At 36.5% G+C, this 65,680-nt stretch overlaps 2 protein-coding genes and 1 pseudogene across 2 annotated transcripts; all 3 read left to right on the plus strand.

Annotated features, from left to right (window-relative positions):
* Positions 1-29,068: 29,068 nt before the first annotated feature.
* LOC143390443 (olfactory receptor 4C46-like) lies at positions 29,069-29,983 on the plus strand. The gene has a single exon (XM_077108604.1). It carries the CDS (start codon positions 29,069-29,071, stop codon positions 29,981-29,983), a length of 915 nt encoding a protein of 304 aa, XP_076964719.1.
* Positions 29,984-48,466: 18,483 nt separating this feature from the next.
* Positions 48,467-49,397, plus strand: LOC143391719 (olfactory receptor 4C46-like; annotated as a pseudogene).
* Positions 49,398-58,347: 8,950 nt separating this feature from the next.
* LOC143391720 (olfactory receptor 4C46-like) lies at positions 58,348-59,277 on the plus strand. The gene has a single exon (XM_076844472.2). It carries the CDS (start codon positions 58,348-58,350, stop codon positions 59,275-59,277), a length of 930 nt encoding a protein of 309 aa, XP_076700587.1.
* Positions 59,278-65,680: the final 6,403 nt, after the last annotated feature.

The raw sequence follows: 65,680 nt of genomic DNA on the forward strand, positions 1-65,680 counted from the left end.
TTCTTACAATTATACTATAAATCATTATTATGTGTTTACTGCTGGAATAGTGACAGAACTTTTGTAGGAAATTCATTGTCCTAAAACAATCTTTAAATCTTGGGAGGATTCCCACTGGGATTGTACTCATCTTATATTATGATATATATGTGTGTGTGTGTGTGTGTGTGTGTGTGTAAATTTGCTTTTTCCTGCTAATTTTATATCTTTGAATATTTGAATTTTTGGAGAACATTAACTTTTTTAATCATAATAATTACAGTTATTTTTCCTAATAAAAGGCTATTATGATTATAGCATGAATGGCCCAAAATAAGTTAAAATATTAATATAGACTAGAGCTAAAGAGTGCAAGAGGTGAGGAAAACTGGAAAATATTAACAGATTAAATAAAAACACAATAACCCAATAGAATATTACTGTATTCCAACAGAAATAGTTACACTGCACATCCTGTGTTAGGGAATTTTCATTACAACCAGAAGAGAGGAACCCAAGCACGGAAGGAGATATTGGGTTCACAGGCATATTTCTGCACTGGAGATGGACGTTACTCTCTGTCACTATCCACTAACCTCACATTTCACAATTACATGGTTACTAATATTGTTTCAGCTTTCTATTTGTTTTCTCATTTGTATTTTTGTCCACACAAGAAATTTAACACATTCATTTTTGTTTATTTGAGACTTGCATTTTCATTTATAAATTATTAAATTATATTAAGAGTATTAATGTAGTTAGTTTTACTGTACTGGGAACTTAAAAATGTTTTGACATAAGGAAGTTATCATTTGTTTCTCTGTGTGTGAATGGAAAGCTGTGGATTCCACTATGTGGAAAGCTGTGAATTCAAGCGTGACCTATAGTGACATGTGTACATCATTTTTTTTTCTCAGATTCTGTGAATTTCAAGGTAAAATCCATTTCAAGATGTTCATCGTTAAGCACAGAATTTACACTTTAATTCTGCTGTTGTAAGATTTGCACAGTAGTAGATTCCAGTTGACAGAGTTTTAGCTTATGTCTTATTTCAAGACAAAGAAAATATAAAAAGGAATGTGTAGTAGGTGCAATATAGATGCCTCTCCAGATACACTCCAGTGTGACTAACACAGGAGTGTATCTGGAGAGGCATCTATACTGCACCTACTACACATTCATGCAATACAGAGCTCCATATCTACTGTTATCACTGTTCCTACAGACAAAGATTTAACTCTAAGTCAATTCCAGATTTTAAATAAAAGTGCAAAGAAGACTGAATATAAAATATTACCAGATTCTTTGTTTGGAGTCTGTTTTACGATGGAAAAAGATTAGGAATCTGAGCAATGAAATAGGGACACTTGCGTGGAGAAAAATGAGAACCATGCTCTCATAAATTAACTTGCATCCTTAAAGTTATCACAAGTAGCTTCCTCTCCCTTGACAGAGAGCAGTCTTCCCTTGCCCAACCACCATGATAGTACCTAACTGGAAAACCTTTTCATGGAATTATAGTTATTTATTTTCCTTGGGAGCATTCTCAAATACCCCTTATTGATTCTAAAAAGACAAAATTCCAGGAAGGTCCAAGCAGAAGAGCACAATCTTGTTCTAGGAAAATGATATAAATGAGAAATTTGCAAGATTTTGCTAATATATGTAAATTTGAACCATGGTAACAACTTCACTAAGTGAATAGATATTGAAGGTAAATGCAACTTGTGATTATATATGGCCCCTTTAACTAATTGAGGCTAAACTCCTATTATAAAGGTAGGTAATTAAAAACCTTAATTTGACTTTTGCCATGAAAATTCAAGTATTCTCAACTAAGGGAAGATTTAGAAGACTCTCCACATTCAGTAACAGTAGCCCTCAACAAAATGAAGTTCAGGTGCAAGAAGTTCTTTACTATAGTATTCTGAAAGTATTAGAAGTCTCAAAGTGATGAGGTTAGAATCTATGACCAGAGAATGCCCTATTGTTTGTGTTTTTGATGAGAGCAATAATGCAACAATAATGCAACAAAAATTTACTGGTGAAGAGAGTATAAACATTTCTGAGACCTTTTGTAATACATATAGATAAAAGTGCTTCCATAAAACTGTGCTTCTAGGTAGTTGCAGTGATGGGATTCTAGACTAGAAGGAAGCAACAGGTAATATCTGTTGGAGGTAAACTTTATACAGTTATCATGACATCAAGACAAAAGTACAATCAATCATGTGCTTTTGGGCTCTGTCAGTATGAGAAATAGCTCCTGAGGTTTCTAAGGTCAACTTGGGAAAACATATGAATGGACATGCAACTAGTATTTTGAAGACATTGTTTAATGATAATGATAGATGGTAAAAACAGAAATATCAATAACTGCAACACAAAATTGTGGTTTCTGAACCAGTTTTGGAGTTAAATGGATTTTAAAACCTAAGATCCAATGATTGAATGTTGGATCCTCTTGAGATAGTACCACTACACTGAGCATAGAAATATCCTTTTCATATTTCCCACAAAGGACCTCTTCTGCCAGTGCAATTAATATAATAGGGAAAGGGGATAACAAGACTTATCAGGGATTATTATGTGGGTTCAGACTAATAGTGATACAAAAAGACTTAAAATGCTATTAGATTCTCCATGTTACAATAGAAGAATGTGGAAGCCAAGTGATAAAGATGTATGCTAAGCATATTACCTTCTGACTCAACTACGTTTAACTTAATATACTTTTCTGATCTCTAAATAAACCTATAAATTTGTACATGTTTATGAATTTCTATGCTGTGGAATAATATCCCTATGTTAGGAAGGAACAAGTGGAAGTTCCTGAAGTATTTCATAAATCAGAAGCAATGTGTCACACAGACAGATATTACAGAGAGTATTGCCAGTACCAAAGATGTAAATAAGGTAGAGGAAATGGTCTCTGTCATACATCTCTTTTACTAATCTGTCTGGTTCCTGCAAAATTCAAATACATTACAGAGGAAGAAGAGGGAGCTCCAGCCATAACTTCTTAACCTGGGTCTTTTACCTTTGCTATGAACACCTAGATTTTGCTGCTAGGTGAATGCATAGTTCTTCATCTTCTTAAATAAGAAGAATAAACTCAGTTGACTTTACACAGCAAGTAGCAACAATACTGATTGACTTGGGATGCCAGGAGGCTTTATAAATTTAACTACCTGTTATGAAAAGGATGTTACAAAATCAACAAGTCATAAATTTTGGAGGATGACTGTCATAACTGGACCTCAGGTAGTCAAAAAACAGGGTATTTAATGAACAAATGGATGGTTCTGACACTTATGTCATTTATCTCTGTAAAATCAATGTTAAATTCCTGAATAATTAACTTATTTTCCCTTTATATTGAGAAATAAGTGCCTTGGATAATGGGTAACTGTTGACTCATGGACAGTAGAAAATGTGTGGTTTTGCTGAACAAGTGTCTGAAAGATATAAAGATCCAAAAAGGTGGTCTGGAAAAGAGTTATAGCAGACCTATTGAAGCAGGCACCAACTAGAAAGCAATACAAGAAAGTAGGATTTCAATATCCAGGTGATCAGGATAAATTTTGCTTTGATATGATCCAGACTAAGGATATCAGATGATAGCATAGGAGAACATGAATAAGCTATGTGTAGCCTCATCATTGCAGACTCCATATCAGAAACACTGATCTGCCTTCTGCCACTACTGATTGTCTAACCTCTCAGTAATGCATTCCATATCTGAGCACTCCAGATGAAATCAATCCCTAGATATTAGTCTTTCACTTGGCAATAGTTTGATTATATCAGACCCTTTGTACACAAGGTGGAAACAGTTCTTTCCTGAATCTGATTGATAAATATCTTAGATATAGGTTTTCCTTCTTGACTTTACAGTGCCTTAATCTATACCAACATTTATTGGCTTTTAAACTAGCTTATACATTGATAAAATATCCCATAAGCATTGACAAGGACATGTTATTTATTTGTGTGCAAAGAAGATGTAAAAATATTCTAATGATATCACAATTCAGTTATCTCACCAGGTAACATTAGCCACTAGAATCATCCTGACAGAACAGAGGGAAACTTCTTAAGAGCTCATCCTGAGATCCAAGGGTGTTAATGCTCCCAGAAATCCACTTCCATGGTCTTCATTTTCACCAATATAATCTTGGGTTCTGGAAATAACATTCCTGCCCAGGACACAGTGGAAACCACTGTAGTTGTGTTCTCATCCAAGCAAAGCAGCAGTAATAGAAGTTGTGCTATTCTGGCTGAGGTACTTGATTCTGATCATTGTGAACAGACAGAGTTGCTACCTTAAATTAGAATCAGAATCACTACATTCAAAACACAAGAGAATTCAGTGGATTGTTTTAGTGCCTGTACACACAATGGTAAATGTAAGTTTAGGTGAACAATTGCAGCAATAAGACAATTAAGGGGCTTAACTCTTATAGATAAACTTTAGAGTGATCCCTCAAGGTTAACAAGTCAAATAACTAAAGTTCTGGCCAAGGGTGAAAGAGGGATCTATAAAGGATTGTGCAAAAGGGAGATGTTCCATACCAGTTATGGTTTGCAGAATTGCTGCAAAAATAGGAAATGCATCTCACTTCATTTAGTATGTACAAAGTTTAATTTTTAAATAAGTATACGGTAGACTATTGGGCACTTTCCTCTCTGCTCCAAGAATTTTGGCAGCCAGAACACTCCATGACCTTATAGATTTTCCAGGAGCATGCCGATGTCCTAAGGAGCAGGTTTGAAGGACATATTTATCAGTACAAAATATATGCTGAATCTACTGCCTTTTAACCCACGTATTTAGCCCCCAAAATGTATAAAACCTGTACACACATTTGAAAATTCTGAATATATTTTTACAATTTTATTATCTATAAATAACAATTGAGAGCTTCTACTTTCAGGTGGGATGGCAGTACTAGTGGATGAAAAGTATGGATAACAGAAACTTGTCTTTAAAGGAATGCAAAGAGGGATTGACAGGCTCTACCTTTGTGTTTCTCAAGCACTGTATTTTTCATAACATTTCATTTCTGATTTAGAACCTGAAAAATTATGACCTTATAGTTCTAAGAAATATGTCACTATGTATCATGGGCCAAAAATGTCATCTGTGAGAAAAAAAAATGGAATTTATTATATAGACATGGAAAATAAAATAATATCTTTAGGAATCAGGGAAATGTAAGTCTAAACTACATTGAGATTTCATGTTTCTCCAATCAGACTGGCAATCATCAAGAATACAAATAAAAAAAAAGTTGTGAGAATGTGGGGGAGAACTGAAGATTAGTACAACCTTTGTGGGTAGGACTGAAGATTAGTACAACCACTGTGGAAAGCAATAAAGAGATAGCTCCAAGGATAGAACCACCATATGATTCAGCTCTCCCACTCTTTAGTATTTCTCCAAAAGAACTAAAATCAGCATGCTATAGTGATACAGCCACACCAATGTTTACAGAAGCACAACAAAATGTGATATATTTACACAATGGAGATTTACTCAGCCATAAAAAAAGAATGAAATTATGGTGTTTTCTAGTAATACAATGGAACTGAAAAATATCATACTAAGTGCAAAAAGTCAGAAAGTCTAGGGTCAAATGTTTTCCTCTCAAACAAGGAAGCTAGACCAAAATAAGGTTATAAATGGGGGCAGGGCATAAAAACAGAAGGGAGATAAGTGCACCAGAGGAAGGGGAAGAGAGATGGGACAGGAAAAGAGAGGAATGTTGGAATCAAATTCCAAATCAGGCTACTTACACAGTCAAATTTATACACACACACACTCACACACACACACACACACACACACACACAAAACCCACTAAATTAAAAATCAATGAATAGACCAGTAGAGTAGAGGAAGGTGGATAGGGGAATGAATTATTGGGGACTGAAGTGGAGCAAATTAAATTCCATGCTTGTATAATTATACCAAAATGAATCTCAATATAACTGTAATGCATGAATAACAACATAAACATAATAATTTATATTCTTTGTTGCTTTGCCATCATCAAATAATTAAAATTATAAAAATTTCTTACTAAATTATTTTGTAGTTGCTAATGAAGTGTTGTTACTATTGAATTTATAATATGAATGAACAATATAATTTGAAGGAAAATCTATAACATATATCTTCAATTTCATACAATATTAAATGAGAGTCTTAATTGTTCCCGACTGTACAATACAATTAGAAATATAAACATGATTTAAAAATATTCAGCATATTATTTTATTATTGCTTTTCAAATTGCAAATCCACAAATATGTATTACTGCATGAACTCTCTCTCGTCCATGAGGAGGTCCACAGAACAGGGTAGAGAAGACTGTGGCTACAGAGTCACTAATCAAGACCAAGCAGGAAGCAGGTCTGATTTTATTGTGCAGTTACCATGTATATATACTCAGACAGTAGCTAAGCAATTATAGGCAGCCACCAATACAATTTCTTGCCAACTGTCTTTGCAGTGACCAATCAAGGAGCCGGCCATGGAGCAAGTGCAGGGACTACAACATGTGGCCTCACACGCAGAGCTGTGCTTATGGGGTAAGCAGTTTGCCACTCACATGTCTAACAATTGAGGAGTTTCCTGCCACTCAGACACCCATAATATAATGTAATTGCTTAGAAAAGCATGTATACAAGTTCACATTACTCCCATAATGTATGCCATGAATGCAGTATTCCATGCACTTGTCCCCACAAATAATGACCTTGCTATAGATAAAGTGTGCTGGTACTTTCCAAGTTCATTGTAGTCTAAGTGAAGCATCTAATCTGGAATCAGGTTTAAATCTACCAGCCACCTAGCCTTATAACATTATATCCTTGGGTATCTTTCAAAATACTAATGGCTTTTTAAAAATTTATTTAATGTTTTAATTGGTGCTTTTACTTTTGTTGATACAAATAGAGTTGAAACACACTGTGGTATATTCATATGCATATATAGCATGATTTGGTCAGTTTCATTGTGTATCTATTTGCCTGCACCTTCTCTGCTTGCATAACGTGGCTTTTGTGATTGGTGCAAGTACATTGATATGCTGTATCACTAAAGGATGCTTATTTTGCTTCTTTTGATAAATACCAAGGAGTGGGGTTGCTGGGTCATGTGATGGTTCCACAACTAGTCTTTTGAGGAATCTCCATTGTGCTTTTCAGAGTGGTTGTACTAATTTTCATTCCCAAAAAGAATGAGTGTGGTGTCTGGGGTTGTAGCTCAGAGGGAGAGCACTTGTCTTGCTCAAGTGAGTCACTGTGTTTGATCCTTAGCACCACATATAAATAAATAAATACAGAAATATTGAAAAGTTTTCCATATATTTGTTCACCATTTATATTAGTCCTTTTAAATTAATAATAAAGTAGCCAACAATTAGCTAATTTTTGTATTTTATTATATATACATATCTGTGACTGCTTTATACAAGAATCCTTTGTGGTAGGTACTATAGTCACTGTATGACAAATGAGGAAACTAAGAACCAGAGAGATGTGAAACTTAACTAAGATTATGCAAAAATGAAGTGATAGGCCATTTATTGGAAACCACATAATCTAACTCAAGCACACTCACTCACTAAAAACTTGCCTTCTTGCAAAAACAATAATCCCTTTTACTTTACAAAGGAACATAAATCTTATTTTCTGAAAAAAATATTATATTTGAAACAAAGGAACTCAAAATGATGCTGAAAATCAGAATGTTTTTGTTTTGTTTTGTTTTGCTTTTAAGAGGCTATGGTGAAGCAGGGTGAACACTGGTTTTCTGACTCTCTCTGTCGAGATTCTGTCCAGTGTAGATTTTATTTACAAACTTGTTTCAGCAGAGATGAAAAAATTCCAGTAACAAGAGACTTTAAGTAAGGTGGCATTTTTATGTAGTGCACATACATCAGAGGCCCCAGTTTCCTTACTCTACATTTTGATCAATACTCTTCTTGGATCAGCTAGCTCAATGATGCAGTGCAAATGTCCTTTCTGAAGCTTATGAATGATACAAAGAAACATTTCATTGTCTTTCATGGATCTTTGGACAAATTAGCATTCAGCTGACCTAGGGGTGCTTGGCTGGGTTTATATATAGATCTCATAGTAAGGCTGGTGTATTCAAGGTAGCTTTTCCACTTTTGCATAAATAAAGTATTATCTTTTTCTGTGTGTCAGATCACCTTCACAATTGATCACCATACAAGAAGTAGAAGCATCAGAACAAGGAGCCAACAAGGCATTCCCTCTTATAAACTGCAAAGACTTTAATTCTGGAGACCCTGACATGTCATAAATATTTTCATTTCTCGTATTATTTTTTAATGAGAACACCATTGGCCTGTGGAGAAAGATGAAAGCTACGTTTATATGTTACAATTGTTATAAATTCATTTACACAAGTTTACACTACTCCATTGGATAGTTCTACAACCTCCAGTTAGAAGATAAAGGAAGAAATGTTTTCAGTTTGTTACACTAATAACTAAATTAATTGTTCCACCCACAAAATGAAAAGGATTTGATTTTTTATTTGTTTGTTTGTTTTTAATATTGAGAGAGACAACCAAAATTATAATTTACTATCTTGTCACAGGAAGGATGGAACACTACAGGAATTGCAATCAGTCTTCTAACTGTATATCTTTGAAATATAATGCCTTTGTGGGTTAGGCTTTCATTAGAATTGGAGAGCCTCAGTTCTCATGAATCTTGGCCATGTCCTTCATAATAATCAACAAGAGTCACCATGAGCTCTTCCAATTGGTACCGGTTCAGGAACTTTTGTAATCAAAAGTTTTGTAAGTTTATGAAGCCACTGATACAAACCTGAATAGTCTCATATGTTCCACTTCCTGGCAGAGACTCCTGGATCTAACAACTGCTGCCTTGGTAGGGACAATAAAAATTTAATATCATGAATACCCCCAAACTCAAGAATATAATACCAAGGCATGTGGGAAAAAAATAATGTGAATAAAATGAATCAAACTGATGACACATGTTTATTACACATTCTTCAAATGTCATCAGTTGTAGCCCCTGTGTGATGAACAGCAGAACTGTTGGAGTATATTTCCAAATGGACTCTTTGGTTTCTATTGGCTCACAGAGCTCTTTTGCTTTAAAAACTATTCCATTTGAAAGGTTGTGCAAACATTAAACCATCACACATTTGCTTTTTGATGTTTTTCCTTTGCTTGTTTTTTTTTTTAGTCAATTTCTCTGCTAAAACCAGATGATAAGAATATGAACAAGATCTCTTTTACATTTTTTGTTTTGTTATTGACCAAAACCAAAAACTTAAGATAGGGTCTACTGGGGCAAGAAAAATAGACAAAAACTATGGGAAATAAAAATAAAAGGAATAAGGCAAGAGTTAACCTTAATGATTTAAACTTAAAAGCTAAAGAAATTATAGCACATACTACAGTTCATCCCAGGTGTGTATCATAAATGCATCTCATCTCAGCTTTTACTCTGGAAACTAGCATATATCCCTTTAAGAAGAAAAGAAGTGAACCCCCAAAGTACCATCAAATCTCACATTTCTTTTCTAAGAGAATTTATTAAAGAGTAGACTAATTCAACTTCAATCCACAAAAATGCATATTTTAATACCTTTTAAATGAAATATATACTATTGAATGTATATATCAAGAGTCATTACTTCAAAGAACAATGTGCAATCCTAGAATTACTTACGCTTGATGAATTGCTTTGTAATTAAGGTTAACAGTTCTAAATGTAAGAGTCAACTGAACTTAAAATGAAGCAAAGCCACTTTTAGTTTTAAAAATAATTGAAAACAATTCAGTTCATTACATCTCTTTTTAGACATGTGATTTGGTTTTAATTATGGTGAAAGGTTTTGGGGAAAACTTTTCCTAAGGTCATTACCATATTGCATCATTCCTTCTAGAATAACTTTATAAGTAGAGGAAAAACATTTTTTATCAAAGATATTGCCGATCAGATGATTTCATTAGGTTAAAAAACCTTTAAGAAGGAACACTGACTTTCTTACAGGCTTTGAGTTTAGGTGATCAGATGTTCTCTGGAACTGATTATTCACAAAGCAATTCCTCTGGTGTCACCCTTATTTCAATTCTAATCTGCCCTCAAGTTATATCAGGAAGACATAGAAGAGTAAAGACAAATACAAGCTCTGGAAAATACGGTGAGATTCTTTTCTTCTATAACTAACATACTATTTGGTAACATGGGGAGGGGAATTTGGTACATTGGCTATATTTTAACATCTCTAATATAGTTGCAAGAAACAATTCTAAGGAGTTATAGAGAAATTAAATTTAGATAATAAATAATAAGGTACATATGTGCACAAACAAGAGCTAGAGTAGCATGGATGTGAATAAAAAATTTCAATCATTTCAAAGAACAGTGAGACTATCATATTAGAAATGATCAGAAAGGGGAGAATGGATTACATTGAGATAGGTCTTAATTTCAGAAGATAGAACAATTTTTCTAGGACTTTGTAGAATGAACAGAAGGGAACAGATCCCAGGATAAGGTGTGAATGCTCATTTTCTTCTACAACAGAAGCAAGCAACATTATTCACAGCTGTTGAAAACTGCTATCATTTGAGTTATTGTAAAATTAATTGCTCTCTGTGGAGAGTACTACTCTTTTCTAAGTTCAGCAAGAAAAACAACAGGGAAAGGACCTGTGAAGCACAGGATGTGGCTGATTCTAAATCTGGTTTGCAATATTGTTATTACCATAAGTGTTACTATTTGGTAATGCACAAAAATAAGCAGACTTGTGATCTAGGATCTCTACTACACAGATCTGATGAAACCTGTAGTTGTCAAAAAGCTGACAATGCCTGACACATTATTCCTGCAAAAGGCTACCTGAGAGCACAGAGTTACTAGCAGCAGGAAGCAACAAGCTAGATAGATGTTAAGGAGATCAGATTGGAGGGGTACGATCTATAACTAGAAGAAACATTCATATCTGTGCCTTGAGTTAATAAAGAACCTTGAAAACTCCCAAATGAAAACGCCTCTGTATGCCTTTTCCACTAAAACATAAAAGTAACCTCACTAGTGTGTCTGAAATTCCAACATGGAAAGTTTATACACTTACATTAAACCTCATGCATTTCCTAAACCCATAATATTAATCACTAAAGGAAAACCTCTTCCTGGAATGTTCTATCCACCCCAAATGTGAGAACCAAAATATTCTAGCATGAGATTTGAAAACTTGGAAGGACACATGAGGAATATTGTCACAAAAGAGCCACTCCTGCATTTTTGTTTTTTCCATATTTTTCAGTTTCAGGGAATTTGTTTTCAGTTACTGCACAAAAGCTTAGTAATAAATAAAGCCATAGTAAATCCTGGTAAGCCTTCAGACACTCCACATTGCAAGAGCCTGAGCCCAAACAGAGTCCATAAATTCACACACAGATATCTGAAATGGAGCCTGCAAAAGTCACCCAATCTGGACACTTGGTTGTATGTAGTGACCAGATGTGGCTGTATTCAGAAGAAATCATGTGGGCATGTTTGTATTTCTATCACCAAAGCACTGGAAACCTTGCCTCCAGACAAAAGGTTACTTTAAATCTCATTGTGTGTCTTTTACAGAAAGAACACTAACTAAATGTTTACCCAAAATGATATGTTAACCTTAGGAAAAGGTTAGGCATGTGAGAACCTTGGTTAGATGTGTTACTTCAGGAATTTGCTTGGTCTCTCTGTTCTCTGCAGAAAGTGAACTCTTTATGCATACCAAAGTGATCAATTCACCAGTTAGCATCCTTTTACATCAAAGTTATAGAGCAACTCTACAACTAGAATATAAGTACATTGCAAAAAAAGACATTTCTGCAGCATATAGCTCAAATCCCTTTCACCACTGAGTTTTTGATGTCTGAGAGGTGCTGTTTATGCAATTTGAGTTTCTTTTTCCTATCTCTGTAACCTGAGGAGAAAACTGTAGTTCTGTTCCCCATGTTAAGAAGTGATTCTCACCAATTTTTTCATGTTCTCTGGGGAAGAAGTGTGTGTGAATGTGTATGCTTCAAGTATTCCTGTCTAATGTGAGTTTTCTAGAAAATTAAAAACCCATAGAATGTACCTTCATTTTAAGTTCACCAAATACTTCTTAAAATGTTTGTCAACAGTATAGTAAAAAATCCTGTAATTAAGAACCACTCACACCAGCCTGTGCAGGACCCAGGCTTACAGGAGGCACAGTTGACCCCTCCCCCAAGGGGCAGACACCTGTCAGAGCCTGGCCTCTGGCACAGGACCACCCCTTCTGACTTAGCAGACTCTCAAGGGAAGTCAAGCCCAGTGGCCCAGATCCAATCACTCTTTACTTGCTCAGGACCCAGATCCAGGATGCAGTAGCATTCACTGAGGGACACCAGCAGGGTCTGGAAGCCCAAAATCAGGTGAGGTACAGACGATCTGCATGGGTACTACAAGAATATAGGGAGCAGACTGTAATATCTCAGATCTACACTGCAAGAAAGGAAGACACATAGACAACATGAAACTGCAAGGGAGGAAAGAGCCCCAAGCAAACCAGGACACTATAATAACAGAACCCATGGACCTCGAAGTTCATGAAATGTCAGAAGGAGTTCAGAAGGTTCATAATTAAAATGATATGTGAATAAAATAATGACCTTAATGAGCAAATATAGGCAAAAATTGATCACTCCAACAATGAGATAAGAGAGCAAATACAGATAGCAAAAGATTATTTCAAGACAGAGATGGAGACTCTGAAAAAAATGCCAGAAATCCTTGAATTGATAGATAAAATAAATTAAATTAAAAACTCAATAAAAAGAATGTCAGATGATGAAGAAAAAGTATACAGTCTGGAAAAATAAAATTGATCAAATTGTGAAGATAGTTAGAAACCATAAAGAGAACATCCAAGAATTATGGGACAGCATCAAAAGACCAAGTCTGAGAGTTGTTGGAATAGATGAAGGCACAGAGTTCCAAATCATAGGAATGTATAATCTCTTCAATGAGATAATATCAGAAAATTTCCGAAGCATGAAGAATGAATTGAAAACCAAACACAACAGGCTTACAGGACACCAAATGTAAAAAATTACAACATATCTACAACAAGGCACATTATAATGAAAATGGCTAGCATATAGAATAAGGATAGAATCTTAAAAGCTGCAAGAGAGAGGAATCAGATCAAGTATAAGGGAAGACAAATTCGTGTCTCAACAGATTTTTTTAACCCAGAATCACATAGCCAGGAGATCATGGAACAACATATACCAAGCTCTGAAAGAAAATGGATGCCAACCAAGAATCTTATATCCAGCAAAACTAAGCTTTAGATTTGATGATGAAATAAAAATGTTCCATGATAAACAAAAGTTAAGGGCTGGGGATGTGGCTCAGGCGGTGGCCCGCTCACCTGGCATGCGCGGGGTGCTGGGTTTGATCCTCAGCACCACATAAAAATAAGGTGAAGATATTGTGTCCACCGAAGGCTGGAGGATAAATATTAAGAATTATCTCTCTCAAAAAAAATGTTAAAAGAACTTACAATTAGAAAGCTGCACTACAGAACATCCTAAGCAAAATATGAGAATATGAAAAACAATGATGAGAATTAGCAGAGGGAGGTATTAAAATAAAAGAAAATCTAATCAGAGGAGAAACCAAGTCATGTTAAATTCCAAAAATAAGCAAAATTGCTGGGAATACAAATCATGTCTCAATAATAACCCTGAATGTTAGTGTCCTAAACTCACCAATCAAAAGAAATAGACTAGCAGATTGGATTAAAAAAAAAAAAGAACTCACAATATGCTGTCTCCAAGAGACTCATAGGAAAAGTCATCCACAGACAGAAGGTAAAGTGTTTGGGAAAATCATACCACTCACATGGACTGGAAGCAAGCAAGCAGTGGTTTCCATCCTCATATCAAATAAAGTAGACTTCAAACTAAAGTCATTCAAAAAGGATAAAGAGGGACACTACATGCTGCTCAAGGGAACCAAACACCAACAAGACTTAACAATTATAAATATATATGCCCCAAACAATGGTGCAGCCACGTTCATCAAACAAATTCTTCTCAATTTCAAGAGTCAAATAGACCACAAAACAATAATTTTGGGTGACTTTAACACACCTCTTTTATCACTAGATTGATCTTCCAAACAAAAGCTGAACAAAGAAACTACAGAATTCAATAAAACAATCAATAACTTAGACTTAACTGACATATAGAAAATATTCCATCCTTCAACAAGAGAATACACTTTCTTCTCATGGATCCTTCTCTAAAATGTACCATATACTATGCCACAAAACAACTCTCAGCAAATATAAAAAAGTAGAGATACTACCCTGCATTCTAACAGATCATAATAGAATTAAATTATAAATCAATGATAAAGTGAGAAATAAAACCCACTCCAACACCTGGAGACTAAATAATATGCCACTGAATGAACAATGGGTTACATAAAACATCAAGGAGATTTAAAAAAAAATTAGAGGTGAATGAGAACACAGATACAACATATCAAAATTTCTGGGACACTATGAAAGCAGCTCTAAGAGGAAAGTTCATTGCATGGAGTACATTCCTTAAAAGAAGAAAAAGTCAACAAATAAATGACCTTACACTACATGTCAAAGCCCTAGGATAAAAAAAAAATCAACACCAAAAGCAGCAAAAGATAGGAAATAATTAAAATCAGAGCTGAAATCAATGAAATTGAAACAAAAGAAACAATTGAAAAAAATTGACTGAACAAAAAATTTAAAAAAATTAATAAACCTTTAGCCATGCTAACGAAGAGAAGGAGAGAGAAAACTCAAATCACTAATATACATGATGAAAAAGGAAATATTACAATAGACACTACAGAAGACACTGTAGAAGGTAATTAGAAATTATGTTGAAAACTTATACTCCAATAAAATAGAAGATATCAAAGACATCGACAAATTTCTAGAGTCATATACTTTGCCCAAATTTAATCAGAATGATACACACAATTTAAACTGATTAATTTCAAGTGATGACATAGCAGACACCATCAAAAGTCTACCAACCAAGAAAATCCCAGGACAGGATGGATACACAGCTGAGTTCTACACGACCTTTAAATAAGATCTAATACCAATACTCTTCAATTTACTTCAAAAAATAGAAAAAGAGGCAGCACTTCCAACTCATTCTATGAGGCCAATATCACCCTGATTCCCAAACCAGGCAAAGACATATAGAAAAAAAGAAAACTTCAGACCTGTGTGTCTAATGAACATAGATGCAAAAATTCTCAATAAAATTCTGGCAAATACAATACAAAAACATATCAAAAAGATCGTGCACTACAATCAAGAGGAATTCATCCCAGGGAAGCATGGTTGGTTCAACATATGGAAATCAATAAATGTAATTCATCACATCAATAGACTTAAAGATAAGAATCATTTGATCATCTGAATAGACACAGAAAAAGCATTTGACAAAATACAGCACCCCTTTATGTTCAAAACACTAGAAAAACTAGAAATAACAGGAACACATCTCAAAATCATAAAGCCTATCTATGCTAAGCCCCAGACCAACATCATTTTAAATGGAGAAAAATTGAAGGCACTCCTTATAAAACTGGGAAAAGACAGGGATGCCCTCTTTCACCACTTCTATTTAACATAGTTGGTGAAACACTGGCCAGAACAATTAGACGAAATAAATTAAAGGGATACAAATAGGAAAAGAAGAACTCAAATTGGCATTATTTGCTGATGATATGATTCTATACCTAGAGGACACTAAAAGTTCCACGAGAAAACTTTTAGAGCTAGTAAATGAATTCAGTAAAGTAGCAGGATATAAAATCAACACCCAGAAATCAAAGACATTTATGTATGTCAGTGACAAATCCTCAAAGGGAAACAAGGAAAACTACCCCATTTAAAATAGCCTCAAAAAACATAAAATTATTGGGAATGTTAAGTTCTCTTGCATGACAAAGGACACTTTCTATGCTTGCTTCTCTTGTAAATGCTGCAGTAGAGGTTACAGTACAAAACTGTGTCGTTGTGTAGTTCGGTGTTTTGATGTGGTGAACATCAGTCTGCAGCCCTACATTGGAAGTTTTTCCTAAGTATGGCTGTATTTGGTCACAATAATACCCTATGAAGCCAAGAGAATGAACATAATTGATTTGGCCTTTTATTAAATATATCACAATCTACTAAATTCGTTACCATTTGCTAATCAGCTCTTAAAAGAAGTAAGAGTTATTCTTTTCACTCTCTGTCCCAGAATAACCAGCAGATTCTATAAATCTTATAGATAGTGAGATGTCTAGAAGTCATGCACATAGGCTGTTTTTATGAGCTCAGAAAACTCCTAGATGTAGAGGCACATACCCTCTCTCCATTTTCTCATCTCATCTTCATATTTAGAAATGCCATAAATCTTCCTCTCCCTGTTTGGTCTTGGACAACACTCTTGCTGTAGGCACATATCTACCTCTCCTCCTTCCCTTACATTACTACTGTTTCTCAAGTTTGGGGATTTTATGGCCAGTGGTGATTAATAGCCTTTTCCTAATTTGAGATAACTATTAAGTATATCATCTGAATGTTGAAGTTTTCTGACCCCAATTTTGGAAAACAGCAAATGGAAAATGATAGTACCATGAAGCTAAAGAAAGAATAAAATGATCTAACTACTAGACAAAAATAATTGTCTGAAAACCACTAATATTGACAAATACCTTTGTATTTATGGGTAAGATATTTTTTCCTCAACTGCCTGATGCACAATTATATAATTTGATCAATGATATATATTCCATTCTATGGAAGAAGAACATAGAAGTCAAAACAGTTCTTGAATCTCTACAGCATCAATTATATTATAAGATTTAGCAGTAAAAGAAATTTATTAAAAACCATCTCTGCTGTCCCAGAAATATGGGCTAAAGTAAAGGGAAAATCAAGACAGGGGAAGTGTCCTAGGAAAAGCAGTCTCTAATATCTCTCCCAGATGGTGGCAGAGGGGGTCACTCAGGCCCAGATAGCTCCAGATACTCTTGTGAATGGAATTCATATGCAGAAGCCCAAGGAAGTTTGTTCTCCTCCCTCCTGCATTTTTAAACCCATGTCTGTTTAAATTCATGTCTGGCTGATTCCCATGTAATAATGTCAGGATCAGTGGAGCTCAGGATCTTCTGGCTGTCCAGTGGCTTTGTCTCTAGCTCAGCTGTCCACTTTCATAGGAGTTACTTTGTTTCTAAATCCAGGCTATCAGGATCAGCACACTGCAACACAGCATGCAGCAATGTATTCTTAGAATACAGGTGGCAATCCTCCTAACCATCCCCTCCCAGTCCTTGCTGTTGTCATGGGTATAGGCTGCAGTTTTACCATGGGGCTTCCCAGTGAAGAGGGGGCTTTATTCTTCTGATGTGTCATGAGAGGACTTTTTTTCTGCTTCCCATCCTCTGATGGTCATCCAGGGGCTGGATGGAGGAGTATGCAGGGTCATGTTGGGGGTATTTGGGGAGTGAAGTTGCTCACCTGCCTGCAGGATGCAGACAGGAATGAAATGCAGACTTGCTCTTCTGTTGCCCTGCTGCCCTGACTACTGGTTCTTCTCAGCCAGCTGAGCAAGAAGGGCAAGGTGCGAAGGGCAAGTTCAATGGCACTCCTCTTTTGAGAGACACAGAAGGTGATAGAATCTGCAGTGTGCAAGCCAGGCCACACTTCTGCATGTGTATGCTTAATTGCAAACATGCTTATTGCTCCCTGGATTGCCTGGTGCTGAAGCATCAGATATGCAGCCATTGCATGGTCAGATTTTGTGTTTACCAAAGATTCCCAGATGTGATGTGGGATATAAATCATGTCAAGCATAATTGTCATTATTGTGGGGTTGAGTGGTTGGTGAGTAGCTCACTAGAATGAGTTGGTGAATATTTCTCATCCTGGCTCAAACATGGGTGCCTCAAAATTTGGTCTAATGTGAGCTTATGTATGTGGTTGATGGTCAGTAATTGACTATTGACACTAAGTACTTTAGCAGAAACGTGAAGGGGAATGTCATACCATGCATTCAGGACCTTCTCCTTCAGTTGCACAAAGGTGGTCACATTGAATTGGAGGTTCCTCAGTGAACATGAAGAATTGAACTACACCCAGGCTCCAGGCACCCACCACAGGCTTGTTATCTTCTTGCTGGTAGAGTTCTGGGGCACAGTACAGAAGAGCGCTACAGAATGTGTCCAACTCCTGCCCAGCTGTGACCTGCAACTCAGGTAAAGTCAAAGAAGTTGATGTTTCCCCAAGTGTCTACCAGGATGTTCGCTGGCTTCGGATTTCTGTGTGTGGTGCTCTTCCTGTGGAGTAGCACACAGAGCATGTGATCTGCCTGAACCTTCCCTGGGCCTCCTCCTTTTGCTTTCCTCATGCCTCCAGGATGTGCTGCAGTGACTGTCCCCACATGGATGCTCCAGCACAACCTAGATGTTTTCAATGTGTCAATACCTTGAAACAACTTGATCGTGTTTAGTTGGTCCATGGTCTTCTGCTCTACCTTTACCAGGACTTCCACGGCAACCTCTGTCTCAATGAGGAGATGATGAACCACTTTCACCTGAGCAATGCTGCCCTGCAAGGTGTCCCTCAGGCCACTAAAATGGTTCACGAGAATATCCTTAAAGAAGGAGCTGACTGAGAGGACCTGCCCCTCTTACCCTTTAGTTTACCCTTTACTAAACTCACTATTCTCACTACACTTTGTAAGAAACAACAAAACAATTTTAGATGAAAAGGAAGGAAAGAAAAAAGAAACAAAGCAAAATAAATATCGTCCCCCTCACAGAAAAAAAAAAAAGAAAGAAAGAAAAGAAATCCCAAATTCCTAAATCCAAAACCACCAAATGAGGCTATGGTCTCCCCGACAAAAAAGAAAAAAAAAAGAACAGTCACAGCCAAGGCCTGGAATGACCCATAACCCACAGAGGCTGTCTCTCTTTCTGGCCTCCTTGACCTTTTCCACTTTCATAATAAGAGTAAGAAAGGCTTGAGAAGCTTTTTGCTTTAGTGGCTTATGGAGACTGATATTTACTTGTGTAGAAATTTAAATTTGTAGGATGCTTCAATGGCCTTTCTTTATTTTGAGTTCAAGTGTCTATAAATAACTTTTGGCTTGTAAAGACTTTATCACACCTACACTCAAGGTATTCATTCCATATTCTTTCAGATTGGAATGACTGGTGTCAAAAGGGTGGTAGCAACTCACATCATGATAGGCGCTTCATTCTCTAAGACACTGTAGGGATGTTATTACTGAGAGGAAGGATGCTTTCAGTATGATTTCCCTATAAGTTTATCATCAGATACCCTGGGATCCAGAAGGCAGTGGGTTGATGTATTCAAAGTGATGAAGGGCAAAACACGATGCTCCAGGGGACTCCTTTGGAACTTAAGGACTTACCTGGGCACCTGGGTACAGAGGGAAGGTTGGTGGCATGCTGATGTTTATGACTGGTGTCTGGCTTGTGGACTCTGAGGCAGAACTAGGCTGCAACTTCTGTGCTGCTCCCTGAGCTCCTCCATCTATTAATGCAAACGTTGCTGATGTAGCCAATGAGCTCAGGTCAGGCTGGGGCAGGTTAGTGGAGGCCTGGTGGTCCTGGGATCCCCATGGAAATGTTTGTGAGTACATCAGGTATGGGGTTTCTAGGAAAACACTTCCAAGTCCTGCAGCTGCCAAGGTGGGATGTGGTAAAATGGATTTGTGGTCTCAGGTGCAAGAACCTGCAAGGTACATGTTCCCTGGCTCCTCTGGTTACTGCTGCCCTGTATCCCACCATTGCCCTTGTGAGTCACATAGCCATTGTGGCTCTGTCACTTTCTTGTTTCACACAGGCCTTGTGAGTTGGATCATCCTCATGCTTCATGTCTTTCATGAAGCCTAGAGCTCCTTTGCCAAAGGGGTCGCCCTCTGCTTCTGTGGTTGTACCTTGCTAGATTCAGCAGTTATTCTCATAAACCCCCAGGCCTAGAGTTGGGCTCACAGTGCTGGCTCCGGTGTGCCATGACTACACTGCTGCAGAAGCTCTATGTGCCCTCAGAGCCAAAGCATTTGTAAAACACAAACTTTAGTTGGCATTTCTTGAAAACATGTGTTTCTTCTTATGATAACAGTTAAGTTTAAACTGCTGCTGAGATTCAGCTCCATCTTGCAATATTATATAAATCTATTCTGTGATTTGTAATAAACTAATCCAATAAACGGTAGATATTTTGCATTACAAGCAGAAATTACATTTGGAACTGGAGATTGAGAGACAGAAGACATGGTCTGTATGCTTCAGAAAATCAGATCTATTCAATCAAACTGGCCAGTCAGAGAACAATTACAGGACAGTATAATAAGTGATATTCCAAGTGTGCCAAAGGTTCTCAGGAGGAGTATGGGAGGGCCCTGTGAGAGATGGAATAGTAAACACAAAGTGATAATTTTAAGTCCTAAGCCCCAATACCTGTGAATGCCACCTTATTTTGAAGTAGGGTCATTGCAGATGTTAAAATTTTTGAGGCAATATCATTCTGGATTTAGGCCAGTCCTAAATCAAATCACAGGTGTCATTGTAAGAAAAATGTAGTGGAGATTCTTGTGGGAAGTCCTTATAACACCTAGGGAAGTCTATCTGGAGATGGAGGCAGAGACTGGAGATATGAAGACCCAAGCCAAGAAGTGCCAGGCATTTTGCAGCCACCAGTGACAGGAGGGAGTAGTGGCCAGATTCTCCCTCTGAGCCTCCAACAGGAATCAATCCAGCCAACACCTGGACTTAAGACTCTCAGATAATTAATCTTTGTGTTATTTTAATTTGCCAAACCTGTGGGAATCTGTTATGGCTATCCTAAGCAACAAAAAATGTCTCACCTAGTCTGGAGGCTGAGACGGGAGATGGCCATCAGGATAAACATGCTGACCAGCTCAGCAGCATTTAAGCAAACAAGGCCAAGTAGGAGTTCACCCAAATTACGCATGGGAAAAAGAATTCCATGAAATGAAAACAGTTCTTATTTTCACATTGTTTTCTGTAAAAATACTAAGTCCTAATTCTACTAGAGAAAGGCAAAAGACATGACACTCCCCCAGTTTTGTCTACTCTAGGCAAATGTCTCTACTATGTAATCAACCTGGTTTGTTGGAAGGGGCCTTGATATCTCACACCTGTTTCTATCATACTGACCAAGCTAAGCATCATTTTCTCATCTGAATCATTGTAATAATTTTCTAATTGGTCTATCTAATTCCATCATGGTCTGTGCCACCCCTAATGCATCTCGACATAGCAGCCAGAGAGATTCTGCTAAAACCTAAGTGACACTGGGTCATTCTCCAGCACAGAACCTCCCAATGGCTACTCATAGCATTCAGAGCAAAAACTTGAAGTTATTAAATGTTTGAAAGACACAGGTAGAACTGATGATCTATGACTTTTTTTGATGTCATCTCCTGTGACTTAGCCCTTGACCCACTTGGTCTTCTTGCAATTCTGCACATGCTGGCTATGAGCCTATGTTAAGGACATTGCAATAAGCACCTTTCCCTTTCTCTGAAACACTCACTACCCAAGTATCTGTCTGGCCTGCTGCTGGCCTGCCTTCATGTTTCCTCTCTAAGATCAATTTATCAGGCAAAGTCATAACCCCTCCTCCAATACTTCTTTTCTACTCAACAGTACTTAGATTTCCCTCATAATACTTATTATCATCTGAATTTTGTATTTTTATTTGTATCTTGTATATTTTCCCTCAAAAAAAGAGATATGTTTCATAGAATTAGGGACATGATCTCCTCTGATCAACATTATGTGATAAGTGCTTAGGGCAGTGCTTGATAACATGGTATGATTTCAATGGACAGTTTTTGAGTGAATGGATGAATGTGATATCAAAAATCTTTTTTTTTTTAAATGAGAGCTTCACAAAAAGAAATGAAAATATTTCATGAAAATTTCTGGATTCATTATTTAAAAACTCAATAAATTTAACATGTAATACTATAGAAAAAATTTACAAGTTCCACTAACAGATTAAAAAAATCTCACATTCTTTTTAACACATGTGCACATGCACACAAAAACACACACACATGTAATATGAAAAAACAAACAAACAAACAAAAAACGGGATAGAATTTAATCAATGTGGTTTTGATATTAAGTTTTCATTTTGTATCTTGTTCAGTGATGCTCCTGTTGCATAGGACTGTTTCAATTTGAAAGTATTTTTCTGAACTTCACTTTCTTTTCCTAATTCGTACTTCTTAATTTTACACAAGGAAATAATATAGCTCACAAGGCTCAAGTGATACCTAATGATTTCCAGGGGAGATTTTGCTTCTTCTGTGTGTACTCTGCAAATACTGACCAGGGCTGAGATGCTATAGGTCTTTTGGTCTCTCCCACCTGGGAATTTCTGTGCCTCTCCTTTCTTTGCTGGAATCATACTACACTGATCAGATTCTATGTTCTTTGTCCACTGTGAATAAGAGGGAGAGAACTTTGAAATTGTTTTAATCTTTTCATTGACATATAATGATAATATTTGTGGATACTTTGATTTAAGCATACATTGTGTAATCATCAAACAATGGCAGTTAGCATGTCCATTACCTTAATCTTTTACCATATTTTTATGGTGAGTAAATTTGAAATTCTCTTTTAGCTATTTTTAGATACAAAATGAACTCTTGTCAACTCCATCCACCCGCCCTACTGTGCAATGAAACACCATAATACATTCCACCTGTCTCACTGTACCATTGTCCTTGCTGACCAGTCCCCTACCCTTCCTCCCACCTGCTCTCTCCAGCCTCCAGTAATCATTATTATGTTCCTAAGTTCTATGAGATCAGCTTTGTCTAGCCTTCACATAGGAGTGAAATAGTGTGGCATCTGTCTTTATATGCCTGACCTATTTCATTTAGCATAATGACTCCCATGTCTCTCCATGCTGTTGCAAATAACAGGCTTTCATTTTTTTCTTATGGCATAGTAGTAGTCCATGATGTACCTGTACCATATTCTCATCCTTCATTCCTCAGTTCATGGACACCAAAGTTGTTGATTCCATATCTTGGTTATTGTGAATAGTTCAGCAGTAAACATGGGAGGGCAGCTATCTCTTTGACACACAGATTGCATTTCCTCTGGATATATTCCCAGTGGTGGAATTGCTGCATCACACAGAAGCTCTTTTTTTTTTTTTTTTTTTTTTTTTTGTGTGTGTGTGTGTGTGTGTGTGTGTGTTGTTGGGGATTAAACCCAGGGCCTTGTGCTTGGAGGGCAAGAACTCTACCAACTGAGCTATATCCTCAGCCCAGTAGTCCTATTTTTTATTTTTTGAGGTGCCTTCATAATGTTTTCCATAATGGCTGTATTAATTTATGTTCTCATAAGCAATATATCAAAGTTGAGGAAGGCATTTTTAAAGTTTTTTCCATAAGCAGAATTACTTCCAGGTGAAAGTCTGACTTATGAACAGCTCCTTGTGAGAAAAAAAAAAGATGGACAAAATGAAAATTTCTTTATATTACCCTTAGGAAATAGTCAGCCAAGGCATATTGCTTAATCCCCCATGGCCAGTATCCTGTGGGCTACACAGGTAGATAATAAAAATGCAAACTTAGGCTTTTTGGGGAACACAGCTGGTGAGATAATTCTTTGTAGAACTAGCTGTTGAGGAAGAGTGGAGGAGGGCAAATGTGGGGAGAGGGTGATGTGTACCTGCCTTTATATTTACCTTAACACTTAACCTCCACTCCAACCTGAAGAAGAGCAGGGCAACTAAGATGCCATGAGGCAAGTGTCTTGCTGAAGGTCACTCAGCTAGTGGTTAAATCCAGGCATATTTGATTTCATGGACTGTGCTCTTTTATCTCCACCCTGCTGCCTAGATGTCAGAAATAGATTTTGGGGCTTTGGCTGCAGCTCAGTGGTAGAGTGCCTGCCTCGCACGTGTGAGAGACTAGGTTTGATCCTCAGCATCACATAAAAATAAAAAAGTGAAGATATTGGGTCCATTGACAACTTTGAGGGATTTGAGCCTAAACCTTTAAAAAGTAACTTTAATACAAGAATGAAGGCAGCCTGTGTTGTAGATGAGACACAGCTCACCATGGAGGAAGACAGGTAATCCGGCAGTGGTGAGGACTTGGAGCCTCGAGGGGGTGCAGCAGGAGAGCAGCATCAATCAGACACGCTCACTTAGGAGGACCCTGGGTGTTGACATTGAAGGCAGCCAAGGAAATGTCAGATTTGTGTTTTTGAATTCTACAAGAAGCAGAGGTCTTTGTAATTCTTTCTTTTCAGTCTGGTAATTGCTATGTCTAATGCTGAACTCCATGTTTGAGAACCTCAGGCATGAAAGGAACAATAGTAAACTTTCCACACAATATAAAGACAGTCTGAAACCCTGTGAATTAGGGTTTTATTTGGTTACCCTCATTAGCTGGTTTCCCAGATAGATTTCCCCATGTATGCATCAGTGTACAATAGTAATGCTGGTGTCAATAGTAATTAACAACTTTTGAGCACCTGAAACTAAACAGTTGACCTGTAGTGACATAATACCTCAAAGCAACCACAGAAAGAAGAGGCTGTTTTATTTCCCACATCATCATGAAGAATATAGGCTTACAGAGGTTTATAGATCAGGCCCACCTCACACAGATAGAAAACAGCAGACCCCAGATTGGTACCTAGGATGCCTTGGTCTGGGAGCCTGGTTATCTGAAAGCCTAGGTGTTGGTGTGTGCTAGGTACTTGAGAGGGCAAAGTGGGGTAGGGCAGAGTTCTCAAGAGGGTATGACGGTAAGGTGATTTCTTCCTTTCTTTCTCTCCCTTTGTCTTTCCCTTTTCACTTTTTTTTTCTGATTTTTTTCTCCCTGTTTTCTTATGTCCTTAAAATCTCAAATGGGTTTTCTTCCACTGAGAGAAATTAGGATGTCTTCCCAGGCGCTGATGCCACTTGCTAAATCCTGGGCACAATCAGAATCCCAGAGTCTGGAATGCTCAGTCTCCCCTTCGTAAATTACTTTCTCTTACAAAAATCATCCCACTTCTGTCTTCTCAATTTCCCCTTCTAAAACTGAAGCTACCATTAGAAATTACTTTTGAAGATCATTGCAAAGCACTTTTTAAACATAAGTACAAAATCTGTGGAGTTTTCAGAGATTTCAAGATGGAATTCGGAGATGGAAGAACTCTCTGTGATAGTCAACTTTTCATTGCTTTTACTGAAATACTTGAGATGAACAACTTGAGAAGAAGAAAGCTGTATTTTGACTCATGGTTTCAGAGGTTTGATTCCGTGTTGAGTTGATCCCATTGCCTTGGGCCTGAGGTGAGTTAGATATCATGGTGGAAGGACATGGTGGAGGAAATCTGTCAGCTCCTGGCAACTGGAAAGCCAAGGGAGGAAGAGAGAGAGAGAGAAGGGCCCTGAAGAAGAAGAACCCTTCCAGTGAACATCCTCAATGACTTACTTCCTCCTAGGTCCCATTTCACTGTAGTCCACTCAACCATGATATTTTGGTCAATTTTTTGGGTCCAAACTATAACACCTTCTCACAAAACTCTGGTTCACCCAGATTATTAAGCTACTATTAATGCAGCTTGGTTCATATTGCATTCCAAGAATTAAAATCGATTTCCATGCAGTTATATAAAATTTCAGAATGCTTTTACTGGAGTTTGTTAGAACTTATTTCTATAAGGCTCTAGACTGTAACCTCCAGAGGTAATATAAGGGTTGGCTCCAAGCGTCAGTGCTTGTGTAAATGCTGAATGCCAAATGTTTCATTGGCATTGGGATTTTTATTCCAAAGAGATTTGTGTTGCTTTAGTTTTATGTCATAGAATTTGTGTTGCTTTAGTTTTATGTCATAGAAGGTTTTAAATCACTTTATTGGATCTTGCCTTTTGAAATATCAACATCTTCTTATTCTATTACTCCTTTTATGTTTTTGCTTTAATCTCTCATAATTTTGTTATTGATTCCATTGCTCATGAAACCCTCTCAAACACTGCATTGATGTATGCACTAGTTGGTGCAAAGCAAGCTGCAAAGGATTTAAATGTTTGGATAGGAAATGCTGCATTGTATTAATCAACCCAGAGAAAAAGAAACAGATTCAAGAAGATCTAATCTTTACGGAGCCCATTCTCTGTGTGGGCATGATGCTCAGTGTTTTACATGCCTTATTTCATTTAACTACAGTTTTGCAAGAAAGATAGGTCCTCAATGCAGTAAATACAATTCCCCATTCAAGAGGGAAAGAGTCTCTTTCCAGGATGCCTGCTGCTAACACAAAACCTTCCCATCAAAGGAAATAATTAATCCCGGGAGAGAGAGAAAGCACAGCTACCAGCAAGGTCCAGGTGTCTTTGTGGAAACCTCTTTAAATACCCAGATAGTGTAGGAGGAAATACTTTCTGTTGTAGTCAGTTCAAGAGCAAGATTCTTCATGACTAGAAAGAACTGCTTGAATGTTTCCCTTCAAACTGTGTACCTCCTGCACTGAAGCCCATATCATATTTCCATAGTGAATCAAGTAGATCCATTCTGAATTCTAACCCTGGGTTTTCTGTGAGGCATTCAAGGTTTTGTGTAGGAAGGAAAGATTTGGACTTCTAAGGACACTTCCTTAGAAGTGTATCTGTTGATTTGATATAGAATTATCTGCATAGTCTCTTTCAATTGTGTCGTATATTTTAATATTGAAAGGTTCTTATTCTAAGTGGAAGTCACTTTGAAGATGGGATTGCTTCTGAATATCTATAAGCATCATTAAAACTCTCTAAGATTATAAGGTAAGTTCTTCAACAGAACTGATCTTATTAACTATTGTTACTTTTCATGTACTATAATTATTATTTTTCAGAATACTTAAGTTCAGACAGGGGAAATTTCATCAACATTCTAATTTTTCAAGAAATAACAATTCTTGTTAACCTGATTTAACAATGAACAATTCGGTTCAAGAGTCATAAAGATGAAACAGTAGATCTCTAGCAAACAGAACCAATATTTTACTATGAGATACTCTTTTGTTAACTAAGATAATTTACAGAAGTGGAAACAAAGTTTAAATGTATCTCCCACACATGAGACCTAAATATGAATATTAGATGGCCTAAGACATCAGATACTGAGTAAAGTAAAACATGGAGAAATCTTTTGGGGATCAATGGCTATGGATAATATAGGTCTCTGTGGCTTCTTTACAAGTAATATTGAAGAGAATTCCTTCATTGTTCAGTGTGAATTGTGCACATGTGCTGAGTGCATACAGCTAAACATAGAGGAAAGTCCTATATGTGCCTTCAGAACAGTGGTAGGTATGTTCATGCAACAATTATTAGAACAACCCATGAGATGATATTCTTAATTTTCATTTAATAGATAGATGAAGTAGATGTATGCTTTGCCAGGAAACCTACCCCAGAAAAGAAGAATTCCAAGTGGAAGCATCAGGATTCTAATCAGATTTTCCCTGATACTCATATGTGACAAAATGGAATTTTCCATCAGGGTCTGAAATCCACTTTGAAATGGTATTGGAAAAGCGAGAATTGGTTGTGAGAAACAGAGGAAGACAAACATACTCTCTCCAAGAATGCAGAAACATTTATTTTCTTAGTATTTGATGGTTCAAACGGATCACTATCTATGTCTGTTGATGAAATTACTCCTATAAAGTTGTATCTCACATAGCATTTAAGTAATTATAATAATTATGCTCATGTCAAAAGAAGATTACTAGTACACCATTTCTATACCTTGGTAATATATGGGATATAAATTAAAGCTGAGAATTTCAAGGATAATACATTTTGACAACTTGGAGGACAAAAATAAATAGAATAAGAAAAATCTGAGTCATGTTCTTAGCTCTGCCATGTATTAGCTGCTTTTTTTTTGGAGAAGGATTCTTAATTTTTCTCTGCTTTTATAACAAGCAAAATAAGCACGATTATACCTATAAGATGATGATATTCAGCAATTGCTAGTCTTGAAGGGAGGATTAAATCAGCAGGCATCTGGAAAAGCATTTAGAACACCTAAGGAGTTCAGTGAGTCTTGGTAAGCATTGCCATTGCTAAACCACTGCAAACATTTGTCTCTGAGATTGTTTCCTTATCTATTCAATGAAGTAGAATGTACCACACAGGTTATTCTAAGTATTAAAAAGAATTATGTGTGCAAAGCATGTGGTACCAAGAAATACACAGGACAAACACTGCAAAATAATTTGTCATTGACTATTATGAAGTTCTTGGGTTTAGTCATTAAGTATTATGAATTATTTCACAAGAGCTTTTTATACTTGCATTTCCATCACTGTTACACTGCTATTCTTTCCATCAACTCTCCCCACTAGTCTGCTACTTGGGGTTCCCAGATCTGGCTTCCTCTATTCACTGAACCTTGATTAGTGTCTTCCAGGACACACAGTGGCAATCAGAAGAGTAATTAATGCCCCAGATTCACCCTTCCTCAAGTTCCTTATCACACTTGCACTAATTTTCTCAGTTATGTATTACAGTTTTCCTTTTCCTAAGAATAAAGATTTTTAACTATACAATGATGGCTGTTGCATCCATCTTCTGCCTCCCTTATGGGCTTAATTGCAACAATCTGGGCAATCTGTTACTTATGTTTAGTCTCATCATCTGAAAATTCACAGTGTACACACGTGGGCTCCTGATTGTGTGTCTGTAAGTTTCTCATGCAGTAGCTTCTGAAAGAATCAACATTCAGGAGGCATTTAAGTTATCTGTAAAAACACAGAATATTTTCCTTAAAAAGAAAAAATAACTTATAAATAAGAATAAATACTCATCAAATCTCAGTGCACAATAGAATCTAGGCTTTTAATTTTATTATAATACAGAAGTTTAATAATTTCAAAGTTTTACCCACTTACCCCCAGGTACTATAATAAATTTGCACAGGAAGTACATGGAGAACAGAAATGTCACAGAGTTTGTTCTACTGGGACTTACACAAAACCCAAAGATGCAGAAAATTCTGTTTGCTGTGTTTTTACTCATCTACATCATCTCTGTGTTAGCAAATTTGTTCACCGTGATTACCATCATTTCTAGCCCACTGTTGGTCTCCCCCATGTACTTTTTTCTGGCCTATCTCTCCTTTATTGATGCCTGCTTTGCCTCTGTCAGTATGCCTAAATTCATTGTGGATTCACTGCATGAAAAGAAGACCATCCTGTTCAATGGATGCATGGCCCAAGTCTTTGGAGAACATTTCTTCTCAGGTGCAGAGGTCATTCTGCTTACGGTGATGGCCTATGACCGCTATGTGGCCATCTGCAAGCCCTTGCACTATGCAACCATCATGAACTGGAGACTGTGTATGCTGCTGGTGGGCGTGTCCTGGATGGGAGGCTTTCTCCATGCAACCATCCAGATCCTCTTCATCTTCCGACTACCCTTCTGTGGTCCTAATGTCATTGATCACTTTATGTGTGACCTGAGCCCTCTGCTAAAACTGGCTTGCACTGATACTCACATTCTGGGGTTCATTGTTGTTGCCAACAGTGGGTTCATCTGCCTGCTAATCTTCCTCCTCCTGCTGGTCTCCTATGTGGTCATCCTGTGCTCCCTGAGGACACAGAGCCTAGAGGGTAGGCGCAAAGCCCTGTCCACCTGTGTCTCCCACATCACAGTGATCCTTTTATTCTTTTCTCCCACCTTATTTGTGTACCTAAGACCTGCAGTTACTTTACCTATCGATAAGGCAGTTGCTGTTTTCTATGCTATGATAGCTCCTATGTTAAATCCTTTGATCTACACCTTGAGAAATGCCCAGATGAAAAGCACCATTAGACAATTATTTACTAGGAAATGTGCCTGAAGACCAACATTGATGTAATCAAGGAAAGGACCCTTTGAATAATCTTAGCAAGCAGTACTTAAGCGATTTTAAAAAAAATCATTCAAAAATTCTTTTGATCAATCTCATGAGATTTAAGAAATTATGATTTTTGTGTGTGAATTTCCATCATGAATTTCAGTATTATCCATAAATGTAAAACACCAATAATTAAAATCAAAAACAAACAAGCAAAACACTTTCTGCTTTCAACGAAGAAAAAAATTGATTCAGCGAAAGGGAAAACTACTTCAGGACAACTCTGAATCTTTGCAAACCTTTACCAAATTAGGGCTTGATTTTGCTATCTTCATTCTTTTTATTTATCAGGAAAATGACAAAAAGAAGTTATTAGAATATACCTAGCAATGATCCTTCAATCAAAACTGACTTACCAGATTATACTGTTAATTTCTATATTACAAGAACAAGTAATTATAATAAATAGACCATATTATTGTAATAATTATCATTTATGGGGAAAAGAGAGGATTGAACACATTGCAGAGTTGAATTTCCATACCTAAATATCCAATGTTTTTTATAAAAATTTCTTATAAATATACATATCACAATTGATGGTAATATGTTTTGAGGAGTATTATGGTAACTAAGGACTTTAGGGCTACAAAACTGAAACAATATTAACCTGTGATTGGCAAGTAATGCAGATTCAACCAAATTTCCTTGTAGTCTTCAGAAAGGCTGTGTATACTCAGGTTTCTGTACTCTGATAACCCATGATAAAGAGGGGTGAATCAAATGAAAGAATGCCTGAAGGTCAGGCAGGAACCCCTAGTTGAATAATGCACAGCAAGACTACATTAAGTACCTGCCTGCTAGCAAACAATAGTTTCTCCATTGTAGTACAACAGTGGCCTCTGATAAATAGTGAATGAAGAATGAATGTTAAAGTAACATAAATAATTAAAATAAAAATATAGAGTAAAAAATGAGTCCTGAAGACTACAGATTGTTTTTCACTGTCATTTGATTCAGACTGACCTCTGAGGGAAACCAAAGTTTTTTTTTTTTTTTTTTTTTTTTTTTTTTTTTTTTTTTAACCCTATGTAAACTGAGGGATGAGAAATAATTGAGAACTGAGTTTCTGAGCATATGAGCAAATATTATATCATGATATTCTCTCAGCAAGATTTCATTATCCTCTGCATAGGGGCTGTTTTATTATTTTTCTGTTACGTGGTGGTCACATTCATTAGTAAAAATTATTTTGTAAAACGTATACACCTGCCAATACAAAAGCAATTTCAGGATAATTTTTTGTTTTTGTTGTTCAATGTTTCTTTCACTCATTAATAAACCCAAATATTTGATTCCAAAAATATTAATATTTCGGGTGACTTCTGAGGTGAACAAAACACACCTAGGTTCTTCTTTCATGGTGTTTAAGTGATAGACACCATACACCAGAGGGTAGTGGGAAAATACTGGTTAGTGTTATACAAACATGTTAAGATGGACAGGACACTAAGAGGACATGTTGGATGGTCAATAAACAAAGACCTGGAGAGAGGGTGCTGACAGAAAAGGATTCCCAGAAAGAAAGACATAAAAATGGCCCTCATGGGATAAAATTGGGCAAGAAGAGTGAAGAGGCAAGATGTTTGATCAAAGCATTCCTATGACAGTTAAGTTAAAAACAAAACATGCAGGAAACCTAAATCATTCATCTTGACTGTGGTTATTAATTTATATTGTTATTCAACAAGCTTTACACTAAGGTAGTGTAAAGGTAAATTGCAATCCTGAGAATGGGAAGACAGAAAGAAGCAAGATCAAAAAAGATTTCGAAATCCTATTAAAGCTTAATGGCAAAAACCATGGGCAAAACATAGGAAGTATTTTTAAGATGGTGAGTGATACAATTATATTTTACTTTATAATAAATTGGTTTCCAGTGTGATAAAGAATAAAGAAATATGAAGGGCAGGAGGGAAGCAGAAGCCTAGTATAATGATTTGAGGGCAAAAGCCTGAGATTGAACTCTGGTCCTGCTGGTGAACAGACAGAGTGGTGGACACTGGAATCATGCTTGAATCCCTCCACCAGGCCACTGTGCACAAGACCCAGGTATTGTGACTGGGCTGCTAAGAGTTCACAGCCCTAACCATCTTTGGACAAATACACCAAAGAAAATAGAAAATTCTATCCAGGGATTATTTCCACTATTTTATGACTCTCAAGTGGAAAAATGAGACTATCACAAGAGTGTCAAAAGGTTGTATCCCTTTGCCCCCTGCAGAACAAATTATGTACTACAATTGTGACAATGGTCCATTTCATGCTTTGAATATAGCCCGTGCTGCTCTAAAACAGACCTGTTTTTTCTCTTTTCCCTCTTTCCCTCCCTAATCTCTTCTCCATAATCCCTCCTCCAATCTCAGGGCGAAATGGGATTCCTTTTGAACACCTCTTTAAAATCTGCCTTTTGCCCCTGAGGGAGAGAATTGCAGATGCTGGGACAGGAGTCCCCTGTGTTACTCTTTTGCTAGAAAAGCAATGAAACTTCTTTTATCCTTTTTCTCAAAACCTTGTCTTCCTTATTGGATGGTCATCAGGGATAGACCAAGCTTTAGACGACACAATGAGCACTCCAGAGCTGCCCAGGTCCCAGGCTAAAGCCTGACTTCACTGGGGACCACGAACTTTTCTCCTTATTCAGTCCCTGCTTCCAAATGACAAATTTGTAGAAATATGCCGCAGTCTTTCGGCTGGGCACAAATCACGAGTCTCCACACAGCTTGTAGATTCAAACAGCAATTCTTTATTCCCGAACTCACACCGGCCGTCTACAAACACGTTCTGGGGGAATCCACGTTCTCTGCCCAAATCCACACTCTGCCCTAATCCACTCTCTCCCAAATCCACTCCGCATGGGCTTCTGTCTCCCAAAATATACTGTCTGACCCTAAGCACTCAAGAGGAACTCAGCAGCAGGATACGCCCTATTCCAAAAGAGGAACACCCTAATCTCCTATTACTAAACCGCCCTATTCTAAAGGGGAAACACCCTACTCTCCTATTATGCTAAACTGCCCTATTCTAAAGGGGGAACACCCTAAACACGGATCCTGCCCTGGTCCTTGAGCAAGGTCACCTTTCAGAAGTCCTTCCACTAGACAGCATGGGAGTAAGCTGGCAAGGAATTTGTCATACCTACTTGGCTGATGGCTCCCAGCATCTCCCCCCTTCTGATTAATTAAACAACAAGTAATGTGGCTTAAGGACCGTGCCTGGTAGGTTGTCCAGTTCAACATATGGCTCTTACCCGTCATTGGAAAACTGACCTTTAGGCGTCAGCCTCCTGTCTTAGGTTGATACCACTGCAACTGGATCATACCCGTCACTGACTACCGGTCCAGCATACAGCCATACTTGTGGATAGGTCTATGCACCAGTGGGGGGGTGAGGTTCTTTGCCTCACCTCTGTTGGCCCCCAAATTTGGCCTTGGTGCCAGTGGGGGAGTGAGGTTAATGTGGCTTAAGGACCGCGCCTGGTAGGTTGTCCAATTCAACATATGGTCCTTACCCGTCATCGGAAAACTGACCTTTAGGTAACTGACCTTTAGGCGTCAGTCTCCTGTCTTAGGTTGATACCATTGCAATTGGATCATACCCGTCACTGACTGCCGGTCCAGCATATAGCCATTGGCCCCCAAATTTAGACCATCACTAGCAGAAGGGAGGAGGATACAGAAATGCCACGACACCAAGCCAATTGACAGTTCCTTTGGAAAAATTGCATCATTGGTGACACCATCAGCAAAGATCACTGGTGACACCATCACCAAATATATGCCAGCATTACCACAATAGCTGCACTAAACGTAGTTACATAGTCCAGGCAAGTTCTGCAAGCGGTTCAAAGTGGAGGAATCTATCAATCTGTCCGTCTCCTCCCAAAGTCCGTTGCCTCCCAAAGTAAGTTGGCTCCTTGATTGAGCATACTTGTTGAGTTATATTCATTGGGATGAAGATAGGAATTCTGGCAATGATGCTAAAAAGACATTATCCTGAAAAGAATTATTAAATATAATGAAAAGGAAAGGTGAAAGTAAACAAACAAATCTGTTAACCTACTTAAAAAACAATTCTTAACAGCTGTTTACCTGATTTAAATTAGTAAACAAGCAGATCTGTTAACCACCTTTAAAAAGAATCCTTAACAGCTGTTTACTTAATTTAAATTAAGCCATTTAAATCACGTGAATAAAAAATAAATAATTCGGATCCATTTTCTCATGAGCGCTCCTCATATATGAAATATGGACATATGCACACACAGACATATAACACAAAACACAAATGTGCAAACAAACGTACAACACATAAGATAATAATAAAGGCCTTGTAGCTTTACCTAGGTGAAATCTCCATTGCAATGTTTAAAAACTCTATAGTCAAAAAAATAAAACTGATCAGAAAAACATTAACCTAGGTTTGTATGAGCTCAAAAAATAAAAATAGAACCTTATGATGTGGAAAAATGCAATAATAAAATAGATATTGAAAAAAGCATCCTGGTTAATCACAGTCGCAGATGTAAGAATGGCCAAGCTGGAGTTCTGGATATCAGCTGTTATGGATTTGAGTCAAATCATCTTCTTTTCGATCTGTAGAAATCGTTTTAGTTAGTCTTTCTGGAATCCAAATCGGCTGCTGTTCTCCCTGTGGAAACACGCAAACAGAGCCCCGACTCCAGACAATCACTGGATCAGGACCTTTCCATTGTCCTGTTAGAATATCTTTCCAAAGAACTTTAGGCTTATGCACATTTTTTGGATACATATGCCTTTCCGCAGCACTAAGTCCTGATGAATCCAAATTTAAAAAGTTTAGAGTAAAAAGCGTTATTTTAAGTTTATCTTTGGGGGATATATACCCCTTTCCAATTCCCTCTTTTTGCTTTAATAAGTACGTTTTAATAGTTTGATGAGCTCTTTCAACTATGCCTTGTCCCTGTGGATTGTATGGAATTCCTGTTATATGAGTAATACCAAATGATGAGCAAAATTGTTTAAAAGAGGTAGAGGTATAGCCAGGACCGTTATCAGTTTTTAACTGTTTAGGAATGCCCACAGTGGCAAAATTTTGTAAGCAATGAGCTATAACATCTTTAGTTTTTTCTCCGGCATGAAGGGAGCCCATCAAAAATCCGGAAGAAGTATCAACTGTAACATGTAAATATTTTAATTTTCCAAATTCTGGCAAGTGTGTGACGTCCATCTGCCAAATATGGTTAGGTATCAGTTCTCTAGGATTGACGCCAAGATTAACTTGTGGTAAAAAGGTCACACAATTTTGACATTGTTTTATTATATGTCTGGCTTGTTCCTTAGTTATTTTAAAACGCTTTTGTAAAGTATTAGCATTAACATGGAATTTTTTATGAAAATTCGTAGCTTCTTCTAGTGTAGAGAAAATATGTATGTCATGTGTAGTTTTATCTGCTAAATCATTGCCCAAACTAAGGGCTCCAGGCAATCCTGTATGTGCTCTAATATGTCCTATAAAGAATGGATCTTTTCTGTCCCAGATTAGACTTTGTATAGTGGAAAACAAAGAGAAAACAGTAGAAGAAGGGGAAATCCTACCAGCATCTTCAAGAGATACTATAGCATTAACTACATACTGACTATCAGAAAATAAATTAAATACAGAATCTTTAAACATTAAAAAGGCTTGTAATACTGCATTAAGCTCTACCTTTTGAGCTGATTGTTTGGGTACTAAAAATGTAAAAGTTTGATCAGGGGTAACTACTGCTGCTGTACCATTATTTGACCCATCAGTGAATATATTTGGAGCATTCATGATAGGGGTTTTTCTTGTCATTTTTGGAAAAACTACAGGATGCTTAGACCAAAAAGACAACAAAGGATTAGATGGTAAGTGATTATCAAATGAAACATTAGATTTACACATGATTATTGCCCAAGTATTTAACTCATTAGCTAACTCATCAATTTGATCCATAGTGTATGGAGTAATAATTTTATTGGGAGAAATTCCAAACACTCCCTTCGCTGCTTTTATTCCTTTGAGTATTAATTGTCCTACAGCCTCAGGATACCTAGTAAGAATAGTGTTAGGAGAATAAGATAAATGTATCCACAATAATGGACCTTCTTGCCAAAATACTCCTGTAGGAATATTTTTTGTTGGTAGTACAATAAATAATAAAGGCAAACTTATATCAATTCTATCCAAATGTATATTTTCCATATATGTTTCAATAATTTTCAATGCCTTTCTTGCTTTAGGAGTTAATATGCGAGGTGAGTTTGGATCTGATGGACCTTTTAGAATATCAAATAAAGGTCCCAACTCTCCTGTTGGTATGCCTAGAAAAGGCCTTATCCAATTTATGTCTCCCAATAACTTTTGAAAGTCATTAAGTGACTTGAGTTGATCTACTCGTATTTGAATTTTTGGTGGACGGACCATGGTTGAGGATAATAGAACTCCTAAATAATTAATTGGAAAATTTAATTGTACTTTATCTATTGCTATCTCTAGATTATAATTTTTTAATAAGTTTGTAAGTGTGGCATAACATTCCAGCAATATGTTTTTATCTTTATGTGCCAATAATACACCATCCATATAGTGAAATATTTGTAGTTCAGGATTTTGATTTCTAAGTGGCTGGATTGCTTTATTAACATATATTTGACACATAGTTGGACTGTTAGCCATCCCTTGAGGGAGTACTTTCCATTCATATCTCTGATCAGGACCTTCATGATTTAATGCAGGGATAGTAAATGCAAAACGTGGACTATCCTCGGGATGAATTGGAATTGAAAAAAAAACAGTCTTTAATATCTATGGCTAAAACATGCCAGGTTTTTGGCAAAGCAGACAATTGAGGAATCCCTGATTGAGCAGGTCCCATAATAACCATTTCATTATTAATGGCTCTTAAATCTTGCAATAATCTCCATTTACCAGATTTCTTTTTAATGACAAAAATGGGAGTATTATGGGGAGATATGGAAGGTTGTATATGTCCTTCCGCTAATTGTTGTTTGACCAGATCATGGGCTACTTGTATCTTTTCTTTAGTCAGGGGCCACTGAGGAACCCACACTGGTCTTTCTGATTTCCAAGTAATTTTGATTGTCTCAGTGGCCCTTTCTGAAAATCCAACCCATGTCTGTCTGTTCCTTGATCTATTTGAATTGGTGCTGCTATACCTTGTCCTTGTTTTCCTAATCTTTTTTCTTTCCTAAAACCTTGTCTAGCCCTAGTAGTGGGCGCATTAGGATTGATGTTATTTGTTAACGTCAAACCTAATTATCTAGGACATCTCGTCCCCATAAATTTATAGGAAGATGATCCAATACATAGGGCTGTATAGTTCCCTCACAACCTTCAGGATCCTTCCAATCTAATATCATTGCACTTCTATCGGGATTAGTCGCCACTCCTAGGCCTCGAAGCGTTTGAGTGGCTTGTTGTAATGGCCAATGTTTTGGCCATTCCTTACTAGATATGATGCTAAGGTCTGCACCTGTGTCCAGTAGCCCATTAAAGTCGTGTCCTTGAATATTTAGTTTTAACATTGGGCGAGAATCTAAATTTAAAGACAACATAGCCCAATCTACACCTGTGGAGCCTAATCCCCTGGAACCTCTTTTTACACTATGACTAGGAAATTTATTATGTAGGCTGGGTATTATTAACAACTGTGCTATTCTGTCTCCAGGTGAAATTACTGATATACCTCTTGGAGAACTAGCTATAATTTTTATTTCACCTACATAATCGGGATCAATTACCCCAGAACTTATCATAAGTCCTTTTAATGTAGATGAACTACGTCCCAATAATAAGCCTACTGTCCCTTGGGGAAGAGGTCCTTTTATTCCTGTGGGAATGATTTGAACTCCCATCTCTGGAGTTAGTACTGCTCTGGCAGAGGCGCAGATGTCCAACCCTGCGCTCCCTCGGGTTTGTCTGATGAGGGATTTAATGGACAATGTGTCCTGGGCACTACTCTGATGGTGTTGCTGGGTTCCTCCACTGCCCCGTATATTTGTGGTTGTGGGCCCCGGAGCATTGGGCCCCGCTGTCCGTTTTTTGGCAATGGAGCCTGATGCCTTTCTCCACGATATCGTGGGTAAATACCTGGTCCTTGTCCATTTTTCGATAAGGGAGTACCCTCTATGGTAGTTTGAGAACGGCATTCATTAGCCCAATGTCTCCCTCTACGGCATCGTGGGCAAATACCCGGTATTCTATTTCTTTGATACCTAGTTTTGTTAAACCCTCCTCCTATGGGGCAACTCCTTTTAAAATGTCCTGTTTGTTCACAATCATAGCATGTTTTTGGCCTGGCATCTAAAGCCTGTTGTACTGCAGCTGCCAAGACTTGCCCTTGTTCATTAATATCTCTACATAATTTAATATATGTGTTTAAATCTTCATGTCTCCATGGTCTAATAACCTCTCTGCAGCAACGATTTGCTTGGTCATAAGCCAGTTGTTTTATTAATGGCATTGCTTGTTCCGTATCCCCAAATATTTTGGCAGCCGTTTGAATTAGCCTATCTACAAAGTCAGCGTAAGGTTCATTAGCTCTCTGTATTACCTTAGATAGCTGACCTTGTAAATCTCCATGTCCTTGTAAAGTCTTCCATGCCCTAACTGCGTCTGCAGCAATTTGTGCATATATAGCAGGATCATATTCAATTTGTTGCCTCTGACCCTCATAAGGTCCTTTTCCTAGCAACATTTCTAAATTTCTTTGAGGGTAACCGGCTGCTGCATTTCTCCTAGCTGTCTCTGCACAAAATTCCTCATTGGCAACCTTCCATAACAAATATTGTCCTCCATTTAGCACAGATTTACACATGCTAGCCCAATCTGCTGGCGTCATGTCCAAGTTAGTAATGGACTCAACCATGCTCACCGTGAAGGGAGCTTGGGGACCATAGGTTGTTACAGCCTCCTTTAACTGCTTCACTGTTTTAAAATCTAAAGCACGGTGAATTCGCTGCCCTCCTACCTGTTCAAGTACAGGGCATGCTAATCTTTGAGGTCCTGTCTCAGGATCCCATTTATCAACTACGGGGTTTGAGGGCCACTCAGCTGTCTCTATCCGTGGGGCTGTTGGTTGAATTAAACTCTCTTGTGATAAAACGGAGTTAGTAACAGCCTCCTGTTGTGGCCTTTTTCCTAACAACCCCTTTTCCTTTAAATTTTCTTCCTCTGTCTGACTAGCTCGAGAGACCTTCTCTTTTGCTTGATCTAAAACGTCTTTCTCCATGTTCTGAACCTCTAACAATTTACTTAACATCTTTTCAGTTTGTTTTAATCTACTAAAAAGATAACACAACCCAATAAGGTAACACAAAACAAAACTGAAATTGAATGAAGCAAAAACGGAATAAAAAATCGTTGTATCAATTTTCTCTTCCTCAGGGCCGACAAACTTCAAACCTTTAGTCAACCATTTTTTCCAGTTTGCCTGAGAAATTTCTAGGGATAGGCAGCTTGAAAGAAAAACAAAATAAATCAAAAGAAGAACACATTGTTTTCTGAAATGGTCACCCATTCTCTCGCCTTCCCTCAGGGGTGAGCAATTTCACTTACCTCCAAGTTTCAGACGTTCCGCGTATGAGCCACCAGATGCCGCAGTCTTTCGGCTGGGCACAAATCCAGAAATACCCACAATAGGATCATTATCACAAACTGAAACAGAGAAATAGTTCCCCATATATTTAGAAGTTATACAGAATCAACTGATGAGGAAAATTAAGAACACAGGAGTCATGGTTGAGATCCAGGTTCTGGCTTCCAACACAAGATGGATGAGGGAACTAAGAAGATGGAATGGAGAGAACTTTGCAAATGACAAGGGACTCTCCATCTCCAGGAGAGGTGCCTGCAACTACAGCAGGGGGTCTCCCAGCCTGTCTAAGGAATGCTCCAACTTTGCCTGAAGAAACCACAATGGTCTCCCCTGAGGAAGGTTCCCTGCAAGACAAGGCTGACTCTGTTTGTGACTGACTCCTAACCCCCCCTTCCCCTTTTTGTCTCCTAGACCCATAACTAGGCTCAAGTCCCAACAGGGTCCTAAAAGAGCCACAATGTGTGTGACCCATGAAAAGGTGAAATATGCTCCAAAGACTTCATGATTTTTCTACTTTATGCAGACAGAAATGCAGGAATATATGTGCGAATATATGCAAAGAATATGCAAGAATGATGAAATCAACATAAATTTGGATCAGGTCAAATTTACTGATACAGACTTTATTAATCAGATGCTTTCTTTAGCACTGCAGCTTGGGGAGTTGAAAAGGACTCTGGTTATTCAACTGCACCAACAAGGACCAAATGAGACTATCAGGGTGTAAATTAGAATGTTTTAGGAGTTAATGGCTAAAAGGAATTCAAAGGCATAGAGAAATCAGAATACAGTGTGATTTGTCATTTAAGACCTACTTGCCCACCCTAGGAGAGTCCAGAAGACATAACTTTCATCATAACTATGAGTAGTAAGTGTGTGAGAGGAGCCCTGACATCCTTGAAGACTTCTGTGATTGCTCTTTCATGTTAGACGGAACCCGTCAGTGGAAACTATGGTCCCCAGCATGAAAAGTCTAACTGCAAAGTCAATAACTGAATCCAGGGATAGCAGGGTCAAGTTGCAGTTCTTGATATTCAAAGTTTTGAGATACAGAAGGGGTCAGGCAGCGAGGGCAAGATGGCAAGATGATGAGTAAGGAGGTGGGGGTAGGGGACAGGGCCAGGAAAAAGGAGCATAGAGAAGGGGCCTCTGCTTGATGAAAGTGCTCCTGGACACAGCAGAGATTCCAATCAGATAGACAAGTCTGTATTCCTGCCCCTAAGCCAGAGTTCCAGTAGAAAAACTAACACAGATGTGTGGACAGAGGGGACTCCAACCATTAATACTGAAAAAAATGTGGACAGGGGAAGAGATAAGGAGAGGAGGAAATTCCAGAAACCATAAAAAGGACAAGACAAAACTACCCCAACAGATTCCTGGCTTCTCTTTGGAGCTATGTGTCTGTGTAACTTTTGCAATAAACCTGTTGCTCTGTGTCTTGCTCTGCAATTCTTTGCTGAACAGAGTCAATGAACCCAACATCCCTGGATGGTAACAAGTGAACAGCAGAGTTAAAGAAGATGGTAACAAGTGAACAGCAGAGTTAAAAAAAGAAGCCAGCTGACCTGAAAAGACCTATGACCTTGGCTGGTCGATTTCAGGCTTCCTATTATTGAAATACTATAGAAATCCTAATGAGTTCTTACTTTGATAAAGTGAAGAAGAAAAGTTCAAGTGAATGAAATAAAAACTGAATTCTCAAATCAGAAATTCATGCTTCCTCAATCAACATCCAGACTTGAACCACTCTGCAAATCCAGAAACCCTGAAATTAAAGAGAAGCTGGATATGCTTGAGGTAGGAGCCAGGAGCACTGCCTCAAATTTATGTTGATCTGTCTTCAAGATACCCCAAAGCCTTTTTCAGGTTATTTGTGCATTAGAAGAAAAGAAATAATCAGGCATTGCTGTGACTACTGAACCCATGGAACGAAGAATATCCTGGTGGAAAAGGCTAAGCAGAAGCTGGTAGATCTCACTATCCAGGTGTGATTCTCACCACATTCAGCTGAACTTCTTGTCCTGTGCAAAGACAGATGGTTATGGAAAAACTATAGTGAAATTCTATTAGCTTGATCAGATGGAAACTCCAATTTCAGCTTCTGTACCAAATGTGGTTTCATTGTTTGAGCAAATTAAAACATCCCCTGGTGTCTCCTGTGTAGCTGATATCTGGCAAAGCCTTCTCCATACCTTTCAATAAAAGACCATCAAAAGTAATTTGGTTTCATCCAAAAAATCCAGTAATGCACTTTCTTTCTCCTAAATAAAGAAGTGATGTTTCAGCCCTAATTCATAATTCTCTCTCCCTGACCCAAGAAACCCTTCATGGAGAGAGAAACTCAATAAATTTCAAGAAAACACAAAAAATCATTCAACACTCCAATGGAGATGAAAAGAAATTAAAAATCAAAAAGTTCCTCCAGCTCAAGATGTACTGTTTAATTAATCAGAGGGCATCAATAGCAAAAATAGATCAAAAAGAAGAGAAAATTAATAAGATTGAAGACTGTTCTTTGAGAATACCAGTCTGAGTAATAAAAATATTTTTTTATTACTTATAAAGACTTTAAGGTAGAATTAATTGTTAAAATAGTTGAGTTCTGGGGGTTCAAGAGGGACTTGAAAATGACAAATTGTGGAAAAGCTCTTCAAATGGATCAGAAAAGAACATTTTCCAAACCTAAGTAAATGTGGATATCCAGGTACAAAAAGAGCAGAGTTGCCAGTCAGGTTTAACTCTAGTATCCACTATGAAAATTAGTGTGGAGTTTCCTCAAAAAACTGAAAAAGAGATGCTATATGATCCAGTTATGCTACTCCTGGGTATATATCAGTGTCTATCAATAGATGAATGGTTTTTAAAATATAGAGAACTCAGCATAAATAAAAATGCAGTTCTGTCATTTGCAACAATAGGGTGAAGGTCATTATGTTAAAGGAAGTAAATTTGGCACATAAAGATGAGACTGCATGACCTCAGCCACAGTGGAAACTAAAAAGGTTGATCTCATAGAAATTAAAAATAGAGTGGTGATTAGCTGTGGCTGGGGAGGGCAGAGGGTAGATGATGGGGAAATACTGATCTCTGGGTAGTGAGTTGCAGTTATGAATAAGAAGCTCAGGGTGCTGTAGCACACGGGGCTGACCATAATACAATGTGCATTTCTAAAGAAATGATAAATGTTTGAGGAGATAAACATAATTAACATGATTTAAACATTATGCAATGTGTACATGTATCAAGTGGCACCTCATTAATATGTATAGCTTTTTATATTTTTTAACCTTAGTTTAAAAAGAATTAGTTTCATCCTAAAGCAAGAATGAAATTATGGCATTTACCAGTAAATAGATGGTGCTGGAGAATATCATGCTAGATGAAAATAAGCCAATCCCTAACAACCAAAGGCAGAATGTTTTCTCTGATATGCAGTTGCTAATTCACAATGGGGGAGAGGTCTAGGGAAGAATAGAGTTACTTTAGAGAAGAGAAGGAAGGGAGGGAGGTACGGGGGTAAAAAGGATAGTAGAATGAAACAGACGTTATTACCTTATATACATATATGACTGAGCGACCAGTGTGATTCTACCATGTACAATCAGAAAAAAAAAGATAAATTATACTCCACTTATGTATGATATATCAAAGTACATTAATGTGTTCTACTGTCATTTGTAACTAATTAGGACAAATAAAAAATTTTTTAAAAATAATAATTAATACCAGTAAAATGTGCTGTACCTTGAATAGACATTTCTAGGAAGAAGACATACCAGTGGCCAGCAGATAAACTAAAAGGTGCTTGATGTCCATATAAACATCAAGAAAAATGCAAATCAAATCACAACAAGATATCAATTTAATTTTATAGGATTGGAATTATAAAAATCAAACAAACAAAAACAGAAAGATAATAAATGTTGTTAAGGATGCGAGAAAAAGGAAATGCTTTTCCACTGTTTTTGTTAATATAAATTGGTTTGGCCTTTATAGAAAAGAGTATGGAGTTTTCTAAAATAGTTTAAAAAAAAAAAAATATCAGCCTTTATAAAGAAGAAAATAATTATTTGTATTCTTGATGATTTCCTTTCTAACCTCAGTGAGATGAAATCTCATCACAGTTTTGATTTTCCTCTCTTTGATTACTAGGGATGTTGAACATTTTTTAAATATATTTGTTGGCCATTTGTATTTCTTCTTTGTGTTGTTGTTTGTTGGTTGTTTTTTTTTTTGGGGGGGGCGGTTCTTTGCTATTTTATTTTGTTGTTTTTGTTGTTTGATGTCAAGCTTTTAAGTATTCTGGATTCTGTTGGAGGAAGAGCTTCAAAAGATCTTCTCCCACTCTGTAGGCTCTCTCTTCATGCTGTGTTTCCTTTGATGTGCAGAAGATTTTTAATTTCATGCCATGCCATCTCATTTATTGATTTTTGGGTTTTATTTCTTGAGCTTTAGAAGTCTTGTTAAGGAAGTGGATACCTGTGCCAATATGTTTGAGTGCAGAGCCTGTCTTCTAGAACTTGAAAGGTTTCTTGTGTAATTTTTAGGTGTGTTTGATCCACAGTGAGAAAAGGTATCTTCCTTCATTTTCAGTAGGACTGCCAATTAGTTTAAAAACTTTGGAAAGCGGTATAGAGCTTCCTTAAACCACCAGGAATGGAACCATAAATTCACCCAGCTATCTCATTCCTTGGTGTTTATTCAAAAGAAGTCCAGTCAGCATACTATAGTGATACAGGCACATGAATGTTTATAGGACCACAACCCATAACAGCCAAGCTATAGAACAAGGTCAGGTGCCTGTCAACAGATGGGTGGATTAAAAAAAATGTATATACACAATATGCAGTATACAGGAAAACTGGGAACTGAAATGGAACAAGTTATACTTCATGCTTCTATAATTATGTCAAAATGAGTCTTGATGTTATATATAAATATGCAGCATTAATAAAAAGGAAAATGAAGAAAATTCTGCCATTTGTAACATTTTGGATCAACCCAGAAAACATTAATGTTAAGAAAAATAAACCAGGCACAAAAGGGCAAACACAACATGAAATCACTTACAGGATAAATCTAAAACAGTCTAACTCAGAGTTATAGAGTGGGACTGTAGTTGTCATGAGCGGGGGAATGAAGAGAAAGATGTCAATCAAAGAGTATGATGTTTTGATTGCACAACATGAGTAAGTTCTAGAGATTTATACACCATTGAGCTTATACTGATGAATACTGTCCAGGATGCTTAAAATACTGCTCAAAGGGCAGATTATGTGCTGTATGTTATCATCATCATCATTATACTAATAATAAACAAGAAGTTGGATGGACACATTTGAAGATGGTCAGATAGGTGACCAAATAATTTCATGGCATAGTTTACATGTTATATATGTACTGTATTTTGTATGTTAATTACTTCAAATAAATGGTTTTTAAAAAAATAATGTACAGACGTCCTAAAATGACTAAGTGGCAAATAAGTAACAATGAAGTTTTGTCCAATTGACAAAAATGTGCAATGACTTGAACTCTCTCACTGTGTTTTAAATATCTCTCCCAATCTGTAATGCTGCCAATCATTCCATGCTGTGTCCCAGAGAACACTGTTATATAGACCTTTCTTTGGTTTCTGGCTACTTCCAAAACACTGGAAATAAGGAAAAGCACCATGTGCAGTTAAAAATAGCTGTCATTTAAAATAGCTGTCATTAATATGCCTTCACTTCTTTAGCTCTCAAGCAATTCACAGTGGGTTTTCAGAAAGGATTTAATATTGATAAGAAAGAAGCCCCTCTGTGACACGTTTTCAGGGAAACTGCATCACTGGGACTCACACTGGATTAATACTGCAATCCTATTTACATGGCGTTCATCTTTCCTAACAACCCAATTTCAGATAAATAAATAAATAAATAAATAATTACGTTCAAACTTCAGGGAATACAAGTCTCTATTTGGAGGCTGGAAATTTTCAAATATATCTTTCCAGAATACCTGCTTCCAAGGTAATATATTTCTATCAAAATATATAATTAATTCCTGGGAGAGAAAGCACAGCTATAAGCTATGTCCCTAAATTCTTCTGAAAACCTCTTAAAATTTCCTGGTCTGTAAGATGGCAATATTTTTTGTTGTAGTTGATTCATCCAGAGCAAGATTCATCAGGAGTGACCCATTTGAATTCTTTTTCTCCCAACCTCCTGCCTTCTGTCCTACTGAACCAGAGCAACAGAATGATTTCATTTCTCCAAAACATACCAAGTGAATCCATTCTAAATATTAAAATATTTTAGGCTTTAAGTTAAAAAGAATGATTTAGACTTTAAAGGAAACATCCTCAATGACATTCGATTTGATGTTGGGTTACCTGAATATTCTCTTCGGAAGTTTGTTGTCACTTCATGTTAAAATTCTTATTTTAAGAGGAGGTCTTTTTGAAGATGAAATTGATTCTGAACACTCAAAGCATAATTAAAATCATCTAAAAGTACTAAGGTAAGATTTTCTATAGTGTGGATGCTTATTAATTTTGTAATTTTTCATATGCAGAGATCATTACTTTTCAACATTTATCAAATGCAGTCATAGAGTGTCATTTGTTATAGGATAATTCATCTTCATTTCCCTTTTTCAAAAGATTGTTGGCAAATATCACTGAAAAAATTTAACATTAGACAATTTGAGACACATAGTGATGAAGCTTTATATAAAACCCAGCCCTCCCAACAACAAGAAAATTTAGTTTGCCATGAGACACCTCATTTAATAACCAAGACTCTGAAGATAAAAACAAAATTTAAGTACACCTTTCACACACATGAGACATAGATATAAATATTAAATGACATAAATCATCAGCTGTAGAGCCCTAGTACAAACAAGAAGTCTTTCTGGGGTCAACTGCTGTGGGTAAAACACATGTCTTTTTTAAAAGCAGTAATACAGAAGATTCTTCCTGAGCTGACAGGAGATTTGAAAATGTCTTGATATTTTTAATCAAACTGTCAATTTAGCTTTGCTGAGTACAAACACAGTTATAAAAATAAATGAAAGCCCTATAAGTGTCCCCAGATCTGTGATGAATGTGCTTATGTAATAATCAATTCTCATAAAACCTATGAGGTGACATTCTCACTCTTACTTTGCAGATGGGTGCAGGGCCAGGAAATGTATCCAGGTAAAAGAAGTTGCAAGCAGAAGAAACAGGATTTAAATCTGGTCTTACTGACACTCAAATCAGTACACTTAACTTCATGAGGGTAGTGTACAACATTTTCCAGCTGACTGTGGGGTCCATATTTTATAATGGTATTAGAGAAGGCAGAACTGGCTGTGAGGGACAGGCCAAATGAAAGTAGCCCTTCTGAGAAGGAAGAAACACTCATTTTCTTAGTATTTGGGAGTTCAAATGAATTATTATGTATCTTTGTGTCTGCTGATAAAATTGCTTTGCATAAAATCTCTCTGAAGTAGTTCAACATAATTTATATAACATAGTATGGAATTTATAGGTTAAGAGGAAGAGGAGAATAATATATATTAAAGAACTGAAGGATAAAAATAATGAATAAAAATTGGACTAACTTGAAGCCAGACAAAGAGGCACATTCCTATAATTCTACCTACTAGGAGCTGATGCAGGATAATCACACTTTTAATGTCAGCCTGCTTTGCAACATCATAAAACCCCATCTTTAAAAAATATCTAATGATCTATTTATTCTCTTCTTGACTCTGCTACTTTTTAGTTACTTTTTCAGGAAGAAGATTCTAAACTCCTCTGTGCATATATAAATAAGAGATGGATAAAAAGATAACAACATTAGCCATTCACTTTGTTCTGAGAACTAGATCAGTACAAGTTTGCAAAACACTTAGAACATATGTAGAGTTCAGTTACTAGCAGTAAAAATGATCAAGATTATTGCAAGCCATCTGCAAGCCCTTGCACTTTAGTTTCTCAGATTATTTCTTTACCAGTAAGAAGGATGCAACAACACCCATCATACAGATTACCTCAAGTATGAAGAGGAATTGTGCAGGTAAAGCATTGGTACTATGCCATGCATGGAATAAATATCAGTAGCTTCATAATTAGGCATTGCAAAGTTATTAGATTTATTCAACAAGTTTTATGACTTATTTTATAGCTGCCTTTTTATAAACTGGTTACATTTCCTTAAGTGTTGCCCTCATCTCTTTGTATCCATTTTTATCATTACTCTGCTACATGGGGTTCTGATCTCTGGCTTCCACCCCTTATTTAACCCCACTCTGCTTCATTCAGGACACAAAAGGATTTTTACACTAGTAACATCTAATGTCCCCTTCCTTAAGTTTCTCACCATCCTTGATTCCTATTCTCAATTAGCTCTCATGTTTCTCCATTTCATAAGGAAAAAAAGGGCAACATTCTTTAGTTATACCTTGATGGCAGTCACATTCTGTTCCTATCTTTCTTTTGGGGTTTAAATGACACTATGAGTGAAACCTGTTAATTCAATTTAAGCTCTGAGTCATCTCAGAAAATTAGAGATACTCAGCCTCTTGCCTTGTCTGTTCACAAAATTTTCTCCCATATATAGTATTTGCAGAATCTTTACTGGAAGGGAAAGTAATCATCATTACTCAGAACACTTTTTTTTCCACCTCACCCAACAATATAAATGCAAAAATCTCCACATAAATTCTCTCCACTCAATAGAATCCACACATTATTTATTTATGAGAATTCAGAAGTTTAATTCAAGGTTGTTTTGTTTTGTTCAAGTAATGCGGTTCACTTTCACTTGAAATACATGGAGAATAGGAATAATGTGCCAGAGTTTGTTCTTCTGGGGCTTACCGAGAATCCAAAGTTGCAGAAAATTGTATTTGTTATATTCTTGCTCATATACGTCATTAGTACGGTAGAAAATATGCTCATTGTAATCACCATCACCACCAGTTCATTGTTGGGGTTCCCCATGTACTTTTTCCTGACCTATCTCTCCTTTATTGATGCCTGCTATGCCTCTGTCAATACCCTTAAGCCAATGGTAGATTCACTCCAAAAAAAGAAAACCATCTTATACTATGCGTGCATAATGCAAATCTTTGGGGAACATTTCTTTGGAGGTGCAGAGGTCATTCTGCTGACAGTGATGGCCTATGACCGCTATGTAGCCATCTGCAAGCCCTTGCATTATATAACCATCATGAACCGGAAAAGTATGTCACCTACTAGTGGGAGTGTCATGGGTGGGAGGTTTTCTCCATGCAACCATCCAGATCCTATTCATCTTACCACTACCCTTCTGTGGCCCTAATGTCATTGATCATTTTATGTGTGACTTGAACCCTTTGCTCAATCTGGCCTGCACTGACACCCACACTCTGAGGCTCTTCGTTGCAGCCAACAGTGGGTTCATCTGCCTGTTAAATTTCCTCCTGCTACTGATCTCCTATGTGGTCATCCTGCGCTCCCTGAGGACCCACAGCCTGGAGGGTAGGCGCAAAGCCCTGTCCACCTGTGTCTCGTACATCACAGTGGTCATCCTGTTCTTTGTTCCCTGCATCTTTGTGTACATGAGACCTCCAGCTACTTTACCCATTGATAAAGCAGTTGCTGTATTCTACACTATGATTACTCCCATGTTAAATGGCTTAATCTATACCTTGAGAAATGCTCAGATGAAAAATACCATTAGGAAATTGTTTAGCTGCAAAGCCATTTCAAGTGACAAATGAATGTGCCTTAGGTCCAATATTAATTTAACTAAAGAAAGGATCAAAAGACATATTGAATAATCTCAGCAAGAATACATAAACGATACAAAAAAAAAATACTGACATTTATAAATTCTTCATTGAGGCAGCCATACATGGGTGCAAAATAGTGGAGAAAACCTAAGCCAGGACAACTCTCTCATATTTGTAAAATTCTTCTTACTTGGGACTTTTATTTCTAGCTGTATGCATGTATGTGCATTCATAGGCTATACTTCCAATGAAAATAAAAAAAATAAATAATTACAAATATTGGTATTGGGCAATAATCTCTATAATACTTGTAAGATATATACACTGCTGTTATGGTTTGGATTCAAGGTATGCTCCCAAAGCACCTGTTAATATAGAAATATCAGAGGTAAATGATTAGACCATGAAAGCTGTGAACTGATCAGTGTATCCTAGTTTGAATGGACTGACCAGGTGGAAATTGGATGCAGGAGGAGCATGGCTGGAGGTCACTGATATTGTGCCCTGGAAAGGTGCATCTTCCCTGCAGTCCATCTTCTCCCGTCTCCTTCCCACCCTGCCCTTAGCTGAGCTTTCTTCCCATGGGCTGTTCCTACCTGATGTGCTGCCTTGGGCACAGAACATTAAAGTCAGGTATCTATGGACTGAGACCTCTGAAACCATGAGTCTTCAGTGTAAACTTTTCTCCCTCTTGGTTGCTATTGTCAGGTATTTTGCTCATAGCAATGTTGAAGCTGACTAAGACAACTGTTATTATCTCCATTTACCTGTGATGATACTGGTAAAATGATGAAGCTATCAATGTAGATATATTGATGCTCTAATAACCAGAATGTTGCTGGTTTTCCAGACCATATTCTTAACTCCTATGATATGCTTCCAGATTATTATGAGAAAAAGATCAGATAATCACACTAGTTGCCATATCTCAGACAAAATTGTGCCAGGTACATTGCATATAATAAGTAATTACAACGAGTAATCTAACAACTTTCTTTAATATCTATTATTAATTTACACAGCATAACTGAAGGTCATATATTTCCAGGATATTGAAGTATCTAGGATTTTAGAGCTTGAAAACACATAGAACATTTAATATTTGTGTGGTCAGTAACATAAATTCAACAGTATTTCTAAATTTCCTTGTGATCTTCAGAGAGGCTCTGTAGAGTTATTAATCAAATAAAATACTTGAATATCAGACAGGAAATCTATTTACTAAATATATAGCTATGATTCATAAAGTTCTTGCTTGCTAGCTTACAATAGTCTCTTGGACATAGCAAACAAATTCTGACACTCAATAAATATAGAATGAAAAAATAAATGTATAAAAGAACATAAATAAATTAAATTAAATACATAGTAGGAAAAGAGTAACAGAGACAAGGGAATTTTTTTCTACCTTCATCTCATTTAGACTCTGAGGAGAATCCCAGAGAGAACTCTTAGAGGAGGCACAGGGCATATTTACTTTCATTTAAAAAGAGGAATGAGAAAGAATTTGAAAATATGTTTCTCAGAAAATGAAAACATATTTCATTTTAATATCCCTCAATAAGATTTCATTCTCCTATGTGTAGGGGATATTTATAATTTTTCTCTTACATTGTGGTCACATTTCGTAAATAAATACTATTTATAAATTTAAGTAGCTCTGCTTACACAAAAAGCAGTGTTAGAAATATTTTACACTTAGCCAGGTGTGGTGGCACATGCCTGGAATTCCAGTGGCTTGGGAAGCTGAGGCAAGACAGATGGTGAGTTCAAAGCCAGCTTCAGCAACAGTGAAGCGCTAAGCAACTCAGGGAGACCCTGTCTCTAAATAAAATACAAAAGAGGTCTAGAGATGTGGCTCAGTGGTTGAGTGCCCCCGAATTCAATCCCCAGTGTGTGTGTGTGTGTGTGTGTGTGTGTGTGTGTATGTGTGTGTGTGTGTGTATGTGTGTGTGTGTGTGTATCACTTAATTCTAAATTCTTGCCTCACATAGGTTTGAGCCAAAGGATATTGATATTTTGAAAGTTTTGCAGGTGGATAAACAGATACTTATCTTTGTCCTTCAGAGCCAAAGATATATTGAGAAACTTGAAGGAGGATATAGAATATTAATTCTTAGGGTTATAAATGTTAAAATGGAAAGAGTGTTATGAAAGCTTAATGGAGTAACACCAAGCAAAGATCTGAAGAGGATGGTCAGGAAAGTATTTCAAGATGTAAACACATCAAAAATGATACTCATGGAATAGAATGGGATCAGTAAAGAGATAAGAAATTAAGCCAAAGCATTCGTACGACAGGTAATAGCCAACAAGTACCAGGAGGCGCAAAAAGCCATGTAAGAAAACTAATCAACCCAATATGGTTGTGATTATTAAATGACCTTTTAGTGAAATGATTATTTATTGAAATCCTCTGGTGTGAGCCACTAAGCTAATAGGGTTACACACTAAGTTATTATAAGGGTAAATTATGACTCCTGAGTCTGGAGAGATAAACATAAGCAAGATCACAAAGACTCCCATCTCCCATAATGCTGTCAATTCCTAATGGAGAGAGCCATGGAGAAAATATTAAAAGTACTTTTTAAGCTAGTGATTGACATAGTTAGATTTGAGTTTTACAATGAAAACTCAAGTTACAGTAACTGAAATAACATGGCAGAGACGAGATTAGCAGCAGGATAACAGATTGACTATTGTAATGATGAGAGTATGAAAGACTGTGGATTCTGCTGTAGAGAAAGCACAGTGGACTGCCGAATCCACCTCAGATCCCCTCTTACAAGGCCTGAGTACCTAAAGACCCAGCTAGTAAGAGTCTGGGATGCTAGCAGTTCATAGCCCTAATCTTTTCTGGGTAATTTCACTAAAGAAAAGAGAAGCTGCAGCCCAGGGATTATGCCTCCCAACACACACACACACACACACACACACACACACACACACACAAACTAGGGCCCCAAGTGCACAATAAAAGACTATCACAGGACTATGACAGTTGGGGTCCTGCCTTCATGTGAAGTCAGCCATGCAGTACAGTGAACATTTCAGAGCTGCCGAGTTTCCCAGCTGAAGCCAGACTTCACTTTACACAATGCACTCCCCTTCCCCACCTCACCAGCTTCCCTAAGTCCTTGCCTCCACACGTCACCTTCATAAAAATTCTCACCTATGAATCTGAATCTAGAACACAAACTGATATGGAAAGAGAAGAAATATTTCCTTAAATATTTACAAGTTATAAAAAATGAAGTAACTGCATCATGTAGAATGATTTGTCATTTAAGACCTACTTGACCACCCTAGGAAGGTCCAGAAGACATACATTTAATCACTAGGATGAGAAACCAATTTCTGAAGGGAGCCCTGACATCCTTGAAGAGTTCTGTGATTACTTTTCCCTTTTGGTTAAGACCCTACAATGGGAATTATGGTCCTTGAAGTGGGAAATAGAAATGTAAACCTGTCAGTCAAAAATACTGTCACCACCAAAGATCTACTTTAGTAATTAAGGAGAGATAAAGGCATTCCCAGGAAAACTATTATCAAACAAAAACAATAACTCATGATGGTAAGGATGTGGACAAAAAAACATTTACATACTCTTGTTGGGAACATAAGTCAATACACTCACCATGGAAAACAGCATGGAGGTTCCTCAAAAGACTCTAAATGGAGCTTTCAAATAATCAAGCTATCCCACTCCTAGATACATATCAAAAGGAAACTGGATAGGAAAGACAGAGGAATGATCCTGACATAAATTTCCTACGTTCATATATCAATATACAACAGTCAATCTCTACCTGATGTATAATCACAAGACTGGGAACCTAATTAGAAAAAGGTGTACTCTGTGTTTGTATAAATAATTCAAATTTTTCAAATTTTAAAAGTTAATAGAATATCATAAAAGGAAAAGTATTAAAAGTGTGATATGATCTACATGTTGGCTTGCTATAATTGATAACATTACTTCTGGTGAATGAGAATGTATTACATGGTAAATTTTTAAAGTTGAGGAAAAATTATGATGATGTCAGTTAATCCAGAATACTAAGAAAGATTAAATAAAAGATGATATAAAGGTAATAAAAGTAAATTAAGTCAGCATACAAAGAGAAACCTGCATTTCCATGTTTATTACATTACAATTAACAATAGCTATGATAAAGAATTAGCCTAGTTGCCCACCAACAGATGAAAACAGAAGTTATGGTACATATGCAGAAGAATGAAATCCTGTTTTCTGCCACAAAATTGATAAAAGTGTGTAGAAATCATTATGTTGACTGAAAAAATCAAGTACAGAAAAGACAAGTACCATAGAATCTCACTCATATGAGAAATTAAAAAAATGTGTACCTCATAGAAGTTGAGGGTACAATGGTGGTTAGCAAAGACCAGGGAAGGTAGGGGCAGATGACAGAGATATAGCGATCAATGGATACTGAGTTACAGTTAGAGAGAAATGAGAAGTTTGAGGGAGTATAGTTAACAATAATTTTCTGCACATTTTTAAAAAGCTGGAAAAATTATTTTGAGGATTTATGCCATAGGAAAATGCTAAATTTTTAAGACTTAAATATGTCTTAACAGCTTTAAATTTTATGCAATGTATATATATATATATATATATATATATATATATATGCATCAAAACTTTACATAGTACAACATTAATAAGTACAATATGTATTATTTTATGTATAATTTTAAAATAAATGAAAAATAAGCAAATAAACAAAAATAAAAGAAGACTTAGAATGACAAACCAAAGACATAATGATGGTCAACATCTATATAAAAAGGTGCTCTCTGGCAATAATAATTAGGAAAAATGCATATCAAAATTACAATGAGATATTCAATCTGAAAGAATGGGAATTATTAAAACAAACAAAAAAATATAACAAACATTGGCAAAGTTATGGAGTAAGGGGAAATGGGTCACTATTGATTGAAATGTAAATCAATTCATCCTCTATGGAACAGTATAGACATTCCTTTAAAACTTTCAAAAAAATAAAGCTACACATTATCAAGATAATACTAATACTCAAATGAATTGAAATCAGAACCAAAATTGTATGTGCATTCTCAAGTCCATTATATGCTATTCATAGTAAGCTAGAAAGGAAAAGAAACTTAAATTTCAGTTGGCAGATGACTAGAAAAGAGTTTGTGATGTATGCATGTAATGACTTATTCTTTAGCCATAATTAAAACGACAATCCTGCCATTTCCAACAACATGGATGAACTCAGAGAACATAATATTAAAAAAATATGTTAGAAGGAAAAATTCAAAGGTGACATGACCCTATTTATAGGATAAATCTAAAATAGTCTAAATCATAGAGCAGAGGGTGAAACAGCTTCATGAGGTGGAGAAGGGGGACATGGGAGATGTTAGTCAACACATCTGGGTTGAGTTGCACAGGATGAATAAGTTCTAGAGATTTATACATCATAGTGCTGATATTGTCAATACTGTCTGTATGCATTACATTTTTCTAAGATGGTAGATCTTGTGTGAAGTGTACTTATCATAATAATAATTATAAACAAGAAGTTGGGAGCACATTTTCAAATGAGATCAGATATGTGATTGGAGAGCTTTATAGTATAGATTATGATGACAGTTTCAAATGGGTATATGTATCACCCAACACATCAAGTCACATATTTTATGTGTGTACAGTTTTTTGTATGTGAACTGTGAACTATGCCTCAAAGAAGTGGTTTTAAGAAATAAAAAAGCAACGCAAAGAGGGTGTGAACTGTGGATGAGAGGATATAAAAGAATGTACAGGCTTTGAGAAAACTATATGTGTGTGTATTTACATATTATGTATATAACAAAAGTCCTACAATATGTTGAAAATATTTTGAAATATACAAAAAGAAAGCCAAAACCAATATATTTTCATTATAGATAGAAACGTCACAAAAGATGACATACCAATGTTCAAAAGCATTTGAAAAAAAAAAAAGTGCACATCCTTGGTAATCAAAAACTTGCAAGTTAAACATCACAATAATTTACAACTATTATTTTCTAGAATGACCAAATGAAAAATAATTAGCAATACCAAGTGACAAAGTGTAGAAAGACTGGAACTCTCTTCCTATGATTTAAATATCTCTCCAAATTTTTCATGTTTCCTATTAATCCACACTGACCATCCCATGAGCCCAGGGACAACTGCAATTTAGTGCCTTCTGGGATTCTGGCTATTTCCAAAACACAATGAAAATTAGGAAAAGCAAGTTTGGGATCTAAGTGCTTTAAAATATCTGCCATGACATTTAGGCCTTTAGTGCTTTACTTATCAAGTAATCGAGAATGGGTTTTCAGAAATGGTTTAAAACTGATAAGATAGAAGCATCTCTGTGACACGTATCATCAGGGAGCCTGCACCACTGGTACCCAGGATGGACTTAGGCCACCATGCTATTCAGCTTTCCTAGCAACCTAGGTTCAGACAGGGAAATGTAAGTCCCACTTGTTTATGTTCTAAGTGCAGAGAATACAACCTATACTCTAGAGTGGGTGACACACAAACACACTGCCAAGATTACCCACTTCTAAAACAAAGCTTTCCAACAAGGGGATAACTAATACCTGGGAGAGGATGAACAACTACAAGCAAGGTACCTGAGTTTTTATGGGAACCTCTTTAAATATCCTGATAGTGTGAGATGAAAATATTTCTTGTTGTCATCAATATTTCTAGAGCAAGCCTCCTCATGGGTGGAATGACTCACTGAAATGTGTCCCTTCTGCACTTCCTACATCCTGCCCTAGTGCACCAGAACCAGGTAATGAGGATCATTTCTCCATAATAGTGAATCAAGAGAATTTATTCTAAATTTAAACCTTGAGATTTCTTAGAAATCATTTTAGGCTTTGGTAAGCACAAAGATTGAGACTTATAAAAACACTCCCTTAAAACCAGTTTATTTGAAATTGAATTATCTGAATAGTTTTCATTTTAACACCTTCTTATCTTTCATACTCAAAGATGCTTACTGTAAGAGGAATTCATTTGAAGTTGCATTTGTGCCTGAACACACTGAAATGTCACTAAAATAACCTAGGACTGCAAAAGGTAGGTTTTTAACACTGGTGATACTTATTAAATATTGTTATTTTTCATACACACTCAGCTTTGCTTTTCTTTATTTGTCAAATGCAGTTATAGAAAATCTCGTCCTTACCCCAAATTTTCAAATGAGTAAAGAAATGTTATTAACCCAATTTAACATTGAACAATTTGAGATATGCAATATTTTACAAGAACCAACTAACAGTAGTGACAGGATAGCTCACTTAATAACCAAAATTCATATTGAAAAGAAAAACAAAATTTAAATAAACCTCTCACACACAGAAGACCTAAATATGGATATTAATGGACACAAATCATCACTTGTTAGTTCAAACACAGGGAAGTAGGACTGTTTATGGCATCAACTACTATGGATAATACAGGTCTCTCTGGCTCATTTAAAAGTAAAAAATTTTGGAAATAATTCTTCCTCAGTTTATCGAAGAGTCAAAAGTTTCTCTGTGTCTTTTCTCAAAATGTCAATTCTGCTTCTCTGATGAGTTCATGCACAGTTATAAAAGTAGCCAGAAGTTCCTATCCACAGCACCATGGTGGATCCGTTCATGTAACAATTAATTCTCATAACAAGTGGTGAGGTGGGGTTGTTATTCTCAGTTTATAGATGATGACACAGGAGTGCAAAGTGGCAAGAAATGCACCCCAATTAAGAGAATCTGCAACAAGAATCTATAAAATCGATTAAAACACATAAAATGTTCAGAAAGCTTTAGCTAACATTACCATTGTTTTTAGGACAATAAACATTAGTCTCTGACATTATTTCCTTACCTATTAAATTTATAAAGTAAACCCAACCCCAAAGGTTATTCTATTAACATGTGTGTATAGTACCTGGTGCCTTATAATACATAAAATACACATTAAATATTCAATATCTACTATTATATAGTTAAAAGTTTTGTCAACAAGTATTCTAGATTATTATATAGTATCCCTTATATATTTTTATTTATTTCCATTATTTCCATTATATATATATATATATATATATATATATATATATATATATATATACACACACACACACACACACACACACACACAAATTTAGTTATAGATGGACACAATGCCTTTATTTTGTTTATTTATTTTTATTTGGTGCTGAGGATAGAGCCCAGTGCCTCACACGTGTGAGGCAAGCTCTCTACCACTGAGTACAGCCCTAGCTCCTGATTTCGATCATTCTTTTTACCATCTATTATGAGAACTTTACCTGTGCTTCCTGTCTCCAGCTTTCACTCACTACTAAACCTCACTCTACTACATCCAGGACATACAAAGTCTTTTGTGATAATAGTAGCTAAGATTCCGCCTTCCTCAAATTCCTTGTCATCCTTCTATCCATTCTCTATTACATTTTATCATTCTCCATTTGCTAACAATAAAAAGCAAAATTCTTTACCTGTGTTAATATATCTATTACATCCATCTTTTACCTCCCTTTTTTGGGCTAAGCTGCTAAAATGTGTGTAATCTCTTATGTCAATCCAGGCTTTGACTCATTTCAGAAAAAATTAAAATACTCAGATGCAGATCACCAAGTGTGTTTACAAAAGTTCTTCATCTATACAATATTTTCAAAAATTCTGCATAGGAGGGAATTTGAATAATTTTAACAATTCAGAATTCTTTGTTCCACTTGAAGAAATAAAAAATACATTCAAAGAAAAACAATAAAACATAAGATCCCATGACTCCATAGAATTTAGGCATGTATTATTTACTAGAATGGAGAAGTTTAATTAACCCAATGTTGTATCAATATTTTCAGGATATGTAATTAACTTTAGCATGAAGTTCATGGAGAATAAGAACAATGTGACAGAGTTTGTTCTTCTGGGACTTACTGAAAACCCTAAGATGCAGAAAATTATATTTGTTGTGTTTTTGTTCATCTACATCATCTCTGTAGTAGGAAATTTGGTCATTGTTATAACCATCACTGTGAGCTCACTCTTTGGATCCCCCATGTACTATTTTCTGGCCCATCTCTCATTTATTGATGCCTGCTATGCCTCTGTAAATACACCTAAACTGATTAGAGACTCACTTCATGAAAAGAAGACCATCCTTTTCAATGGATGCATGGCCCAAGTCTTTGGGGAACATTTCTTTGCAGGTGCAGAGGTCATCCTGCTTACCGTGATGGCTTATGACCGCTATGTAGCCATCTGCAAACCCTTGCACTATGCAACCATCATGAACTGGAGAGTGTGTGCCCTGCTAGTGGGAGTGTCCTGGATGGGAGGCTTTCTACATGCAACCATCCAGATCCTCTTCATCTTCCAACTACCCTTTTGTGGCCCTAATGTCATTGATCACTTTATGTGTGATTTGAACCCTTTACTCAATCTGGCCTGCACTGATATTCACACACTGGGGCTCTTTGTTGCTGCTAACAGTGGGTTAATCTGCTCATTAAACTTCCTCCTCCTGCTGGTCTCCTATGTGGTCATCCTGCACTCCCTGAGAAACCACAGCTTGGAGGGTAGGCGCAAAGCCCTGTCCACCTGTGTCTCCCACATCACAGTGGTTGTCCTCTTCTTTGTTCCCTGCGTATTTGTGTACCTGAGACCTGCAGTTAATTTATCTATTGATAAAGCAATTGCTGTATTCTATACCATGATAACTCCCATGGTAAATCCCTTTATCTACACTTTCAGAAATGCTCAGATGAAAGATGCTATTAGAAAGTTATTTATCAGTAAAGCTATTTCAGATGATAAATGAATGTGCCTAAAACCCAGCAGTGGTTCAGCTGAAGAGAATATGCAGACAATTTGGAACACATCAGCACAATATAATTAAAGACAAATATTTTAAAAATGGTTACTCAGAAACTTTTCATTGAGAAAGTAGAAATTGGTTAAAAAATTGGAGTCAATCTAACCTAGAACCATGTCATGTATGTTTGAAAACTTTTACTAACTCTGGGCCTGGTTTTCCAACTTTATCCATGTATATGGATTCATAGGTTTTTCCTCTAAGAAAAAAAATAGAAAGAATGTTGGTGATGAGCAATAATCACTATAACTATCAATACAGGTAAGCTCTGCTATTTTACCCGTAGGGCATTTTACCTATAGGATACTGTCAGAAAGAAGAAATTATCAATATAGTTGAAGAAGAAATTATCATTATACAACAGATATATTGATGATCTAGTAACTAAAAAATCACTGATATTTCAGATCATTTGTTTAACTCCTATCATATGCTATCAGATAATGATGAGGAAAAGTTCTAATAATGGTACTAGAGAGAATTTTTGAGAAAAACACTATGCTTTGCACATCACAATTCTTATGGATTATCTATAACCAAAAATTACATCATTTTCATTAATATATCTCATAATTTTATGTATCAGAATATATGATCATGTGTTTCCAGTAATATTATGGTATCTAAATTCTTTGGGGACAATGAATAATTGGACATTTATTACCCTCTTAAACATAAGAAAGATTCAGCAATGTTCCTAAATTTTCCTTTAGACATTGGAACTAATATAATTGTAAGCTAATAGCCCATCAGAAGGAGTGATGAACCAAATAAAGAACACTTGAATGTTGAACAGGGACTCCTAGTCACTAAAGGTACAGCTATAATCCATAAAAGTTTTGCCTGGTAGCTTTTAATACTTTTCATAAGTATCTCAAAGTCTGGAACCTGATGAATATTGAAGGAATCACCAAATGTATAAAATAACATATTAATTGGATAAAAGTGGTAGGAAAAGAGTAATAGATATTTTCTACCTTAATCTCATGTAGACTTGGAAGAGAATCCTAGATGGAATTCTAAGAAGAACCCCACATTTTGTTTCTATTCTTGCATAAACTAAGGAATAAGAAAATCTTGGAATAGTGTTGCTCAGCATATGAAAATAAACTGTACATGGATATTCCCTCAAGAAGTTTTTATTATCCAATGAATCTGAGATGTTTATGGTGTTTCTGTTACTTTGTGATCATTGCATTATTCAAATTTGTTTTTCAAAATATGAAAATCTGTCTAGACACAGAGAAATTTCAAGATTAAATATTTTTTTCACTCAAATCTTCCTTCCTAATTAATAAACACATATTTTTTCCCTAAGGTACATGCATATTAGAGGGGATGTTTAGATGTGGATAAAAATGAATTTTTACTTCTTCCTTTATAGAATTGAAAATTCATTGAAAGACTCCTAGAAAGAGTAAAACATGAATACTCTGTGTTATAAATGTTTAGATGAACAAGATATTATGAAAATATACTGAAGAGATTCCAAAGATCTGAGGTTTGGGTCAAGAATTGATTCTTAGATTGGAAGACATTTAAAAAGGCACCTGTGGTATGGTGTCAGTAGAGGGAATAGGCAAGAGTATGTGCCAAAGCATTTCTAGAACAGGAGATAGATAACACATTAAGAGAAAAAAAAAACTGTACAGAAAAACTAATTGATTTAACAGGTCTGTGCTTATTAAACTATTCATTCCACAATTATTTACTGAAACCCACTAGTGCCAACCACCAAGCTGCAGACCAAGGTACTATAAAATTAGCTCTTATAATTGTTGACACTTGGGAGACAGAAATAAGCAAGATCGGCAAGGGTCTCTTAATCTTGTTACAGCTTAATGGTGTGGGCCATGGGGAAAACATCAGAAGTCTTTTTAAGTTAGTGAATGATGTAGTTAGATTTGAAGAAGAATGGCATGAAGGGGACAAGATCCACAGCAGGAGAACAGCAGGCTACTGTACAGATCTGAGTGTGAAAGGCTGGTTGTTTGAACTCTGGTCTTCTGACATGGGTTGTGATAAACACCATTAGATCCTGCTCAGATCCCCTCCACCAGGCCAGGTTATCCATGAACCAACTACTGTAAGTCTGGGCTGCTAAGAGTTGATAGCCCTGACCTTGTCTGGACAATTACACTAGATGAAATGCAAGATTCTTCCAGTGCTTATGCCCAACACCTCAAGGCCCTAAGTAGACAATACAAGACTACCACAGGTGTATAAAAAGGTTGGGTTCCCAGCCCCCATGTGCAACATAGTACAATGCATACTCCAGAGCTACCAAGGTCCCAGATGATACCAGACTTTACATAGACAACACACTTTCTTCCCTGACCTTACCAGCTTTCCCAACCCCTGCTTTCATATGTAACCTTCATAAAAATTCTCCATAAAAATGAAGGTCTGCATTGGTAGACTAAATACTCATTAGAAAGAGAGAAACAGTTCCTCAAATATTTACAGGTAATTCACAAGGGAATTGATACATAAGAAAGATAAGAAACTGTATTTATGGGGTGAGATCCATGTTCTGGCTTCCATCACTAGATGGATGAGAGAAGTGAGAAGATGAATTGGAGAGAACTAAGAAACTTTGCAAGTGAAAGAGGCCTCTCCATGTCCAGTAGAACTGCCCTCCTGCTACCAGTTAGTGTTCTCTCCACCATGTCTAAGGAATACTCCTACACTGTCTGAGGGGATCATAAAGGCAAGGTTGCTCTGTTAACCCCTTGGGTTAACTCCAACCTCCCTTCTTTGCTTCCAGACTTATTTCTAGGTTTAAGTCTCAGCGGGACCCTAAAATATATGCAAGACCCAAGAATAAGGGCATGACACCTCAAAGACTACATGATTTTATCAGATAGGAGTACAGGGACATGTGTGATAATACATATTAAAAGTGTGGGATAATATTAAAACAAATATACTTTGGGATCATGCCAACTTTATTGTCATAGGCACACTAAGGAAAGATTCTTCCTTTACTGTTGCACTTAATAGAGTTAAGAAGGATTCATTTTGGCTAGTTGGCTACAACAAGACCAAAAGGAAATCTATAGTGAGTGAAACAGAAATCAAACTGAAAAACCTAAGTACAAGCGAGTTATTATATCAAAGGGTTGCAGGGACTAAGTGGTGGCACTCAAGTTTCAGAGGTGTGGGGGTGTGGTTACCATTATGCAAAACAGAAATAAAGCAGAAATCATAATAATATGATTATTGTACAGAAAAACTAATCAATTTAACAGGTCTGTGCTTATTAAACTATATTCTTTAAGCAGAAAAAATTCTGTAATAAGTAAATGAATGCCAAAATTAAATCACTGGAACAGAAAGTCATGATCCCTAAATCAATCTTCAGACTTGAGCCAGTCTACAGATCCAGAACCCCTGAGTTATAAGTGAAGTGGATCTACTTGAGGTAGGACACTGATACACTGCCAAAAATGTATGTGCACATATTTCTCCCAGTTTTCTCAAAGGGATCTAAAACCTTTTCCACAGTAACTGTGCAGTACATTAGTTTAGACATTGCTGGACAACTTCATTCTGATTATAAACTGACACTAATTCAAGGACACCCAAAACATCATTATGGTCTGGCTGTACAAAAAAAATAGACAGTTATGGGTGAATGATAGTCAATTAACATAAGCTTAATCAGATAGAGGTTCCAATTGCAGCTTTGTACCAGACATGGCTTCATTGCTTGAACAAATTAACATATACCCCTGGCTTAGCAGTGGGAGGAAGATCTCATGGAGCTTAAGTGATGAAGGGAAACATAACTCAGGTTATTCTCTGAATGAGGCAAGTGGGTTTTCAAACTACTTTGGTGTCTATTTCCCCAGTTTGGGAATGCAAAATTGAATGGACCTGGTATTGGTAGAATCTCCACAATGGCACCATGTCCTATGGAGTGAAGAATATTAGGGTGGGAATGGTAAAGTGGAAGCTGGTAGAGCTTCCTCTATATAAGAAAATAGACGACCAAAAGCAGGATTGCATTTTGCTTGATAAATAATACTACTGCATTCCTGGAAGGATTTCAGAGTTTGCCGGCACCATCAAGACTTGAAAGATGGTCCAGTGATTCTTACCACATATTCATTCAACTCAAGTATTTTGCCTGTGCAAACAACAGACAGTTATGAGAAAATGATAGTCCATTACCATAAGCTTAATCAGGTAGAGGCTCCAATTAAAGCTGCTATACAAGATGTGCCTTCATTGCTTGAACAAATTGACACATCCCACTGGTACCTGCTATGCAGCTAATGATTTGGCGAAGTATTTTTTTTTTTCCTTATTCTCCCATAAAGGACCAGTTTCGTTTCAGCTAAAAAGGTAAGTGTGGCTAACTTCAGGTGTATGCCAGTGTTCAGGAACCGTGTTATAACTTAGTTCACAGGTATCTTGTTGACTTGTTCTTCCTCAAGAACATTATGGCCTGTACATTGATTAGTTTGTGATTATTGGAACTATCAATAGATGAGAAGAAGCAACTACTCTAGACTTATTGTTAACACATTGGAGTGAGAAAGAGAAATAATTCTGAATAAAATTTGTGGACTTTCTACCTCTGTTCAATATCTAGGAATTCAGTGGTGTGAGGTATGTCCAGATATCTCTTCTAAGGTGAATGGAATGATAAGTTGATGTATCTGGCCCCTCTTACAAGGAAAACAGAGGTATGATTCCTAGTGGATCACTTGGATTTTAGAGACAACTTATTTCTCATTTGGATGTTCCCCAAAATTCTGGTTTTGATGGGGGCCCAGAAGAAGAGAAGTCTATAAAACAAATGGCAGAGTTCTGCCACATACGTCATATTAATCACATGATCCTATTGTATGTAAAATGCCTGTGGTATAGATGGCACCAACAGGTGAATTTCAATGTAAGTCCTCAGGATTTTTAGGGAGATTCATGTTATCCTTCATAAGTAGCTGTTACCCATTTCCATACAGTTCTTGGCCTGATTCTCCTTTCCATCTCTATATTACAATATCTGATATAATCAATGTATATAGAGGAAAGATAAGTTTTGGCCCAGAGTTTGTAGATTCCATTCCATTTTCAGTTGGTTACATTACTTTAGCCCTGTGGTGAGGCAGTACATCATAAGAAATGCTTATGGCATAGAAACAACTACTTAGATCATGGCCAGGAAGTAAAGAAGTGAAAGAGGCTGGGATCCCAGCTTCAGATATTTATATCAAGATAAATACCTAGTGTAAACATTATGAAATATGTATTGAAACGTGAGTAGCCCACTAATACGTATATTTTATAATTTTTATTTATCAGTTCAACATAAAAGAAAATTAAATAAAAGTTAAATGTGCAAGACCTTGAATGGACATTTGTCCAAAGAATACCAATGGCTAACCGCTATATAAACAGAAACCCAAAGTCAATATTTCTATAATCATCAGGAAAAGTGAAAAATCAAATCAAAGCAAAATATGAACATAACCCAGGAGGATGCATATTATAAAAATAAATCAAAAATCAACATAACAAATAGAGACAATGATATAGGGAAAAGGAAAAACTTGTCATAGTTAGTGTGAATGCAATATTGGCTCTGTCTGTGGAAAACAGCTTGAACATTCCTTTATAGTATTACCAAAAAAAAAAAAAAATAGAACTACATATAATCTAGCAATGCTATTTCTGGGTATTAATTCAAAGGAATTAAAACAGGATCTCCAAGTCATATGTGCAATCTTGAGACCATTATATGTTGTTCACAATAGCCAAATATGGAAGAAACCTAAACACTCATTGATAGATCATTACATAAAGAATATCTAACATATGTATATAACAGAACATTATTCTGGCTTTTAAAAAATCCTTTCATTTGCAACAAAAATGGTGAATCCAGGAGATAATATGTTTAGAAAATAAAAAAAAAAAAAAGGTCTGGCACAGAAGGACAAATGTGACATGACAACATCCATATAGTAAATCTGTAAGGGTCTAACTCCAATGCAGAGAGTGGTTTTTATATATTATATGTGTACATTTTTCTGTATGTAAATTATACCCCAAACAACTGTTATTTGAGAAATGATAAAAGAATTCACAGGCTTTGAGTAAATTGTGTGTTTGTGTTTACACATTATAGTCATGACAAAGACCTGCATCTGTAAAATGCTGAACACTTACAACTAAATAGGAAGAAATCAAGAACAATTACTTTTAACTTATGCAAATATATAAATAGAATTTTACAAACATTATCATTAACAGAAGATAAGAGCGTGAAAAAAAGTTCATAGTCAGTCATCAGGAAATTTCAATTTAAAACCAAAACAATTACATCTGGATACCTCAT

The sequence above is a fragment of the Callospermophilus lateralis genome, chromosome 2 (assembly GCF_048772815.1).
Source record: "Callospermophilus lateralis isolate mCalLat2 chromosome 2, mCalLat2.hap1, whole genome shotgun sequence".
Taxonomy (NCBI): Eukaryota; Metazoa; Chordata; class Mammalia; order Rodentia; family Sciuridae; genus Callospermophilus; species Callospermophilus lateralis.

Coding starts and splice junctions, on each gene's coding strand:
- LOC143390443 (XM_077108604.1), top strand. CDS start 29,069: ATGGAGAACAGAAATGTCACAGAGTTTGTTCTACTGGGACTTACACAA.
- LOC143391720 (XM_076844472.2), top strand. CDS start 58,348: ATGGAGAATAAGAACAATGTGACAGAGTTTGTTCTTCTGGGACTTACT.